At 38.0% G+C, this 72,089-nt stretch overlaps 4 protein-coding genes and 1 long non-coding RNA gene across 15 annotated transcripts; 4 read left to right on the forward strand and 1 right to left on the reverse strand.

Moving 5' to 3' along the window:
* The first annotated feature begins 4,670 nt into the window (after window positions 1-4,670).
* On the forward strand, window positions 4,671-7,362 carry LOC104224766 (uncharacterized). Its single transcript, XM_009776465.2, has 4 exons — window positions 4,671-4,812; window positions 6,151-6,432; window positions 6,512-6,799; window positions 7,217-7,362. The coding sequence occupies exons 1-4, from the start codon at window positions 4,732-4,734 to the stop codon at window positions 7,223-7,225; spliced, it is 660 nt and encodes a 219-aa protein (XP_009774767.1). The 5' UTR covers window positions 4,671-4,731; the 3' UTR covers window positions 7,226-7,362.
* A 15,167-nt stretch (window positions 7,363-22,529) lies between these two features.
* Window positions 22,530-25,283, forward strand: LOC104224767 (uncharacterized). 6 transcript variants are annotated; one of them, XM_070166255.1, is made up of 4 exons: window positions 22,530-22,676; window positions 24,070-24,372; window positions 24,692-24,976; window positions 25,108-25,283. In XM_070166255.1, the coding sequence occupies exons 1-4, from the start codon at window positions 22,581-22,583 to the stop codon at window positions 25,114-25,116; spliced, it is 693 nt and encodes a 230-aa protein (XP_070022356.1). In that variant the 5' UTR covers window positions 22,530-22,580; the 3' UTR covers window positions 25,117-25,283. The 6 variants fall into 6 exon arrangements, with proteins under 6 accessions (XP_070022356.1, XP_070022363.1, XP_070022368.1 ...); XM_070166262.1 differs by having other exon boundaries at window positions 24,076-24,372; XM_070166267.1 differs by having other exon boundaries at window positions 22,533-22,676; window positions 24,070-24,348.
* Window positions 25,284-26,059: 776 nt separating this feature from the next.
* On the forward strand, window positions 26,060-48,734 carry LOC104224768 (uncharacterized). 4 transcript variants are annotated; one of them, XM_009776469.2, is made up of 6 exons: window positions 26,060-26,436; window positions 45,386-45,511; window positions 46,384-46,650; window positions 46,862-47,140; window positions 47,299-47,356; window positions 48,236-48,734. In XM_009776469.2, exons 1-5 carry the CDS (start codon window positions 26,374-26,376, stop codon window positions 47,347-47,349), a joined length of 786 nt encoding a protein of 261 aa, XP_009774771.1. In that variant the 5' UTR covers window positions 26,060-26,373; the 3' UTR covers window positions 47,350-47,356; window positions 48,236-48,734. The 4 variants fall into 4 exon arrangements, with proteins under 4 accessions (XP_009774771.1, XP_009774772.1, XP_009774773.1 ...); XM_009776470.2 differs by having other exon boundaries at window positions 46,865-47,140; XM_009776471.1 differs by lacking the exons at window positions 47,299-47,356; window positions 48,236-48,734 and adding an exon at window positions 47,422-47,578.
* Window positions 35,682-39,327, forward strand: LOC138868097 (uncharacterized). Of its 3 annotated transcripts, none has more exons than XR_710422.2 (5): window positions 35,683-37,404; window positions 37,489-38,169; window positions 38,244-38,820; window positions 38,903-38,992; window positions 39,078-39,327. It is a non-coding gene; the product is annotated as an uncharacterized lncRNA (long non-coding RNA). The 3 variants fall into 3 exon arrangements; XR_710424.2 differs by having other exon boundaries at window positions 38,270-38,820; XR_011404905.1 differs by having other exon boundaries at window positions 35,682-37,404; window positions 37,489-38,820.
* A 14,614-nt stretch (window positions 48,735-63,348) lies between the features above and the next one.
* LOC104211167 (uncharacterized) lies at window positions 63,349-64,550 on the reverse strand. Its single transcript, XM_009760174.2, has 2 exons — window positions 64,463-64,550; window positions 63,349-63,998 (listed from the first exon to the last, which is right to left on the reverse strand). Exons 1-2 carry the CDS (start codon window positions 64,548-64,550, stop codon window positions 63,349-63,351), a joined length of 738 nt encoding a protein of 245 aa, XP_009758476.2.
* Between the last annotated feature and the right edge of the window lie 7,539 nt (window positions 64,551-72,089).

Genomic DNA, 72,089 nt, shown 5'->3' on the forward strand with positions numbered 1-72,089 from the left:
ACTTATTGAAACTTGTATCCACCTCCTGATTCTCTCGTCTCTCTTTACCATATGGGTGGATAGATATTCATGCCTTAGGGCTCCTTAGCAAGAAGCTCACATATCTTAGTACACACATGATCTGCTGAAGACCTTACATTTACTCATCATAAGCATGATGCAAAATCGAGTTCCATTGACTCAACTCTTCCACGGCAAAATTTAATCTCTTACCAACTATCTGTTTGGATGAGGTATCATTGTGTTATGAATAAAATAGAATTTAGAAGTTGAATTCTTACAATTGAGCTCTACCACACGATCTAGAGTAAGAAGAAAGAGTGACAGTCCTAAATGCCCTGCAACCTCCTGCTTATAAGTGTGGTGCACTACACACCCATAAACAAGACTCTACTAGACACGACTTGTAGACTCCCTAGGACAGAACTGCTCTGATACCACTTTGATCACGACCCAAACCGAATGGGCTGCGACGAGCACCCGATGCCTTATTCAACCGAGTACCAACGTAACATATCTTTCTTATCCTACTATCATGGGTAAATGAGCCAGAAAACTCATCATGAGATAACAAGAATGAAACATAAGGGAATATTCAACATATGACAACCCAACATGATATGCAAATTTATACATGTGACATACGGGCCTATAAGGCCAACATGACCATTTGTAAACTCAAAACATAGGCCGACAAGGCCATAAAAGTATCCATACACCTGACATCTGTCTACAAGCCTCCAAGAGTACCTAATATCATAAAGGTCGGGACAGGGCCCCGCCATACCAATCAATAAATATCCAAAGCATATTGACCAAATATGCAACTCCTGATCAAATGGAGTGCACCAACACCTTCCGCTGAGCTGATAACCTACTTGGAGGAATGCCAACCTATCTATCGGGACTTGCGAGCATGAAATGTAGCGTCCCCAGGCAAAAGGGACGTCAGTACGAATAAAGTACCGAGTATGTAAGGAATGGAAGCATAAACAAGAACAATAATGTAAAGAGAGATAGAGGAGATACAACCTGTAACATATGAGTGCCTCTAGGGGCTACTGACATGAAATGCATAATACATATATATACATAAACTTTTAAAAAGCATACGCCTTTGTGGGTATCATAATCATCATATCGTACCCGGCCTCAAAGAGGACTCGATAAAAAAAAACGTACCCGGCCATGATAAAGCTCGGTAGAATCATACCCGACCACGTGGAGCTCGGTAAACCCAACTAATCAGTAGTTGCACAATAGGTGTCGTACCCGGCTGACTATAGCGCGGCTCGGTAGAGTAAAATAGATATATATAGAGTAAAATATATATATATATATATATATATATATATATAGCATGGCTCGGTAGAGTAAAATAGATACATATATATAATGCATGCTCGACTCATGGAATCACATTCTAAACCTTTTGGAGTGACTTAAGAACATTATGGACATCCCTACCATCAATATAAACCTTAGTAGGATTTAAGGATCATACACACTTGTTTAGAATAATTTTATAAGGAAAGAACAACATGGACAACCTTAGTTGTTAGGAGTAGAGTCATTATGAAATAGCGTATCGTTTATGTTTATTTCATTTTAGATCATACCAAAAGAAAGAAGAAAGTGCCTTAACATACCTTGTATGTGTACTGCCCAACCTCAAGCTATGCAAATGTCACGACTCCTTAGTCTACAATAAGAGAAATGACACTATCGTTATCATTTAAGCGTCGTAACTATTATGTATCAACCACAACCTATTTTACAATGAAACGGACAGCACCTCCCCTATATATATGACTTCACACTAGTCAAAACAATCACAAACAGCCCAACATACCCCTATCACTTCATCCACAACACGATAACCATAATCGTGTCAAACAATCCGAAAATGTTACGACGAACGACCAACAAATAACCTTGCCATTATGTGGTGTTTCTCCACACCCTTCCTCCTCTAAACTTCATAAAAATAGTAGTAAAAGAGACAACCCAATACCAACACGAAACAGCCCACAAAACAGTCCCAAAAGTTCATCAACTCAACAATAATTTTTCAGTTTACTTAAACACGTTTCGACTTGTCTTTTCTTTCAAATTGAGAAACACAACCAAAAGTACATAATTATACCTCTTATCCAATAAACCAGCCATGAATTCAACTTAAAATAAGTTCACAACCAGCTAACCATTACACAAGAACAAACAACATACCATTCTTTCGAAACTAGCTAGGTCTATTTTTTACGATCAAGTTACAACTCGCAAACGCATAGATAATGGAAGGAGAAGCATAAAATTACCTTGTACTGAGTATAACCCATGAAACCTAGTCCTTCTTCATCAAAAATAAGTTCCTCAACATGGCTACAAGAAGGAGAAAGAGAAACTAGCAAGCTGTCCGGACTTTTCAGCACTAGAATCGCGTTGTAACACCCGGAATACCCTAGGGTTTGTGTGGGATTTTTGGGGAGGAGTTGCAGGGGCTTAGTTACATTTGACCTAATTTTAAGCACATTTATGAATGGAATTTGTGATGACCTTTTCCAGCTTTTGTTCCACAACTCGCTTGACTTCAAAACATAAACACCAACTATCATACGACTAAAATAACTCATATTATAATCTCCTTATAATGTTAATCACCCTAGTTTCACCCCAAAAGTACATGGTAAAACATTTCAACTTGTCGACTTTCGACGAAATTTATTTTCTTCAATTTGTTTAGCTTCTAAGCCTTCAAACTCTCTTGCTACTTGGTATCAATGATCTTAAATATTTGTAACCTCCACGTTAACATGATGAACTAACTTTGTAAACTTTGGAAAGATGATTCCATTTCTGAGCTTACATTAATTGACTTATGAAGTACTCTTACATACGAAAACATGGGTATAACATTTATCGCCACTAAAAGTGGTGCTTTATGTCGCCTGTTGAAGTGGTGACTTGCAGTGATCACTTTCTGTGGCAATATTTGTAGTCACCACCAAATATATTTTCGGGCGCATTTGTTTGCTATTTGTGGCGATCTCTGTCGCCACAAAGCTACTAATAAAACACTAAAATTAAAGATTCAGCGAAATAACATGCATTCATCAACTTGTTCCAATCGAAACCCTAAATTCTGACATTAAGCAGCAATTAAGCGAAAGACCGACAGAAAGAGAAATTCCCAGCTACGAGATGCGGTACAGAAACATATTTTATGGTGTATTATACAAATCTTGGATTAGATTGCAAAGCTTCGGAAAAGATGGATTGAGAGGGTGTTTGGCTTATAAGCACCTTTTGGCTTATCTATGTATTTGGTAAACACCCAAAATGGTTATAAGCCAAGTGCTTATAAGCTAAGATCAGCCATAAGTCATAAGCTGGTCACCCCAACTTATGACTTTTCAACTTATAAATACTTTTAGTTTGACCATCTTTAATAATATTTTCTAATTCACAAAATGGGTTTACCAATATTAAATTCTTGACTTTGTCTTCCTTCTTCTTTTCTTTATAAAGATATTTTTAATTTATAATCTAATGGAAAAAATTTAAGGGTATTTTAATTATTTTTACAAAAGATTAACTTATCAGTACTTTTTAGTCAAACACGTCAACTGCTCGGGCTCTTAGTACGTGCAATTGACGGACGAAACTGAAACTTAAACTGAAGCTGAAGCTACGGTGTTTCACTGATGACGATGGAATTTGGGTGTGAGGTTTTTGATCTTTTGTTTGATTAATTTTACCTCATCGTGTGTTTTAAAAAATGAATTAGAAAAACAAATAAAGATAAGTAGGAGGGAGATGGAGAAGAATACGGAGGTAGTTTTAAAAAAATAAAGGGCCCGTAGATTTAGCCACGTTTTCTTATACGCACCGAATCTTATATTTTACGTTTGGAGTAGCCGCTATTAAAGTTTAGCTAACTTTTTAAGGGATCGTTTTGTTTGAATACGGTTTATGCCGGGATAAGTTATGATAAGATAAGTTAGGGATTAGTTATGCTGAGATTATTTTTTTTATTCACTGTTTGATATGTTGTATTAAAAATGATAATTGCATAATTTCTAAGAAGAAAGTATAAGTTATTCCGGTGCTAATTATCCCATCCTATATAAGATATAAGTTATTCCGGTCTTAATTTTAATTCCGGAATAATTTATACTTGGTTTACTAACCAAACAAAATATTAAGGCGCTATTAAATTTTTATACCAATATTATACCTTCTTATACATCGTACCAAATGGCCCCTAAATGCAGTAGCAAAGCGGTCATCGATTTCCTCTTCATTACCACATATACTAACATTATAAATATGTATATTGGATGACAGGTCGGTCATAATTATTTGTGCTTTTTTATCCTTTAGTGCTTAAGTATCGTGATTAGGAAAATGCTAGAATTTTGAATTGCCTTATTCTTCTTTTTATAAACAAGCAAGTAGACATAAAATAAAATTTCTCAAATAAAGGAGGACATATCCAGATCCGAAATAGGAAAACGCGCCATTTCCTGTCAATGAACTTTTGAATTAATCATATTATATTTTCCTAACCACGATTTCTGCGCATGCTTATAGAAATTAGTATATAATATGTCAAATTGTTATAAATAATCACTTTAAAAGGTTATATAATGATGGGGTTACTAGCGAGCTATAGTATGCATTTTAACACAAATTAAACGTTAATAGAAAATTAAGAAGGAGACGGCGAAAATGAGGAGAGGTTTGGTGATGCTCAGCTTGATGGTGGCTGCTGTTATACTTTGCAATCACCGGTCGGCTACGGCAGAAGAGGTATACTCATGATATAAAGTTTCGTTCTTTCCATGTTATATTCTTCAACCACAAATTATTGTTCCTTGCTTTAAAACTAAACAATATTTATTGTTTTTCTTCTCTTGTAACTGCTAGAACTAAAGTGAATTAAAACGATATATGCATGAAATCTGATGAATGAGCAACTCAATCCATCCCCCCCCCCCCCACACACCATAAAAACAGGGTTCTATTTATCTTGTTATTAAAAAAAGGTAGAAAAATTAAGCTTGGGAAATTTGCGTCAATTTTTTTTTTGGGTACATGATTTCCTTCTATTATTGGTTAACTGAAAGAAAGTTGTCACGGGACTCGTTGTTCTAAAAGTTCAATTACAGAATTACTTTAAAAATTCTATTTATAAACAGAAAATACTTATTTTGCACTTGTTGTTTTCACCCAATCATATTAACTTTGTTCAGTTAAGTGATAGATTGAAGCGCTTGACTATTTGACCGGGTACCTTTTACCTTCATACTTACTGAGTAACTTTGCCCTTTAACTTGGGCACTAATCGACTTTTGTATGAACTCTGTCCAAAAATTTCACTCACTTCTGCTTGGGAGCTGAGAATATATTATATACCGTCGAGTGGAAGAATATAGAACTGGAATATTCGATCGGCCACGAAGAACAATGAAATCAAAGAGCAATATGTTTGACTCAAAAGATATTAAATTTTTTTTGAACAAATAAGATGAAGGGGTAATCTTAGTTGAGAATAATAATCTCTAGAAAGAGCGATAGATAAAGAAAAGATAAGTCACGAGGTTTCTTATTATCCTCCTTTTATACTAAGAGAGAAATTCTTCTAAACTGTAAAAGACAAAATACAAAGAATATTCGAAGAATATTCCCAATGTTCCCTAATGGCCATACATTATCGCAAGGGTTGTCCAGTCTCTCGTTTGTCTTAGGGTCGTCTCCCTCGGGACGTCAATTCAAGGAGGCTCCGCCAATCGTCGATCGTGGTCGGTCAAATTTGGACCCATACACAATCTTTACTAGATTCAAAGATATATTTTTGTAAGAATTTAGCGTAATGGACCTAGTCTACCAATGTTAAAAGAATTGATTTTTCCCCCCTCATTTTTCCCAAAACTAACTCATATATATATATATATATAGGGGTTTTGGTTAGTCCTCCTATGTGTTTTGTATTTTGTTGTTTATTTTTTCGAAAAATGTGAAAGAAATATGTATGTACAAATTAAATACGTATGTCATGCATTCAGTAATTTGATCAAAATATGTTTGGATGTGGATAATTTTAATTTGTCCTAAATTTTTTTGTATATATGGATATGTAAATTAAAGGAGCAGCAAGTGGAATTAGCAGAAGTGAGCAAGAGTAACACATGGCCATGGACACTATCTGTACCCAGCGAGAATAATGATGGTTGCCATGAAATCTTCAAATGCATGGTGTACCCAAATAGAAGCTGCATAACCGAATGTTGCAAGTCATACCCCTTCAGTCTTTTCCCAACCAAATTTTGCGTTTGCTGGTGGAGAGCCGAGCATGTGAATAAACGAGCTTTTACTGCTCTGCAAGAATATTGTGGCTTCAAGCAGTATGTTGTTTGTCCCCGTATGCAAGTTAGTTTTCTCCCTTCTTTACATAACGAGGTTAGTTTGTCTTTTTGAACAAAATCTAATGCGAAGATCGATCTGGCAGGAAATCAACATGCAGCAAGAGGTGGACGAAGCTATAAAGGCCATAGACAACAAGCTGAGTAGTCGTAGCAACCAGCTGATGCCGGATGCTTGTTGTGAAAAAGATAAACAAAAGATAAAGAGTTGCATGTTAAACACAACTTCCAGTGAACAATGTTGCCCAACATTCAGAGCAATGATTGGCGTTAACTGCAATTGCTACAATTACGCCCAGGATTTAGACAATCAACTTCTCATCGTAATTGAGAGTTTATGTGATGTCCCCAATCCATGCAACAAGAAAGCTCAAGTAATTGACTACTCCTCTTTTTCCTTCTTAATTCTTTTCATAAGTGTTTACTTCATTTTTTCGGCCAAAATACTTTTATTTTTCCTTGAAGAAACTCTTTTCTCCCGTTTTCTAACTAAAAAGTAATATGGGACCTGCAAGTTTATTCATGTTTATACTCACTAACTTTTGTAAAGTAGTCCTGAAAATCCAAAAATGCAATGATATATATGGAGTCATATCCTCTTTCAATAGTCCTAGTGGTATAAAACAACACATCCGTGTCTCAAAATTTCTTTTGTGAATGCTAGAGCATTCTATTAATTAGTTTCAGTTTGACAACAGGATGCATTGAACTTTTGCTAATTAAAATGTAGAAATTATATTTGCAAGTCTCCTTGCGTATTGACTGATGCATATGTTCTCTTATGGTTTCAGGTGATGTAGGATTCTGATATGGGGATGGAAGTAATGTAAAATAATGTGTACTTCATTTACTTCCTGTGAACTTTTAATTGGATGTAATATAACAGTCTCCCGTGGTTGTTCACTTCAATGTCATGCATGAGATGAATTTCCTTTAATGGCATGCTTAAGTTTTATAGCCACTTAGAATGTCATGGCATATTTAAGGTAGAATCTTCTCCAGCTCTTCTTTGCTGATATTCAAAAAAGTCCTTTAATAATTTGTGCCCATGCATACTTTTGTTACTAAACAGTGTCATTACTAGGATATAAGAGTGGGAAACGGTCGGGTGGGGTCGTATTTGGACGGATTGAAAATGGATAATTCAAAAACGGATAAATTATTTGATCGGTTCTTTTTTAACACGGATAAAACATGGGTTAACCGGCGGCTAACATAGATATCCATTTAATCTGTGACTTCTTGAATATGATCATTTTTTAGAGAATTACTAGTCTCCCAAACTTGAGGAACCTCCAAATTGAGTCTTTACAAGTGTAAAAGTTAAACGCATTATTAATTATCCATTGGTTATCTATTTTCTAAGTAGATAATATGGTTCGTATCTATATTTAACCCGTATTTAAAAAGCCTTATCTAACTCATTTTTAGTGGATAATATGGATTAATAACTATTTTTTAATCCATTTTGCCACCACTAGGATATATAGCATACAATGGTGTGTGAATGAATTGCAAACGCAGAATACCAATTGCATAAGAAAACAAAATGAGAACAGAATCTCAAAATTGAGAAGAAATAGAGCTGTGGAAGAAAATTATAGACTCGAAAGCTTTTGAGTTAAATGCTTTGATACCATGATGTAATTTGAGGAAGAAGAAGATAGAAGTGAGAGATAGGAGAGAAGAATTTTCATTGATCGATTATTGTGAAGGTATCCGGATACACATATAGAGTACAGGCTTAACTAACTCCTAGCTACTTACTTAACCACTTAACTAACCTATAGACAATGACATTTTTGTCCTCATATTAGTCCAACACTTCCCCTCAAATTAGGTGGTGTAAAAATGACAAACACACCTAACATGGAACTCAAGTATATATGATGAACCTTACTTAATCCTTTTGTTAGCAAGTCTGCTAGTTGATCATTTGTGAAATATATTTTGTGCTAACCAGTCCTTGTTGGATTTTCTGTTACAAAAGTGGCCATTTATTTCTATATGCTTAGTTCTCTTGTGGTATCATGATTGGCAGCTATTTGAATAACTGCTTTGCTATCAGTAAATATGTCAACTGGCAAGTTGACTTCAACATCAATCTCTTTCAGCATTCCTAGTAACCATGTTAATTCTGCCATAGTTGCAGCTAAGCTCATGTATTCTGCCTCTACTGAGCTTCTAGAAATAGTAGTTTGTTTTTTGGATTTCCAGGACACTAAGGAGTTGCCCACCTTGATTAGAAAACCAGTAACTGGGCAAGATGCTTAGTCTGCATCACAATATGTAGTGAGAGTGTTGCTGTGATGACTAGATATATAGTAGAATACCTTGTCCTGTGCTATTTTAAACATACTTTATAATTCTTAAGGCTGCTTCCATATGAAAATTTCTTGGTTGCTGAAGGAATTGGCTTAGAGTCTGAAGTCCAAATGATATGTCTGGTCTGGTTACAGTCAAGTATAGAAGTTTCCCTATTAATCTCTGATAGGCAGCTTGATCAACAGTAGGATTTGCTTCTAATTTGTCATCCTTCCAAATATGTTCATCATACTGTTTAGTTATAAGTTTCACATTTATATCAATTGGTGTAGCTGTTGGTTTAGATGTTGTTAATCCCACTTCTGCAATAAGTTCTAATGCATATTTTCTGTCAAGATTCGGAAATTCCACCTTCGGGATCGTGATGACGCCTAATATTTCACTTGCTAGGCAAGCCAACGTTAGACTAGTTTATCCATTTTTAATATTTCAGATTAAATAGTAATAAAGAAACCGAAATAATTGAAATAAATCTAAAGTAAACTGCAGAAAGACATAACAACTAAAATATCTAAATACAACCTTGAATCTGGTGTCATAAGTGCACGAGCTACTAGAATAATACAAATAAAGGTCTGAATGAAAGTAAAGCCATCTGGAAGAAAATACACAGCTAAGATAAAGTAGAAGGGGACTTCAGGTGTCACGATCCAAATCCTAACCTGTCGTGATGGCGTCGATCGATAGTACTAGGCAAGCTGACATTTCCAAAATACTTCCAATATTTAACAGAAAATGAATCAAGAAATTTTAAATGAGCAAAGTATTCATAAACAAGGGTAAAACCCAAAACACAAGTGCGGAAAATAGCTCCAATATAGGGGTGTCACTGAGCCCATGCGCATTTATACATCATTAGTCTAGAGGTAAAGTGTCTATCCAAGTCTGAATCTAAGTACAATGGTAGAAAAAGATAAGGAAGGAGAAACAAGAACTGCGAACGCTAGGCAGCTACCTCGATATCTCCAACGGTCAGCTATGTGAAATATCAACACCCTCCGCATCCAGAAACTCCTGGATCTGCACACGAAGTTCAGGATGTAGCGTGAGTACAACTAACTCAGTAAGTAATTATAATAAATAAGGAATTGAAAGATAGTGACGAGCTACACAGTTATAATTCATTTTCAGTAGTCTCAACAAGGAAAATAGACATGCTTCCCAAATCCAGCAAATTTAGTCAAATCAGTTTATTCGTGCCAAGTTCAAGTAAAACCGGATAAAAATATCTTTCAGAAGGTTTCAAAATAGTGATATAAGGCAACTATGTGCAACAACAATGAAATCATATACAACCTCTCATGGCAATAATAACTCAGTCCTCCCATTCACTCCAGTCTCATAGTCACTCATTCTTCACGGTCACTCAGCACTCGACACTCGCAATGTACATATTCCGGAGGGGCTCATTTAGCCAAGCGCTATATCAAGCCAATCATGGCATAAATCAATAAAACATGTTGCGGCATGCAACCCAATCCCATAAATATCCTTACAATCAGGCTCTCGACCTCACTCAGTCATCAACCTCTCAAGTCTCTCGGGCTGTCAGAAATCAAGAAAATCAGCCCAAACAACAACAATATGATGTATCAATAAGAATAATAGAGACTGGGATAAGATATGCGAGTAAAAACTGAGACAGAGTATAAATAACATTTAGCAGGTAATTCAACATGTAACACGGCATTTGTTGGTCCCAACAGTACCAACACATAGCCTAAACATGGTCTCTAACATGATTCATAGTCAAATTTCTATAACACATGAAGAGCATATAGCTAACAACAAGTTTATTCAACTTTTCCGTTTCACGGAATGGACCAAGTCACAATTCCCACGGTGCACGCCTACTCGCCCGTCACCTAGCATATGCGTTACCTCCAAAACAATCACATAACACAAAATCCGGGGTTTCATACCCCCAGGACAAGATTTAGAACTGTTACTTACCTGAATCCTTGCAAGTCGACCTCCAAATGTTCCGAATCTAGCCATAAACAGTACAATGCAATCAATACGGGCTAAAGAAATCAATTTCACAAGAAAAATACGAAATAATAAGCAGAATCCAAAATCGGCTCAAACCCAGCCCCCGGGCTCACATCTCGAAATCTGACAAAAGTCATAAAATCCGAAAGCCCATTCACGAGTCTAATCATACCAATTTTATTAAAATCCGAAACCAAATGGTCATTCAAATCCCCAAAATTAACTCCAAATCCCTAGCCTCAAACCCCCAAATTTTACCTAAAAAATACACTAACTAGGTGAAAAATCAGTGGAGAAACATAATTATTGAAGAAAACACAAGGAGCTTACCTTAAGAATCTCTTCAAAAACCCTCTCAAAAACCTCCAAAATTTGAGCTCAAAGTGTTAGAAATGGTGAAACATTTCGGGACCTCGTATTTATATGTTTTGCCCAGGTCTTCCGCAGCTATGGCCCAAATCCCGCTCATGTGGGCTCGCTTCTGCGAGGAGAATCCGCTTCTAGGGAAACCACTAAACCCCAACTACCTTCGCTCCTACGACCACTGGTCCGCATCTACGAGATCGCAGGTGCGGGAAAATCATATCACCTGCGAAGCCTGCTAACTCCCATCACTTTCGCTTTTGCACTCCACCTGCCGCACCTGCGGTATTGCACCCCTCGCAAGTGCGATCACAACAGCGGAGTCCAAACTTCAGCAGTCCTTCAACATCTAACTTGGATCCGTTTGCCAGCCAAAATCAGCCCAAGGCCTCGGGACCACAACCAAACATACCAACACGTCTTAAAATATCATACGAACTTAGTCGAATCCTCAAATCATCTCAAACAACATCAAAACACAAATTGCGCACGGATTCAAGCCTAATGAACTTTGAAATTTCCAAATTCTACAAACAACGCTGAAACCTATCAAATTACGTCCGATTGGCCTTGGATTTTGCATACAAGTCATAAATGACACCACGAACCTACTCCAACTTTCGGAAATTCAACCACCCCGATATCAAAAAGTCCACTCCCGGTCAAAATTCCTGAAATTCTAACTTTTGCCATTTCAAGCCTAATTCTACTGTGGACCTCCAAATCACAATCCAGACACGTTCCTAAGTCCAAAATCACCCAATGAACCTAACGGAACCATCCAAATTCAAATCCGAGGTCGTTTACACATAAGTTGACATCCAGCCAACTATTTCAACTTAAGCTTTCAATTATAAGACTAAGTGTTTCAATTCACTCTGAAATCACTCCGGACCCGAACCAACCAACCCGGTAAGTCATTTAACAGTTGTAAAATACAAAAAGAGCAAAAAATGAGGGAACAGGTCTACAATTCTGGAAACAATCAACCGGGCCGTTGCATGAGGGCTACAAATGCCGAGAAGCTTTACCTCAAGTCTCCGTACTAGTAGTCAACCCGAGCAATCTACTGACCGCCGCTGGGACTAACTCCAAAATCTGCACAAGTAGTATAGAGTATAGTATGTGTACAACCGACCCCATATACTCTGTAAGTGCCGAGCCTAACCTCGACGAAGTAGTGAAATAAGGACATGAAATGAAAATACAGAAACAAAATAAGGCAGTTAACTCATGAAAATAACTCAATACTCAAAGAAAACTAGTAAATACCAGATAAACCAATCTTTAGAGTCTCGTACGAAAGTACCGAAGCCAACACAATACAATATGGAATAGAAAACATATAAATTGTTGCGGCGCGCAACCCGATCCCACCACACAACACTATCCTCCCTTATTCCACCATAAAAATATCAATAATAATAAGTAAATATATGTTGCTGCGCACAACCCGATCCCACCATATAATCAGAGTCAATATAATAATTCACTCTTATTTCACCATATCAATCCATCCTTATTTCACCTATTGCGGCGCGCAACCCAATCCCACGGTATCAATATAAATCCTCCCTTATTTCACCTAATCAATCCACCCTTATTTCACCTATTGCGGCGTGCAACTCGATCTCACTGTACTGATATAAATAAATCAATAAGTGCAATCACTTTAACAACACAAATCACAAGAATCTCTACGGTTAATGAATATCAGAGCTACAAATAAAGAAGCAATCTCGTACCAAATCATGAAAGGCTACCATTAATACTGAGCAACAAGGCAAGTCAAATATATGACAATTAACGGATACAAGGTAGACAATTAAGGCAAGTATCAATTAAGCATCGGAGCATGAAAGAAATTAACATTTATAATGCAAGAATAATAAATGACAAGTAGCAAGTTAAGGCATAGGAAGTAATTAAGGTAAGTAACAACCAAGACATGGAACGCTATAATTAATGAAATACGGTTAGACATGGAAACAAATAATTGACGGTGTATAGACACTCGTCACCTCGCATATACGCCAGTACTCATGAAATTCACATAGCACATAGCTCAAGAGTTCTTAATTCCCTCAAATCAAGGTTAGATCCAACACTTACCTCACTCCGCAATCAACTCAAAATTCAACCACGGCCTTGCCTTTCGAACGAGCCTCCAAAACCAATTCTAGCAAATTACTAACTAAACGATTCAAAAAAAACTTTAGAAACCATTAGTGAATGAAAGAGGTTCAATTTAGATCATTATTGAAAAAGTCAACAAAAGTCAACCCTGAGCTTGACTATGAAATTTAATTCAAAATCTGACCTCAATACGAGGTCTAAATCCCAATTTTATAAAAATCTCGAATTCTACCCAAATTCCCAATTTCTACCATGGAGATCCTGGATTTCATGTTGAAATCTTATGAAATGTAATGGGTATTTCATGGAATATTGCCTGTAAGGTGTTATCTTGGCGCCTGTAAGGTGTTTAGGGTTGAGAATTTAATGGAATTTTCCCCTCTTTTACCCGGATGCAGTTATCGCAATTGCGACACATAGTTCGCAATTGCGATCAACCCTTCGCAAATGTGAAGAAGTCACTGAGCCTGTTGTCATCATAGATCCGACAATTTGTTCGCAATTGCAAACACCAGCTTCCGCAATTGCGCACTTTCACTTCGCAAATACGAAGCCTGCTCTAATATTGCCGAGTCGCAATTGCGTCTCTTCGATCGCAAATGCGATCACTGTTTAGTCCGCAAATGCAAACTTTTCCTCGCAATTGTGAGTCCTGCCCACCCATCCCATGCTCACAAATGTAAAGTGTCATTCGCAAAAGTGCGGCTTGCATTGCGAGCCAGACCTAGAAATGCGAGATCTGCAGTTCAGTACCACATGAAAACTTGCACCAACTATAATTCTAAGTCAAAAACCACTCTGAAGCCTATCTGTAATTAATCCGAGCCCTCGGGGCACCAAACCAAAATGCACACAAGTCAAAAAACATCATACGAACTCGCTCGCACGATCAAAACACCAAAATAACACCTAGAACTACGAAGCAGACACCTAAATGAATGAAATTTTCAATGGAACTTAAAAACATGCAACTTTTCAACTGGACGTCCGAATCACATCAAATTAACTCTGTTTTGCACTAAATTTTGCGGACAAGTCATAAATACTGAAATGAACTTATAAAAAGTTTTGAAACTAGAATCAGGACCTAGTAGCGACATAGTCAAACTACGATCAAACTTGGAATTTCTTTAAACCTTTAAACGTCTAATTTTCAATAAATGGCAATAATTCAAGGCTATGGACTTTTTGAATTCGATTCTGGGCATCCTCCCAAGTCCCAAATCGTGATACAGACCAGCCGATACTATCAAAACACTGATCCAGGTCTATTTGCTCAAAATATTAATCAAAGTCAACTCAAATGAATTTTAAAGCACGATTTCACATTTCTGTCAATTTTTTTCTTAAAAACCTGGAAAAAGATACGGACTATGCACACAAATCGAGGAAGGATAAACGGAGCTAATTGAGATTTTGAAACACAAAATTGAGGGTTAAAACTATAAATAACCTATCAGGTCATCACATTCTCCACCTCTAAAACAAATATTCGGCCTAGAGCGAACATATTAAAGTAGCTGAACTAGTGAAAGGTGTGGATATCTACTCTGCATGTCCGACTCGAACTCCCAAGTGGCTGCTTCGATCAACTGACCTCTCCACTGCACTTGAACCGAAGGATAACTTTTAGACCTAAACTTCCAAACCTGCCGGTCTAAAATAACCACCGGCTCCTCCTCATAAGTCAAATCCTTGTCCTATTGGACTGAGCTGAAATCTAACATATGGGATAGATCACTGTGATACTTCCGAAGCATGGACACATGGAACAAAAGATGGACTTCTGATAAACTGGGTGGTAATACGAGCTTGTAGGCCACCTCACCCACTCTCTCAAGAATCTCAAAGGGTTCGATATATCTAGGGCTCAACTTGCCATTCTTTCCGAACATCATCACACCCTTCATGAGTGAATCCCGGAGCAATACCCTCTCTCCGACCATGGGTGCAACATCACAACCTCTACGATCGATATAACTCTTCTGCCTAGACTGAGCGGTGCGAAGTCAATCCTGAATAATCTGACCTAATCTAAGGCATCTCATACCAAATCTATACCGAACAATCGAACCTCCCCTAGCTCGAACCATCCAGTTGGAAAATGGCACTGCCTCCCATATAATGCCTCATAGGGAGCCATCTGAATGTTCAACTGGTAGCTATTGTTGTAGGCAAACTCCATAAACGCCAAGAACTGATCCCAAGAACCCCCGAAATCCATAAGTGCGAAGTATATCCTCCAATATCTAAATAGTGCACTCGGACTGTCCGTCTGTCTGGGAATGAAATATTATGCTCAACTCAACCTGCGTGCCCAACTCACACTATACAACCCTTCAAAAGTGTAAGGTGAACTGCATACCTTGATCAGAAATGATAGACACAGGCACATAGTGAAGATAGACGATCTCGCATATGTAGATCTCAGCTAACCACTCTAAAGAATAGGTAACTACCACTGGAATGAAATGTGCTTACTTGGTCAACCTGTCCACAATAGCCCATACTGTGTCGAACTTCTTTTAAGTCCGTGGGATTCCAACAACAAAATCCATAGTGATATGCTCTTACTTCCACTTAGGAATCTCTAACTTCTAAAGCAAACCCCTAGGTCTCTGATGTTCGTACTTTACTTGCTGACAATTTAGACACCGAGCTACATATGCAACTATATCCTTCTTCATTTTCCTCCATCAATAATGCTCTCGCAAGTCCTGATACATCTTGGCGGCACCTAGCTGAATAGAATACCGAGAACTATGGGCCTCCTCAAGGATCAACTCACAAAGCCCATCTATATTTGGTACATAAATACGACCTTGCATCCTCAAAACCCTATCATCTCCAACAGTAACCTGCTTGGCACCACCGTGCCGCACTGTGTCCCTAAGGACAAGCAAATGGGGATCATTATACTGATGCTCTCTGATGCGCTCATACAAGAAAGACTGAGCGACTGTGCAAGCTAAAACACGATTGGGCCCTTAAACATCTAACCTAGCAAACTGATTAGCCAAAGACTAAACAGCTGCTGCAAGAGGTCTCTCACCAACTGGGATATACGCAAGGCTACTCATACTCACTGCCTTTATACTCAAGGCATCGGCCACCGCGTTGACCTTCCCAAGATGAAACAAAATGGTGATATCATAGTCTTTCAACAGCTCCAACCACCTTCTCTGCCTCAAGTTGAGATCCTTTTGCTTGAACAAGTACTGTAGACTTTAATGATCCGTGAATACCTCACATGACATGCCGTAAAGATGGTGCCTCCAAATCTTCAACGTTTGAATAATGGCTGCTAACTCTAAGTCATGAACATGATAGTTCTTCTGATGAACCTTCAACTGACGTGACACATATGCAATCACCCTGCTATTTTATATCAATACTGCACCGAGCCCAATACGATGCATCACAATACACTATGTAAGGTCTTGAGACCGGTGAGCAATACCAACATTGGCACCTTAGTCAAAGTAGTCTTGAGCTTCTGAAAGCTCAACTCACACTCGTCTGACCATCTGAACGGGGCACCCTTCTGGGTCAATCTTGTCAATAGGGCTGCTATAGATAAAACCCTCCATGAACTAGCGATAATAACCTGCCAAACCCATGAAACTCCGGATCTATGTAGCTGAAGTAAGTCTAGGCCAGTTCTGAACTGCCTTAATCTTCTTAGGATCCACTTTCATGCCCTCTACCGATACAACATGTCCCAAAAAGGCAACTGAGTCAAACCAAAACTCACACTTTGAAAACTTGGCATATAACTGACTATCTCTTAGAGTCTGAAGTACAATCCGAAGATGCTGCTCATGCTCCTCTCGACTGCGGGAGTAGATCAAGATATCATCAATGAATAAAATCACAAAAAATTTAAGTAGGGCTTGAACACCCCGTTCATCAAATCCATAAATGCTACTGGGGCATTTGTCAACCCAAATAACATTACTAGGAACTCATAATGCCCAAACTGAGTCCGAAAAGCCGTCTTAGGGACATCAGATGCCCTATTCCTCAATTGATGGTAGCCAAACCTCAAATCAATCTTCAAAAATACTTTGGCACCCTGAAGCTGATCAAATAAGTCATCAATCCTCGACAACGGATACTTGTTCTTGATAGTGACTTTTTTCAACTGCCGATAGTCTATACACATCCTCATTGACCCATCCTTGAGGAAGGCAAAAAAGAGTTAATCGAGGTTTTAAAATACAGATGTGAGGGTTAAAACTATAAATGGAATATTGGGTCATCACATTTTCTCTAATAAGTAACAACACCTTGACAGGATCTAGCAAACTCTAACCCCAAAAAGTTAAAAGATCATCAATTCCTTAACTCTCTGAGATTTTTCATTTTGAAAATATTTTGTATAGAATTCTTGGTGTCTTGAATCAATTCCAAATTGTCACCAGTAAGTAACATGTCATCAACATATATTAAAACCAATACCATACCTTCAGTTGTCATTTTCATATATAAGAAATGATGAAATTGACTTTGCTTGAATTGTAACTTTACAAGAGCTTCAGATAGTTTCACATTGCATTGTCTTGGGGCTTGCTTTAATTCATACAAGGATTTGGTAAGTCTGCATACCGTCTTCTCCCCCTGACTTCTAAATCCTTGAGGTAGATCCATATAAATTTCATCAAGTAAATCACCTTGTAGAAAGGAAATATATACATCCATTTGTTGTATATATCATTGTTTAGCAGCTACCAATGCCAATATTGTTCTAATAATTACCATTTTCACCACAAATGAAAATATTTCTTAATAATCAATGCCTTCTTGTTGGCTATAACATTTGGATACAAGTCTAGCCTTAAACCTTTCTATCTCCCCTAAAGCTTGATATTTTATTTTGTATATCCATTTGTAGCCTATAAGTTTCTTTCCTTCAGGTAATGCAACTAATTTCCAGGTGTTATTGCTTTCTAAAGCCTTTATTTCTTCTTTCATTGCTGATATCCACCTAAGATCTTTACTAGCCTCAGCATATGTAGCAGGTCCAGTAGTAGAAGAAAAAACTACAACAAAGGCTTGATATTTTGGAGATAGGTGATCATACCCTATGTATTTATTCATAGCATAAGGCACCTCTTGGTGAATATTCAATGACACAAAATCTTTCATCTATGCTGGCAGTTGTGTATCTCTGTTAGATTTTCTGACTGGAAGTTGTTGTGGATTGGATTGACTTCTACCCAATATTCCAGTTGACACATTTTGAGTAAACTGTTGTGCTTGTATTTCTCCTTCAGTAGGCATCTGATGATCAATGAAAACATTGTTTTGCTGAATATAATAGTGTTCTTTTATGTTATCAACTACTGGTATTTGAGTTATTGTTAGTGCTTCTGTGTTATCTACATTAGTGTGATTGTTAGTCTGCTGACCTGCATTAGCTTCAAACATAATGTTAGTATCATCTATATAAGGCCCTGTAGATGGTGTAGTATCTACAAATAGAGGTGTCAAGAAGGAAGTGCTCTTCTGAATGGAAAGATGTCTTCTCTGAATATGACATCTCTATTGACAAAAAATGATCTATTTTCTAGATCATATAGTATATAGCCTTTGTGCACTTCTAAATATCCCATATGGACAAACTTCTTTGATCTAGGAATCAACTTGGCTTGTTCTTGTACAATTTTTGTAAAGTGCAAACACCTTAACACTCTTAAATATTTCAGTGAAGGTTTTCTGTTATGTAACCTTTCATAAGGAGATATTCAATCACTTAACTAGGTAGTTTGTTAATCAAATATACTGCAGCAAGAATGTAGTGACCCATGAATCTGATAGGAATGTGTGCTTGCAGTCTTATAGCTCTTGTTACTTCTAAAATATGTTTGTATTTTCTTTCAGCTACCCCATTCTGTTGAGGGGTGTAAGCACAAGTTCTTTGATGTATCATTCCAATTATTTAAATAAGTCTGCACAATTAGAATTCACAAATTTTGTGCCATTATCTGTTCTGATAACCTTGATAGTTTTATTACTGAGTCTGACAAAGCTGAAGAAATGTTGTAAACACAGGTAAACATCTAACTTTTGTTTAAGCGGGAAAATCTAAGTCATTCTATTGTAATCATCCACTATAGTTAGAAAGTACTTGTTGCCATCAAAAGTAGCTACTATATATGGACCCAATAGGTCTACATGAATCATATCAAAACAACAATACTTTTGATACTACTAGATAAAAATTGAAGTCTAGTTTGCTTAGCACAAAGATAGATTGTACATTTATCTACTTTGTCCTTAATATTCTGTAGGCTAACAGGAATTATTCTCTTAAGTACTAGTATAGATACACGTCCAAATCTTTGATACCATAACTCCACATTGATTTTGTTAGCTTCACTCATTGCCAGTTCCTTAGCAGCACATACAACTCTATTATTGTTCCTTGGAAGTTGAGCTAACAAGATGTACAATCCTCTTTCTTCTTTACCAATCTCCCGCAGCTTCCTAGTGAAGAAATTCTGAAAAATATAAAAATCAGGAAAGAATGTTGTTGCACATTGTAATTCTTTTGTCATTTTAGAGACTGAAAACAGATTATACTTAAACTAAGGCGCATGGAATACATTAGTTATAGTACTCTTAGCAGAAATTGAGCTTGCTCCTGCTTGAGTAACTAGAGATACTTCACCATTTGGTAGAAGGACTTTCTTAGGATTAGTGATTCGTACTATTGTATATTTGTTCAGAAGATTAGAATCAGATACTATGTGATTTGTTGCACAAGTATCTATAATACATTCTTGTGAACCATTTGAAACCAAGAATGATGTGTCAGTACCTGTTGCATTTGCAGCTGAGTCTATATTAGCAGTAGTTGCTGAAGTCCCTTATTTGTTCAATAGTTGAATAATCTGATCATATTGTTCCTTTGTAAAGGCATCATTTCCCAGTTGATTTGTAAGAGATTCCATTCCATGACTATAGTTTCCTAGTTGTTCATACTGGTTTTCATTAGCAAACTTGTCCACTGCATTTGTATTTTGACCATAGTTGAACATAGGTGTAGCAGAATTTGAGTTGCTATTATTTTTAGCTAAAACATTGGCATTGTGAGATGCATTATATCCTTTCTTCTTCCGCCTAAAATCCTGAGGATATCCTACAAGTTTGTAACAGTTTTCTTTGGTGTGACCCTTATTTTGCAGTATTCATAAAATTGGACATGAACATTGAAGTTCCTCTTGAGCCTATGATTATGTCCTCCCCCACCATTTCTGGTATACATGGCAATGTCAAAGTTTCCAACTGGATTAACTTCTAGAATTCCAGATTTTGCTGATATGGATCTTTGACTTTCATCACTCACTATCAAAGCATATGCTTGATTAATAACAGGTAGATGTGGCTTCATCAAGATTTGACTTCTTGCTTGGGAGTAGGACTCATTAAGTCCCATTAAAAATTGATACAACCTTAATTGTTGTAAGTAGTTAACAAAATCCCTTGACTTAGGACAGTCACAACTAGGTTATGGAACTAAGGCCTCAAATACTTCCCAAAGATATTTAAGTTTTGAAAAATACACAGAAGATGATGCAAAATCCTGAGTTAGAGTGGCTATTTCTTTATGCAAATTAAATGTTCTTGAGTCATCTATGTTATTAAACTTTTCTGATAAATCTTCCCACACAGTTTGGGCACTCAAAGCATACATGATGCCTCCAAGAAGACCTTTAGCTACTGAGTTCATCAGCCAAGATAACACAATGGCATTCACTCTTTCCTAGTTATTTCCCTTTGAATCTGAAAATTTCTCTTTGTTGCATGTGTCATCTACCATGCCCAACTAGTTTCTTCCTAACAGAAGAACACACATAGAGCGATTCCAAATAGAATAGTTTTCGATTCCTGTTAGCTGAAATGATATGATTTGAATTCCGCTAACATCAGCAGGAGAAAGAAATAATGGGTGATTATAGTCGATCTCAGGCACCTGATTTCTAGTTGTAGTTTGACTTTGATTTCCAGTATTAAGATTCACTTATTCATCGATTGACCCCATTTTCTTTTGTTTCTTGCTTCAAGAATTTCGTGAGTTTAAATTCACAGATTATGAATTGCAGAATGTGAATGAATTGCAAATGCAGAATACCAATTGCAGAAGAAAATAGAATGAGAACAGAATTTCAGAATTGAGAAGAAATAGAGTTGCGGAAGAAAATTATAGATCAAAAGTTTCAATTTCTTGAGCTAAATGCTCTGATACCATGATGTAATTTGAGGAAGAAGAAGATAAAAATGAGAGATAGGAGAAAAGGAATTCTCATTGATTGATTATTGTGAAGGTATTCGGATACATATATAAAGTACAAGCTTAACTAACTCCTAACTACTTACTTAACCACTTAACTAATTTATGGATAATGAAACTTTTATCCTCATATTATTTAACAGGAAGTACCCCTCATGTACTTCTCTAATTATTTCGAAAAAAATCCCTGGATCATCTAATAATTCAATCTTCATCACCCTTCATTAATTAATCAAGTTCAACTGAAATGAGCTTCTGATTCACCTTCAATGATTGTGTATGTTGATTTTGCGCCTCTATATCAATTTTAGAGATCAATTCTAAGACATTTTTCCTTTAACATAACATTATGGCTTCCTGTGATCTAACTACTTCCAATTCCTAAAGTATCTCATCTCACCAAGATTTTTAATCATGAAATTATTTTGTAATGTTTTGTTTGCTTTTGTTTGCCATCTGAGGGCTTCCACTCATCATTAATAGATCATCCACATAAATAAGAATAATCACAATGTCACTTCTCTTTTTCTTAATTAGCGAACAATGGGTAATCACAAATTGCAAAATTAAAGTTCTTAAATTATCACAAAACTACGTTAGTATAATTTCATCAATTTCTTTATTTCTTTTTCTGATTATTTCCTCTTCACTAGCACATATAGTAGCAATTATCAATATAACAAATATGTATATAGTATATGAACAGTACGTCATAGTTTTCCGTGCTTTCTTTAATCCTTTCGGAAAATGCTTTTCTAAAACAAGCAATTAGACATAAAATAAAATTTCTCTACTAAAGGATTCTATTATATATCCAGAGATCTGAAATAGGAAAACGCGCCATAGCCTGTCAGTAAATTTTTGAATTAATCAATTTTTTTTTCCTAAACACGATTTCTACACATGCTTGTAGAAATTATATACCGAGTATACAATATGTCAAAGTTGTTAAAATTAAACTATCACTTAAAAAGTGTATATAATAGTGGGGGATTACTAGCTAGATAGCTAGTTATTTAAACACAAGCTTAGAGAGAGAAAATATGGCGACGGCGAAAATGAGCAGAGGGTTGGTGATGCTCACCTTTACGGTGGTCGCAATCGTACTTTGCAGTCACCGGCTGGCGACGGCTGAAGAGGTAAACTCATGATATAATTAGCTACTCCAATTTTTTTTTTTGGTAATTAGTTACTCCTAATTTTGTTACTGTGTAAAGTTTCTTTTCTTTTCGGTGTGTTATAAAGTTTCGTTCCATGTTATAAGCTTCACCCCAAATTGTTCCCTCCCTTAAAACTAAACAATATCGATGGTTTTTCTTCTCTGCTAAAACCATGCCAAATAGATGCAAGAAATATGAGATAGCAACTCACTACATTTTCCCCTCTTGCCAAAAATACGGATCAATTTATTTTCTATAGAGAAAAAAGTAGAAACTAATTGCAGTACTTGATAAATCAGCCTTTATTAATTGCTAAAAGAAAGTTGTAATTGGAATGAAGAGTATCTAAAGTTCTAGTCAAATATAAATCAGTTTGCGGAAAATACTTATTCGCATCCATTGTTTATAACAAATCAAATTAACTTAGTATAGTTAAGTGATAGATTGAGCTGAGAATGGTGGTTGTCGGGCAGCCAACTTGTGTGCACCTCGACTATTTAACTAGGTATCTTATACCTCCATACGACCAGCGCCGAAGCCACATGTAATCAAGCTATGAGATAGCAACTATCCCTTCATAAGAAAATTACTGTGTCGCTAGGTAAATTTTATATATATATATATATTGACATCCCTTGGCTTCTTTACGGATTTACTTATTTATGTTTTGACCCCCTTAGTGAATCTTAGCTCCGGCACTCCTTCCCACCAATGTAGTTATCGTGTAATATTTCCTATCAAGAATTACGCACCTAGCATTTTTGATATTGACTGGAATTTAAACTATGATTTCTACTTTTTGCACTCATGGCTTCTGCCTGAGAATGTATATTTATTAACCATTATCAAGTGAAAAGAAAAAATGTATGTACAAATACATGTCATGTCATGTTCTTGTATGTATGTGCGAATGTTCCTTTTCTTATTACTCCGTATTTGAAACTTTGGACTGTATGTCAACCATGCATGCTCCGTGAATGGCACAAAAAAGCCCAAAATCTTGTTATTGGCATCTGGTGTATAGCTCATAATTTGTTTTTTTAGCTAAAGCAATTGGCAGCCTATAGCCATTATCAATTCCCCATCATCCTCGTTGCATATCAGCCTCCATTGCAATTAATCCGTTTTCTTCCTCTAGCTTTTGAGTTCAAAGTTGTGTGAATATTTGCTGGAATTTGAATCCTTGTCTCCAAGTTTTCACCAATTTCTGCCTGAGAGGTGAGAATGTATATTATTAACTGTTGTCAATTGAAAGAAAAATATCTATATAGTATAAAATACATGTCATGCATTTACTAATTTAATGTATATGTTTGAATGCGGATAAGTTTTTTTTCTCGGTGATGCTAAAAACTGCTACGGACATGTAAAGCAGCAGGTGCAATTAGCAGATGTCAACAAGGGCGCCAATAGCACCACATCACCATGGACATTATTTGTACCTAGTGCAACTGATAATTGCTTGAAAATCTACAATTGCGCGAGGTACGCAACTACCAGTTGCATAACCGAATGCTGCGCGTTATTCCCCTTCAGTACTATGCCTATACGAAATTGCATTTGCTGGCGTTTGGCCGAGCATGTGAATAAAGAAGCGTTTACTGCTCTTCAAAAATATTGTGGCTTCAAGAATCCTTGTCCACATAAGCAAGTTAGTTTTCCGCCTTCTTTGCTTGTACGTATTCTTTATATCATATTGTTGATCACTCTTTTATGATAAAATGGGTTTAATTTCTATAGAGCGATATTTATATAATCATGTCATATATAAGGTAATTATAATTTCACGTAAATCTTTCTATGATAAGCTTTAATTGATAATTTAGTAAAATGTAGAACCAATCTACCACCATAGGTTAAATTATACTGAGAACGTAAAACGGAAACACTGATAAAAATGCTCAGAAAATTCTCTTTTAGATTTTTTTCCCTCAACTTTTCCCCCTAAAATTGAAAAGAAATTAATAACTCATCCCTAGTTGTTATTGATGCAGGAAATGAAGCAGCTGGAAGAGGTGGTTGAAACTAGCAAGGCCATGGACAACAAGAGTAGTTGCAACCAACAACTGCAAGAACAGCCAACTTGTTGTGCAAAGGATAAAGAAAAGATAAAGAATTGCATGTTGAACACTGCTTCCATAGACCAATGTTGCCCAACATTCAGTATTATGCTTGGCCGTAACTGCGACTGCTATAATTACGCCAAGGATTTAGACAATCAAGCTCTCATCACACTTGAGAGTTACTGTGATGTCACCAATCCATGCAGGAGTGCTCAAGTAATTACTCCTCTTTCTTCTTAATTAATTCTTTTCATATTTGAGTGAGTCCTCCATCATATATGCCTCTATATCATTTTGCAAATTTCCTTGCGTATTGACTAATGCATGTGTGTTTTTGTTGGTTTCAGGTGATGTAGAATTCTGATATGGGGATGGAAGTAATCTTAAAAAATGTTTAATTTGTTCTATTCTATGATGAACAATTGTCCCTCTCTGTAGCATAGTTTCGTCATGTTTGTTTAGTGCTCCATATATGATGTTGAACATAGTTGTTTCTTTATAAGCGAAAATGTGTTTTTCTGTTTGGCACTTGAGCAATGATGAGGTTAACATATGATTGTTTTCCCAAGCCCAAATTAATTTATTTCAAAATAGGATTATGATTGGCCAAATTCTTTTAAGGAAAATTATACAGTGTAGCCGCTCAAAAAAAATAATAATCGCAAAATATATTTGTTGTTGTATATATTTAACAATATTGTGGCTTCGAGCAATGTACTGTTTGTCCACATATGCAAGTTAGTTTTCTCCCTTCTTTACATCATATTATATATTGATCACCCATTTTATATATGTATGATAAAATAGTTCTATATAATGGTATAATGTGTAATATTCTACCAATTTATAGAATCAATTGATACGAAAATGGAAGTTTTATTGATCACTCAAATGGAATTACAATTCACTAATCAACTGTTACAAGATTAGAAAAGAAAACAATTGGTAAGAACTCCACTCATCTCGATCATCACCTTTAATGGAGATGGAACTGAATTAGGTCAAACGACTATAAATGAAGAAGGAAGAAGGAGAGTGAAAGGAGAGAATGAGAGAATAACGGAGGAAGAGAGAGAAATTACCGATCAAAAGTTGAATTCTCTTTCCCAACCCAATTATGTTATAACGGCTAAGCCCACCAATTGAACGACTGAGCCCACTAACTAATTAGCTGGAGTGAATCTGGGCCTTTAATTTGTATTAAGCTAGATTTGATCTTGGCCGTTGATTTGCATTGCACATGCCCTTCTTCTCTAGTCATGTGGCCTTCAATTTAAAGCCCTAATATACTACTTTCCTAATTCATTTCTTCTCCGACAAAGAATTCGACCAACTCCTAGAACATTACAATACCCCTCCTAAGAAAAAGACCTTGTCCCGAAGGTCATAGTTGTGCGACGAACTCCAAAAATTGACGCATCACATGCCCCTAGTCTTCCCAAGTAGCTTCTTCTTGGCCTAGATTCGCCCGTTGAACCAAAACCTTGACCCCCAACGACATTATTAACCTTTACCATCTTCCTATGTAAAATGGCGATGGGTTGCACTAAGACTCGGCCATCTGAGTCACAAATCAGAGTCTGGAGCTGAGGAGTGATATGTAGATCTACACGATGCTTCAGCTGAGAGATGTGAAAGATATGATGGATCTGCGAGCCTGTAGGCAGTTCAAGCCAGTAAGCCACTTCTCCTATCTTCTGTAGAATCTTGTAAGGCCCGTAGAACTTTGCACTTAGCTTTATATTTTTTCTGATTGCTAAGGAGGACTTTTTGCAAAGGTTGGAGTTTGAGGTAGACATAGTCACCCATTTCTAGAACTCGGTCAGGTCTATTCCGATCTGCATAGAATTTCATCATGGCCTGAGCCTGTGTGAGATTCTTCTTAAGTATCTGTAGCATTTGTTATTTTTATGCAATGCATGTGCCTGCTTGAGTCTGGTTCGAGTGGGGAAGAGACCCTAGAGGGGCCTGGGGTGGGTAAAACCAATACAAGACTTGAAAGGGTGTAGTGTTTAAGGAATAGTAGTGGTTGGTGTTAAACCCCACTCAGCGAGTGGTAACCACTTGACCCATTGTTTGGGGTTGGTAAACATCATAGCCTTGAGGTAGGACTCCAGGCACTTATTCAGTCTTTCAGTTTGCACATCGTTTTGTGGATGGTAGGCTGGTGACATTTTGAGCTTAGTACCTGTAAATTTGAACAGTCTTTGCCAGAACTAGCTAGTGAATACTGAGTCACTGTTAGTGACAATTGATTTAGGTATGCCATGAATCTTGTAGATTTCCTTTAGAAACAAATCAGCAACATCCTGAGCATTAAAAGGGTGCTTTAGTGATAGGAAATGGCCATACTTAGTTAATCCATCTACAACAACTAAGATGACATTCTTGTGTCTGGACGAAGGCAGACCTTCTATAAAGTCCATGGCTATATCTTGCCAAGGAAGGTCGGGAATGGGCAGTGGTTGTAGGAGGCCAGTAGGGTGTGAGTTGGTAGTTTTGACCCTCTAACAAGTGTCACATGCTCAGATACCCACTTGAAAACATCGTGTTTCATGTTAATCCAATAAAATATCATCTTTATCCTTTTGAGAGTGCCTTGCTATCCTGGGTGTCCTCCAGAGGGGAATGATGCAGCAGATCAAACATTTTAGTTCTTAGATCAGAACTTCTGCCCATATAGATCTTCTGTTCATACCTCAAATTCCTTGTGTAAGAGAATACTTAGGGTTGCTGCTAGGAGTGATTATCAGCGCAGTGATAAGTTAAAGAGCAGTAGGATCATGCTCATAGCTGAGCTCAATTTCTGACATCCAGGTTAGTAGGCTAGGTTCAATTTCTTGTACTTTAGATAAGGCATCTGTCACCCTAATTTCAGTGCCCTTCTTGTATTGTACTTCATAATCCAACCCCATCAATTTAGCTTAACCCTTTCTGCTGCAAAGTTGTGGTAACTCTCTGCTCCAACAAGTATTTTAGGCTTTGTGGTCTGTTTTGATTATAAAATGTCCCTCTTGTTAGTAGTGTCTCCATTTTTTCACAGCTGACAAAATAGCCATGTACTCCTTCTCATATGTTGACAAGCTCATGTGGCTTGGTGCTAGTGCTTTACTGCAGAAGGCTGTAGGTCTTTCTTCTTGCATTAATACAACTCCTATGCCACTGGAGCATGCATCAGTCTCAACTATGAAAGGTTAAGTGAAATCAGCCAAAGCCAGTATTGGGGCAATTGTCATGATTGTCTTCAATGATTAGAAGGTTATGGCAGCTTCTGTGTTCCCCTGGAATCCTTTCTTCTTGAGTAAATTTGTGAGGGGTTTGTTGATTACCCCATATGACCTAAAATAATTCTGTAGTATCTCATCAACCCAGAAATCCCCTAAGTGCTTTCATTGTTATGGGAGTTGGTGAGTTGGCCATTACTTCAATCTTTGAGGGGTATGTGGCTACTCCTTCTTCAGTAATGATGTGTTCCAAGTATTCCACTATATACTTCCCAAATGAGTACTTAGAAAGTTTGGCAAAAAGCTGCTTCTTCCTTAGTATATTCAGCACCACCTAAATGTGTGTGACATGATCTTCCAAAGATGCATTATTGATAAGAATGTCATCAAAGAACACTAGCACAATCTTCCTCAAATATGCCTTAAATACATTATTCATAAGTGATTGATAGGTTGCAGGTGTGTTTGTCAAGTCAAAGGGCATGATTTTGAACTCATAATGTCCCAAATGAGTTCTAAAGGTATTTTTATAGATGTCTTCTTCTCCTATTCTAATCTGGTGGTAACCAATCTTTAAATCAATCTTAGAGTATATACAAGAGCCATGTAACTCGTTCATCAGTCATCTACTAAAGAATTTTGAAATTTATCCTTAATAGTCATGTTGTTGAGGGCTCTATAATCAATACAAAACCTCCCGCTACCATCTTTTTTCTTAACTACTAATACAGGAGAAGAGAAAGGGGAGTGACTATGTTGAATTATGCCATTACTAAGTGTCACGATTCGAAATCCACTATAGACCGTGATGGCACCCAATGTCGCCGTTAGACAAACCAACAGTGAACTATCTAAGCTGTCACGACCAATATACTATAGACCATGATGGCGCCCAATGTTGCCGTTAGGCAAGCCAGCGGTGAACTATCTACATAATTATCCATTTTAATTTTTAAAAATCAAGAGTTTCATTAAATAAATAGAATAAAATCTAGCACTCATAGAAGCCTATGCTTTTCTTTACAAAATTTCAAATATAAATAAAACATAAAGAGAAACGATAATAACAACGTAAACTACAATATTGAACATCAACTAGGAACCCCCAAAACCCGGTGTCACAAATGCATGAGCATCTACTAGAAGGTACAATAACAATACAACATATGTCTGAAATGCAAGATATATAGGATAATGTAAATGATTATGATGGAGATTTTATACTGCGGATCGTAACATGGGATGCAGTTCACCGTAAAGTCCTCGCAATAGTTGCGCCCTAGCGCCCAAAAGACCACAAAAATGTATATACCTGCACAATAAGTGTAGAAGTATATCATGAGTACATAAATCAATGTGTACCAAGTAAGTATCTAGCCTAACCCCAGAGAAGTAGTGACGAGGGGTCAACATCGACACTTACTAGTTGTCCAATAAATCAAGTGCAGTAAAAGTAAACAAGTATGAAGCATGGTAATTAAACAGCAAAACAAATATAGGTACATGATACAATCCTCCTCTAAATAGTAAACACAAGTCCTCAAATATCGGTTACCTCCTCAAATGGAGTACATATAATATGGTCCCCACCAGATAGGTCATCACAACTCAAGTCAGGAAAAATCACGGATACAATGGCTTTTTGTAAGATATTACGCACGATTCTGCCGAGGCGAACAACCCGATCCCAAAGGAGTATTTCATGAAGTTGCCGAGGCAGACGGCCCGATCCCATAAGAGTGTAATACATGACATTGCCGAGGTGAATGACCCGATCCCATAAGTATGTTTTATAGAAATGCCAAGACAAACAACCCGATCCCATAAGAATATGATACAATATCCTGCCAAGGTGAACGACCTGATCCCATAAGAGTGTGTTACAATATCCTATCAAGGCAAACAACTCCCATAAGAATGTGTTACAATATCCTGTCGAGGCAAACGGTCCGATCCCACAAGAATGTGATACATAATCCTGCCGACGCGAACAACCTGATCCCATAAGAGTGTGATACATAATCTTGTAGAGGCGAATAGCCCGATCCCATTAGAATAAGAAGCTTTAACTGGTCCTTTACCCCACTCACGAACATACGTGTGAGTTATAAAGTTTAAGAAAACTTTTCGACGAACATGCAAAACGTGGGAGAAATTCGTAAGAGAAGCATAATTTCCATGTCTAATCAAGTGGCTCATCGAATATCTAAAATAGGGAGTCCATTACTCTATGCATGTCTAATCTCGGGCCGTAATGCGAAATAAAGAAATTAAACAGGGAAGGATGACTCAAATAGTACATTTAAAGCATGGCGTGAATCTAAGTCTACCTGGACATAACGAGGAATTCTAGCATACGCACGGACACGTCCCATCTCATACATGCATAGCTCCCACAACATGTAACGGATAAGACATATAACACATACGGGTTAAATTTTCCCCTCACAAGGTTAGACAAGAGACTTACCTCGCTCCGAAGTTCCATAACTAGCTCCAACGCCTCTCTAACACCTTAAACTGATGCTCATCGATCCGAACTAGTCAAACAATTGGAAAACATAAAAATATGCCCCGACATCATAATTAATTAATTTATAACAATTCCCAACTCAGCTCAAAAAGTCAACCAGGTCAACCCTCGAGCCCACATGCCTGGATTCTAAAAATTTTCAAAGATGAACATTACCCATGACACCACGAACTCAAATACATAATTTATTCCTAATTTCATTCCCAATTTCGTGGTGAAAATCCAAAAATATCAATTCTAGGTTTTTCTTCAAAAACCCACAATTTTTTACAAATTTTCATGTTAAATCCTTATGAAATTCATGAAATTAACTTACAATATGCAGGAATTACTTACCTTGCAATAGATGAGGAAAATATCCTCTTCAGTAGATCCAAAGATCTCCCAACCAAGAGAAAATGAGAGAAGACTGAGCCAAATCTCGTACTTAACAAAGCATTCTACCTAGTGATCATTGCACCTAAGACCAAACAGTCGCACCGGCAGAAATTCCATCGCAGGTGCGGCTTCTACTTAAGCCTAGGCAAATCCGCTTTTGCGTACCAAATCTGCTCCTATAGTCATGCTTCTGCGGAGCACTGACCGCATATGCAGTGCTTTCTCCGCTTATGCGGATGTGCATCTGTGTGCCAAACTCCGCACATGCAACCCTTCCCATGGATGGTCCTCTTCGCTTCTGCGATGACCCCCCTTGCACCTGCGTGTACGCACCTGCAACCAACCCCACCGCAGGTGCGATGACACCAGACTTCAGCAGTCTTCATCAACCAACAAGCCCAAAAATGATCCTAATTTCAATCGGATTCAAACCCGGAGCCCTCGGGACCTCGTACGAACATACTAACAAGTTCCAAAACACATAGCAAACCTACTCGAGGCCTAATATCACATCAAACAACATCAAATTTTACGAATCGACGGCCAAAACCTTTCTTTCAACTTTCCAACTTTCAAACTTTGCTGAACACGTGTGAATTATACTTAAACATCCCGAAACAATGCCAAACTTTACGTTCAGGTCATAAATTACAATGCAAACCTATTCCAAGGCTCAAAATGCCAAACAAACATCGATAATACCAAATTCCACTTCAAGCCAAACTTAGGAATTTCTAAAACTTTCAAAATGCCAACCTTCCACAATAAGCGCTGAAATGCTCTCGGGCGACTCGATATTCAACCCGAACATATGCCCAAGTCTAAAACTATCATACAAATATATTGGAACCTTCAAATCCTGATTTCGTGATCATTTATTTAAAAGTAAAACCCTAGTCAACTCTTCTAACTTAAAACTTCTAAACTGAGAATTTCCTTCTGAATCAACTCCGAACTTCCTGAAATTCAATTCCGACCACACGTAAAATTCATAATACATGAAGTGAAACTACTCAATGCCTCAAACCGCCAAACAATGCGCTAAAGCTCAAAATAACCAGTCGGATTGTTACGCTAAGCATCTCATTCACTTGTTTCCCAATTTTATTCATTTGAAAATAAATGTACCTGTATGGTCTTATGCTAACTGGTGTGGCTTAAAGTTTCATGGGAATAAAGTAGGCATGATTTCTCCTTGGTATAAGTGTCTTTGGATAAGAGAATATATCTGAAAATTGCTCCAAGACCTTGCTGGAGACAAGTATCCTTTCCGTTGTCTGTAATTCTGTGGTTGGAATTGTAAAGAGGTGAGCCTAGATAGCTTGACACTTTTTGAGGAGGTGTTTGACTCCAGAAGTGGTCATGCTCTTCAGCTCAGCTTGATTGTAAATACCCCTAAGTTCTACTCTCTTACCTTTATGTGTCACCTAAACTTTATATTCCACAAAGTCCAAGAGGACAGGATTGTATCCCTTCATCCAATCTCCCCCTAAAACCATGTCATTACCCCCTAACCTGAAGAGTCTCACTGAATTTCAAAAACCATCCCTTGTATGCTCCAGTTGAAATAAGGACAAGTGTGCAGACTGATGAGATGGTTCCCATTTGCCACAGTAACCCTCATTGGTGCTACTTTTTTGATTAGACATCCCATTTTCCCGGCAGTTTCTAAATATAAGAAGTTGTGCATGCTCCTTGAGTCTATAAAAATGGTCATGGTATTCCTCTTAGATTTCTCTCTGAGCTTGATAATGTTAGGCACCTCAGTCCCTGATAAGGCATTTAGACTTATGGCTTCATCCATAATCTATTCTTCTGGTATCTCCATATCCCTTTCCCACACTTCTTCTGTGTTGGTGTTAGGATCCTCATCAGTCTGTTCTGTGGAGCAGTCATAGCATTCAATTGTTTATTTTTGCATTGGTGTCCTGGATAGTAACTCTCGCCACACTTATAGCAAAGACCTTGAACTCTTCTTGACTCAAACAACTTATTACCTTGACTAGCACTCCATGCACTCCTAAAAGCTGGGTAGAACCTTGTAGGTTGGTCTGTGTGGCATTGCTAGGATGAAACCCCTTCCCACATTGTTTTCCTTTTTTCTGTTCCAAGTCTCTATCACCTTCTCTTGCATGGCCTTTCCAAGTGCTTGGCTCAATTTGTAAGGATTGAGCATTTTGATAGTATGCGTTATTTCTTCTTTCACTCTTTCCACAAAGAATTCCAAGAAAAAATCCTCCGGTATGGTAGGACTTCTAATCTCAACCCAGGCCTTCAACTCTTCAAACTTCTCTAGGTACTCATTGACTGTACCTTTCTGCTTAATATTTTTAAATTCACCAGTAACGTTGAACTTACTATTTTCAGCATCTTGAAATCTCCTGCACAGTTCCTCACAAAATTCTTGCCAACTAACATGCTCTTTACTTAATTGATAGGAGAAGTACCATGCCTCAGCCCTACCTTGAAGATGAAGAGCAACTTCTTCCATCTTCTGGCCTTGATCAACTATGTGGTTGTAGTCTCAACCATGAGCATGGATCTCCCTCCTCCCTCAATGCCTTCAAAATATGAAAACTCCAATAGAGAATTGGAGCTATGGCTTGGAATTCTTTCCCCTGTTCTAGGAGAAGCCATTTGATACAAAAATGGAAGTTTTATTGATCACTCAAAGGGAATTACAATTCACTAATTAACCAACTGTTACATGATTAGAAAAGGAAACAATTGGTAAGAACTCCACTCAGCTCGATCATCACATGTAATGGAGATGGAATTGAATTAGGTCAAACGAGTAGAAATGAAGAAGAAGGAGAGTGAAAGGAGAGAATGAGAGAATAACAAAGGAAGAGAGAGAAACTACCGATCGAAAACTGAATTCTCTTTCCCAGCCCAATTCTATTATAACGACTGAGCCCACCAACTGAACGACTGAGCCCACTAACTAATTAGCTAGAGTGAATCTGAGCATTTAATTTGTACTAAGCTAGACTTGATTTTGGCCGTTGATTTGCACTACACGTGCCTTTCTTCTATAGTCACGTGGTCTTCTATTTACATCCCTAATATGCTACTTTCCCAATCTACAAAGAATTCGACCAACTCCCAGAACATTACATAATGGAGTTTAGATAGCTTGGAAAACAAATGAGCAGTATTGTCAAATTTGCCATCTAATGTTTGATACATACCAACCAAAAAAATAAAGTCATGTTTTTCATTTAAATTTAAAATTACAAATATATAAATAATAAAGCAAAAAGGGGGGAAAAATGATATGGGGGGGGTGGGGTTGATGCGGGAGAAGGTAGGGGGTTGAAACTACTTAAAAATGTTATGGTGCAGAACAGGGTGGGTTGAAATTTTTGTGGATTATCAAACCTGTCCTCCAGCCCGCCCCGCTGTTGCCAGGAATATACCACACCTCACGCAATGAGCTCAATGTGCGAGAGGCTTCAATCAACAAGAGTTGGGCTAGTAGAGTTTGGTCAATCGAGAGCTTATCGCGAGAAGGAAGCTTGAGCAGGCTTCTCGTGATGGCTTTTGAAGGAGGGGAAAGTTAGGCAAAATCTTTAACGCCCGGCAAGCACGCGCCACAAACTTATTATTTCAAAACAAGCTGATGAACTAGAAGTCCTAACAGGAAGGGCCTTCTTGCTTGCATAGCTAATGAATAAATTGAACACAACTGTGCATTATTCCTATTTACATGGCTTTTAGTTTCAGTATCTTCCCTCTTAATAACTTCCATTAGAGCATGACCAAGTCTCCTGCACAACCTGTCACAAATTATGTAAAATTCTCATTCTTTTTCATTCATTCCTTTTTGTTGGATATCTTGTTTTTCTTTTTTTCTTTTTTTGTGATAGAAAAATTATTCCTCTTTCACTTGATTGAATTACGAGTATCCCTTCAGCAAACAAGATAGTTCAAATGTAAACACTGTATCTTTTTTCAATGGGAATACAAAAGTTCATAATTTATCACAAAATTACATAAGTATAATTCATCAATTTCCTTATTTCTTTTTCTGATTTCCGAATTAGTAACCAAAATGTGATTCTTTTGGACTCAAAGAACAAAAATATGTGAGAAAAATATAGTTACCAAAATATATATAGCATTTTTTTGAAATACGCTATACTTAAAATGGCCGTTTGGCCAGTTAATTATAGCGTCTTTCAAAAAAATGCTATATTTGAATTAAAAAAAGCGGAAAACTATAGTGTGTTTTGTTAATATGTTATATATAACAAAAGATGCTATATATATATATATATATATATATATATATATATATATATATAATATAGACCGTCTTCATCTTCCCCAAAACAGAATAGAAATCGAACCCCCCTCCCCCCCCCCAAAAAAAAAATTAAAAAATCAAAACGATCCTCCCCCTCCATTTTTAATCAAAAAAAGCTTGAGTGGAGCTCACTTGTCCCACAAAAAGTAAAGATTCTCGGTCCCACGTGCTAGCTAAGTCATTATCTCGGACATTGTTGCTTGTTTCGGCTCCAAATCATAAATCTTCGACTTTCTAAAAATCTTAAATCGAGGTATTCCTACTTAGTTTTTTTTTTTTAAAAAAAAACTTATATAAAAAATGCATATTAGTTGTTTTTTATGTGCTCTATGTTATTTTGTGATTGTTTTGCGATTTAACTAATTTGTTATTTTCTGTCCGGACTATAGTATTAGTGTGCTAATATATATATATATATATATATATATATATATATATATATATAGGTATATATATATATAATTCGTAAAATAGAGAAATTGTTATTAGTTGTTAAAAAAATGTTAATTAGTTACTTTTTACTGTGGTCTATGTAATTTTGTGATTAAATTATTTTGTTTTTATCCAGTTTAGATTATTTATTTGCTAAAAGACTAGTAAACTAGATACATTATTACTTTAGTTCCCTGTAGTGGTATATTGTGGCCTAATGCAGTGCTCGTATTTGTAATGTAGTGACCTTTTAGTGTAGTAAAATGTAGTGTCCTTTAGCGTAGTATCCTTGTATTTATAGAAATTAATCATTTAAGTATCTCTTATTCCCAAAAATACGTCAAAAAGCTAATAGTTCAAACACAAACTATCTCCAATTATAGTCAACAAATGTAAGAACATAAGAATTCAGGATACATTGGTCCTACTGTGTCTCAAATATTGTGTCCGAAACCAAAATATGAATATTTAATAATTAAATCATGTATAGTTATGAAAATTAATTATTTAATTTTAATATAGTAAAAAATAATTTAGTAAGGAAACAATAAACATATAAAATAATAAAACTAACATATTAAATAAATAAAACTAACATATAAAATAATAAACTAACATATAAAATAACAGACCTGTTGAGTGAAAAATCACAAAAAATTTCTCATCTTGAACATAAGAATTCAGGATACATTGGTGCTACTGGTCCTCAAATATTGTGTCCGAAACCAAAATATAAATATTTAATAATTAAATCAGGTATAGTAAAAAATAGGTGAATAACTAACAAAAATATAAAATAATAAAACTAACATATTAAATATAAAATTATACTATTAAAAATGTATCAACCTAATAAACAATATAGTAAAAATATCGAATAAAATTTAATATTCAAGGTATTGCAATATATTTAAGCAGTGGAAAAGAAAAATAATGTAATTAATTTAGTTCATTTACAGTAGTTGTCATGGAGGTTCCACCTTTGCATCTGCGACCTGCCTCCCTAAAGCTATTATTGCTATAGGCCGAGCATAGGTCCTCTTACATATGGGAGGGGAAGTTATTGGCCCAGACTATACGTTCTAGGAGAATAGACGATATGTGGGACTTTCTTAAGGATCGCCAGCTCCATCCTCGTATAGTCAGACGCCTGCAGGATATGGGTTTTATAGGATTATTGAGATCGGCTGGCTGCAACTAGATTGGTCGTTGATCACGACTTTGACAGAGCGGTAGCGACCAAAGATGCACACATTCCATTTGCCCATTGGCGAGGCCACTATCACGCTGCAGAATGTGGAGGTTCTGTATGGATTGCCGGTTGATGGACTTCTTGTTGCTTTGGTGCAAGGCATGAGAGATTATACGGGAGATCAGTACCTGGAGACATTGCAGCGGCTCACCGATTTCCGACCAAAGGATGAGGGTGTATTGGTTGGGGCTAGTCGTCTTGCATTTGGAGGCCATGTTGATTGAGGCTAGTCGTCTTGCATTTGGAGGTCATGCATGATGACATTACTCATGATACACCGGATGTTCATATTAACCGATACACGAGGTCGTTATTGTTGCTTATGTTTGAAGGCGTATTGTTCCCGAGCACTTCAGGAAACTTAGTCAGCTTGAGATTTCTTCATCATCTTGAGCGGCTAGTTGATTTACATCAGTACAACTGGGGGCTGCTGTTCTTGGTTACTTGTACCGGCAGATGTGCCAGGCATGCATGGGCATCCAGTGAGACGTTGCAAGATTTATGCCGCTACTGCAGGTGAAAACATAGTCAAATACTCTCTTTATTATAACATACATCTTAAAAATATACCTTAAATTTTACGTCTAAATTGTTTATTAGGTTTGGGCCTAGAAGCGGTTCTTGCAGTTTCAACCACGTCTACCACCAATTGCCCAGGATGCACTACCTCCGTCGTTTCTCCCTTTGGCTAGGTGGTGGGTTGATAGGCAGGGATACGGACGTGAGTACGAGGCTCGACATAATCTCCCCTATTGTAGAGATTTGTTGGATTTGCTGGAAGATGCGCAAATAATTCTATACTTAAGTTTACTTGGCCTGGATTTATATGTGTTGCGTGTACTCATGGTTCCTATTTTTACGTAATAGTTCATTTAGAGTCCATACAGTGACGAGCTAATTACGGGTTTACCCAATTATTGCTCGACCGGGCGACTTATCTGGATCGCTTCCGATATTGTTGAGCATCATGCCACCGAGCAAGTCCTTCGCCAGTTTGGTCGACCGCAGCTTGTACCTCCACCGCCCGCTTGGGTTAGGACACATTACCAGCGGGATGATCGTTTGAGAGCTGACTAGGCATAAGAGGCATAACTAAAGGAGCAGATCGAGACTTGGTACCAGCGGCGTGACCTGATTCTGTCACCCCCTCCACCCGATCTTATGGATGGTGAGCATGCGTATATGGGCTGGTACCGCAACATTACCCGGTTTATCATCGGGAATCCCATTCATCACGTTGGCAGTCGGTTCATTCCATACGCCGAAAGGCATGAGGCGCTGGTATGTTATTTGGTATACTTAGTTATAATGTTAACATTACTGTTTCACAATTAATATTTTATATGTTGTGTAAGTTATTGGACTACATATATTCCACAAGTTGGGACTGCAGATGCAGCAACATACCGGCGAGGGAGCGACCGCTTTGCACGACTATGGCCAGTAGGTTACAGATTTGGCTGCCTAGACATTGCAGCGAGCCCGTGATAATGAGCGCTTAGGACACGAGGCTGATTATATGGCGCCAGAGCAGTACCATCGTGGGCCAGCAATGCAGCCTGAATGTGATCGACGTGGTAAAGGTGCGCCGCGAGGCGGGGGTGTGCCATGAGGTAGGGGTGTCCCGCGAGGTAGGGTGTCCCACGAGGTCATGGGGTCCGCGAGGAGGTGTTCCCCAGCAAGGAGGCGTTGAGGCACCTGTTGAGGATGTTGGAGTTGATCAGCCGTGTGACCATCCTGATCCTAGTGATATCCCGTCATTTAGTCCGGGGCTTACTCTAGGGACTTCGCAGGTGACCCCATCAGCTCCATTGTCAATTGCGGGCACGGCCTTTACCTCACATTATTTGTCCAGTACGAAATGTAGATATTGGACGCCGACTTAGTTATGGCTCACCATTGAGGGATGCTGAGGATCTTCCACAGGATTTGGTTAGTTTGTATTACTATTACTTATATTTTATGTTTATATCATTGATTAGTCATAAATATCTAAAGCATATTTTTTTTGAAGCCATCATCCTCGCCCATCGCGGAGGCCACTAGGTGCGTCACTCACATGCCTGAGACGGATGAGTATATTTAGGAGCCCACTGTGACCATGGTAAGATATTTTAATTATTTTTAGCAGTCAACCCCCACATTACTATTATATATTTTATATACTAAAATATGTCATTATTCTGTAGGTCACTACTGCACCGACGACCCCTTCTACCGACATGCTAGCCTTACTGACGATCATGTTGTAGCTCATCCTCCGATAAAGAGGCGTCATGATAAGGATGATCCTGATAGTGTAGTTAGGCGGCATGGGATGCGCCTGAGGCCAGTGGCTGGTTTAAAGCATAAAGGTTGTGGGACACATTGATTTTTTGATTTTATGTACATATGACAATCAGTAAATAATAACAACTTTATCTATGGTTTAGCATTATATGTGCATTACGTTTTTATTTCAATATGTCATTGTTATTTTAATAGTAAAAATGGGCAAAACAAACATAACAACTTAACATAATTTAAAATCGATATAACTAATGAAAATACAACACTCAACACATACATGTGTTTGTTTAGTCACTACCGCCCATTATTTTCTGCTCCAACTACTTAAATTTCTCTTCCATTTTATTTTTTTATTCTTCCTCCTCTTTTAGTTTCTCCTGCAGTGTCGCAATTTGTTATCGCATCTCAGAGATCTAACATTGGTATTCAGCGTTCATATTCCAAACATACTGCAAAATTGATTTGTAGTATTCCTGGTTAATGAGTTTATCATACCATTCCTCAAACATACAATGATTTCTGTCATTGTCTCCAAACCTGTATAGACACATCCAGTATTTGTACCAACATTACCATCGGACCAACATACCTTCATAATCGCACGTTTTCCATAATAGCACTGTGGTGCGTCATTGCGTCCAGACATTTGTTAATGCAAGAAAAATGAAAAAATTATGGAAAGTTTTGCTATTTGTTTTGGTTAAGTGCAGAAAATAATTAAAATGCTCTAGTCATTTATAGGCAAGAAAAAAACACATAACATGGTATGTAACCGCACTATGCTTCGCGTGCTAACAATTCTTTACGGTATAATACAGCTTTTCGAGAAGACAACTTTTTTAGAACGATAGCTTTATCAAGTCGACAAGACAATACACATAACGTGGTATGTAACCACGCTATGTTTCACATGCTAACGATTCTTTACGGTACAATACAGCTTTTCCAGAAGACAACTTTTTTTCAAAACGGCAACTTTATCAAGTCGACGAGACAATACATATAATGTGGTATGTAACCACGCTATACTTCGCGTGCTAACAATTCTTTACAGTACAATACAACTTTTTCCAGAAGATAAATTTTTCAGAACGATAGCTTTATCAGGTCGACAAGGCAATACACGTAACGTGGTATGTAACCGCGCTATGCTTCGCGTCATAATAATTATTTCGAGTCTAAGAAAGCTTCTTAAACTGAATCAAGTCATATGTATTTCAAAGACCTTTTGAATAAATATTACAACACCCATTAAAAAAATGCCACTACGTGTATTAATGTTAAATATCAAAAAGATTATTTTGAAGGTTTTTTTTATTTTTAAAAAGGGTTTATGTTAGATTGTTGTACTAAAGTATTAATGTTAAATATCAAAAAGATATAACAGTAATGGAAACATAATTTTATTTTATATATTCTGCAAGATAAACAAATACATATACTTATTACAACCACATTACAGAAATAAAACACTACGTGCATCCTTGATAGTTGGGCACATTAGATGAACTTCCACCAGAAGCTGGATTACCACCGCCACCCAAACCAGCTGAAGGACATTTACGACGGTCGTGTCCTGTTTAGGAGCATATGCCATATTTGCGTGCATAAATTGTATCATCAACATCCATTTGATTTCGTATACGCGTTCTTTTTTGCACGTATAGCTTACGCAAATACTCCTTGTTACACACCATTTTAAATGGTTCCGGTGGTTAATAATGCTCAGCACTCACTAGCTGCAACTACCCACTATATGTATTTAAATATGCAGCAACACTATATTCCTTAACAACGTATCGGGTTGCCGCTAAACCTGTATGTTGAAAGCACTTCATGGCATGCGAGCACGACATGTGGTAGATGGACCATTTCCCACAAGAACACAACCTGCTGCCTTCATTTACGGTGTGTGTATTATTTTCCCGATTTTGATAGATAGCGGTGAGAACTTCAAAAATATTTTGCTCGTTACAATACTGTAAAAATGAATGTCATTGAGCTCGCCTCCTGTATTTCTCAAATCTTTTCATTGGTATTGGCATAAATTCAACACCCCTCTCCATCAATTACGATGCACCTTTATGCCTTTCAACAAACCTCTCCGTCATATGTTTGAATGACATCCGCACTATGGCAGTGATAGGCAATCCACGTGCAGACTTCAATAATCTGTTGAAAGATTCTTACACATTTGTAGTTAGGGTTCCCCATCGTCTGCCACCGTCCGCATGCAATGTCCACTTGTCAAGCTCATGTTGCATCAACCAATCATAGGCTCTTTCATCTTCCTGCCTGATTGATTCCATGCACCTCCTGAATTTGCACTCCTGGTGATCAGTTACAACCATCCACATTAAATCATGTAAGTCCTTGTTGAGATGTGTCTTCTGTAAATTGGCCTTCATGTGCCTCACACAGTAACGATGGTATGCATAAGGTTCCCGCCATTCAGGCAAATGCTGTATATAATTTAAAACACCACCATACCGATCAGATATTAGATAAATACCTGAACGTTGTTTGACAACGTGCTCCTTCAAGTGGTTCAAAAATAGTGTCCACGTCTCTTGGCTTTAATTGGCACAAATAACAAAATCTAGGGGAAATATTTGTCCAGTACCATCTACTGCAACGACGATCAACAACTTAATATTATAATTACCATAGACATGAATGTCGTCTATAGATATTACCGGCCGACAATGCACAAAACCATCAATTGTTGGTTTGAATGCCCAGAACACGTATCTAAATATATATTTTGGTATTCCCGCACTCGCTCAAACTTCCATTCAACAACAGTCCCGGGGTTAAATTGTTGCAATACGGCCATGTACCTGGGTAGAGATGCAAATGATTTATCCTAGTCACCATAAACAATTTCAAACATATGTTTGCGCTTGAAAAATATCTTTCTTTTGGTAATGGTATACCCATATTCCTGGTGGACAGATGTAATACACTCTCTGATCTTGTACCTTATGGAGGCTTAAATTTGTGGAATCAAAACAAGAGAAATCAAGTCAACATCCAAGTTAAAGTGATTCCCACTCAATGTGTTCATTTCACAATTGTGAGTGCCAAAGTATTTACCCACAACCCATATAAATCTTCGTCCTCGCATGCAGCATCCAATTACAACCCGTAAATAGGGGTGGGCGTTCGGTCGGTTCGGTTCGATTTGAAGAAATTCAGTTCAGTTATTCGGTTTTCGGTTTTGTAAAAGTAGTAACCGAAACCGAACTGAAATAAGTTCGGTTCCGTTCGATTTTTCTAATTTCGGTTCAGTTATTTCGGTTCGATTTTCGGTTTGAGCATTATCATATTGAACTCCTTCTATGTAATAATATGACCGATGAATTTGTTGATTTTTCTCAAAACTTCGAAATTGTTGGAATATAGTGTTTATAGAAGAAAAAAATAGACTAAACTTTGCACACTATTATGGATTATAAAATTTAAAAATAGTGTAAATTACAACTCTGTGTGAAATCCTCCCGGTATCTATCATATATGCTATGGAAGTTCTAATAGACTGAAAGTCTTTAAGATTGAAAAATTGATGGACTTAATTAATTGGGTTGAGTCTTTGATAGACTGGACCTAATAGTATTAATTTATTACATATGAGCTTAGCCTATATATGACTTAAAGAACATATATGCTAATAATTCGGTTTTTCGGTTAACCGAACTAAAAAAATTAATAACCGAAAAACGAACCGAAAAATCGAAATTTTAAAATTTTAAACCGAAACCGACCAAACAAACAGAATAACAGAAACCGAAATAAAAAAAATTCGGTTCAGTCGATTTATTCGGTTCCGGCCGAAATATGCCCACCCCTACCCGTAAACCATTTACGACAAACAACCTTGTATACATTCGGAGATGACTCTCATACCATCATCTCACGGCACTCTTTTACGTTGTACATTTTTACCGCCCTGATTAGGCACATCTTATCAGGAAAAAGCATGCCCTTTGACAACATCGTTGGTCTAGATTTATCCCACATTACTGTCCGAATTTTGTCAATATTCCTTGTGAGGGCATCCACATCCGGCGTACTTGGCAAATGATCAAGGTAGGGAATATGCCTTGAATGAAACGGCACGTGGGACTCGTACACTCTTGGTATAACGGGAGGTGGAGCATGCTCCCTCGTCAATTCAGGTTTGGCATTCTCTTCCTCCTCGTCATCACCCTCGTCAAGGAAGGGTGTGTCATCTCCAGACTCATCAACATTGTTATCATAATCACTATTCTCTTCCTGACTCTACGCATCTGACGGATCCCGAGTAAATATGTCGTCTTTGGGCAATTGAGTGAGGACAGGACCATCAAGTTGCTCGTTTTTACTGTACATCTAAAGAAATAATGAGTTATTGAAATTGGTCCAAACAATACATATAACTTTATATATTCATTTATAAATCATAATGTGTTGATATCCCATGATGCAGATTATCTTGTTAATGCTGACTCCCGGATGGACCACCATGATCCAACACACCAAAACTAGGCATATTTCAACTGGCCGTTGGTTCATAACTTGTAAAATTCATATCTGGCGATAACCCATGCAGAATATATGAGTGTTAATACAAATACAACACACAAAAATATACATCGTAACACAAGGAAAAATTAAAGTTTACCACCCAACTTGTGTATTATGTATACTAGGGGAAAAATAATTTCCCCGCTCCTCATTCGTTCGTGGAGATAGATTTAGATCTGGCCAAACTCTTTCAGCCAGAACCTATTCGGCTAAAACTGCTCCAAAAAAATCACTCGATGATTGAGGGATTTTCTTACTTTGCACAACCTCATTATTGCGAACGTCTTCAGCCTTGACGTACATTTCCAACAGTTTTATCACAATAAATTTTCGGTATTCATCCGGAGTCCCCAAAAAATCTCTCAGAGTTTCATCGTCTTCGATGTTGAACTCAGCATAACAAGCAACCTTTGCAAAGTCATAGAATATGAATATCTTCCGGTTATTTTAAGATTCACCGAATGTTTGCTCACACTCATTTTTTTATATATCTACGATACCAATTTATCGTACTCTATTGTAAGTGACGACTTAACATAAGACTGTGGAGATAAACTATAGCTTACTACAACCTCATCCCCCTCCTCCCCAATATAATGAAACCCTAATTCTTCGCTCTTCAGACATTATGACAAAATGCAAAACAACTTAACAAAGAAAAATTTCAGAAAACTTGAAAATGTTTATGAATGGATTTTTACAAAATCCTCCACCTCTTTAAATAAGGCAAAAACCAGTCCCGAGGTTCAATTATTTGAGGTATAACGTCTTAGCTTAAAACACTATACCCAATTGAGTTATTATTATGTCAGTTAAGCACAGAAGAATTATTTGTAGGCCCACTTAATATGAATAGCGTTTTAGTAAAGAGTGTTATATATATAGCATCTTTTAAAAAGACGTTATACTTAACTGGCCAAACAGCCGTTAAAGTATAGCGTCTTTCAAAAAAACGCTATATATATATTGATATTGGTTACTATATTTTTTTCCACATATTTTTATTCTTTGAGTCCAAAAGAATCACATTTTGGTTCTGGGCTCTCCGATTTCCTCCTCCTTAGCACATATACCAACATTATAAATATGTATAATCGTACATGAACAATCGTTTATCTGTGCTTTTTTATCCTTTAGTAGTTAAGGAGAAGTTTTATTTTGTGTCTCATACAATTCACACTAGTTATATGAGGCTCCTTTTTGTCTCACAAATTTGTGGACTCCAATCTTACAATTCTGGGTCTACAGAAATCTGGGTCCACAAAACTGTGAGACAAAAAAATTATCTCATACAACTAGTTTCAGTTGCATGAGACATAAAATGAAATTTTACCGAGTTAAGTATCTCGATTAGGACAATGCTAGTAGCATTTTGAATTGCCTTTCTCTGCTTTTGTATAAAAAGCAAGTAGACATAATATAAAATTTCTCAGCAGGAATCTCTTATCTGCAATTCCTTGGCTTAGATATATCCAGATCTGTAATAGGGAAACGCGCCATTTCCTGTCATTGAATTTTTCAATTAATAAATTTTTTTTTCCCTCAACACGATTTCTGCGTATGCTTATAGAAATTGTATAATATGTAAATTAAATTAAAAGTATCACTTAAAAAGTTTATATAATTGTGGGTGTACTACTAGCTAGCTAGTCATTTTAACACAAGCTTAGAGAGAGGAAAGATGAAAATGAGGAGAGGGTTGATGATGCTCACCTTTACGGTAGCCGCAATCGTACTTTGCAGTCATCGGCCGGCGACGGCAGAAGAGGTAAACTCATGATATAATTAGTTACTCCTAATTTTGTTGTAAAATTTCATTGTTTCCTGTTATGAGCTTCACCGCCAAGTTGTTCGTTCCCTTACTACTGAAGAAGATTGATTATTTTTCTTCTCTTGAGTCAGCGCACTCACTACATTTCCCCCTCGCCATAAAGCAAAGATCGATTTATCTTTTTAATATTCCAGTAGTTGGGAAACATACGTTTATTAATTGTTAAAAGAAAATTATAATTGGAATATAAAATTTTCAAAAGTTCTGGTCCGATGTAAATTTGTTGACGGAAATGCTTACTCCTATTTGCAATAGTATTTTCATCATACCAAGCTTTTTCAAATCTAGAAACATTTTTTTTCTAAAGTTGAGTGTTTGTCAAGTTTTTTGAAGAAAAAAAAAATTATTTTGAGGAGAAATTGAAGCAATTTTGGAGAAGCTTAAAAAATTAGATTCTTCCTAAAATTGTTTTTTTGAAAAACAGTTTTGAGAAAAATACACTTAGAAATACTTTTTAATAGTTTGGTTAAATATTAATTGCTGTTCAAAAATACTTTTCAAATTAATTAGTTAAATATAAACTAACTCTTATTAAAAGTACTTTCGAAAAAAATACTTTTAAAAAAAAAATACTTTTTAGAATTAGTGATTTTAAAAGGTTAGCCAAATAGGCTATTAATATTGGGTATGAGATACATTGAGGTGGGAATCGTAATGTTCCGTCGGTCAACTACCTTTTACCTTCCACCACTGCCATTGCTATTGAGTAACTTTGTCCACCAAAATTTTGAATTTGTTGGAATACGAACTCCCATCAAATTTCTTTAATTTCCTCGGCACTAAAAACTTGCTATGGACATGTAAAGCAGCAAGTGGAATTAGCAGAGGGCGCCAATAGCACCACGTCGCCGTGGACACTATCTGTAGCAGAGGATAAATTTGGTTGCTTGAAGTTGTTCAATTGCGCCAAGTACGCAACGACCAGCTGCATAACTGAATGCTGCACTTTATTCCCCTTCACTACTAACCCTACACGAAATTGCATCTGCTGGCATCTGGCCGAGCATGTCAATAAAGAAGCTTTTACTGCTCTTCAGAAATATTGTGGCTTCAAGAATCCTTGTCAACATAAGCAAGTTAGTGTTCTGCCCTTCTTTGTCTTCTCTATTAATCACTCTTTTATGATAAAATAGGTTTAAGTTAGTTCGTATATATACAATGATATGATATTCTTTAATCGGGTCACTTATAAGTCTTTCTATGATATTCTTTACTCAATACTAGCTACCGACAAAGTATATAAAATATAGTTTTAACCTCACAAAATCATCTAATGCGAAAATCTAGCAGGAGGAAATAAACCAGCAAGAGGTGGTCAAAACTAGCAAGGCCATAGACAACAGGAATAGTAGAAACCAAGGTGTGGCAACTTGTTGTGCAAAGGATAAAGAAAAGATAAAGAATTGCATGTTGAACACTGCTTCCATAGACCAATGTTGCCCAACATTCAGTATTATGCTTGGCCGTAACTGCGACTGCTATAATTACGCCAAGAATTTAGACAATCAAGCTCTCATCACACTTGAGAGTTACTGTGATGTCACCAATCCATGCAGGAGTGCTCAAGTAATTACTCCTCTTTCTTCTTAATTAATTCTTTTCATATTATTATTACTGTCTTTTAACATATATATATATATATATATATATATATATGCCTAATTCAATTATTTTACCCTTTCGATGCCTAACTCATTGAAGAAATTATATAATTTGAATTGCAGAGAGATTGTACCAATAACATTTTCAGCAGGATGGAACTTTTTGCTAATTAAATTAAGAGTAAGAAATTTTGCAAATTTCCTTGCGTATTGACTAATGCATGTGTTTTTTAATGGTTTTATCAGGTGATGTAGGATTCTGAGACGGGGATGGAAGTAATCTTAGAAAAAAATCTGTGGTTCTACTTTGTATGATTTAATTGAATGCGACAGTCTCGCGTGAAATTGTTCACTTCAATATTATCATGCATGAAATGAATTTTCCTTTTTTTTTTCTTTCGTATATTTCCTCTTTCCGTAATAACTACTCTTTCTTTTTCAATTTAGATGACACACTTAACTTATTAGTCTGTTCCAAAAAAAATACATTTTTATAATTGGAAATAGTTCAACTTCAAACTTTTCATTTACACATTTTATCCTTAATGATAAGCTTTCATAACCACACAAATGTTATGGCCCCACAAAGTCTTTATCCCTTTAAGATTTTAAAACTACAAGTTTTAAAAGTTCTTTTTTCCCTTAAATTTGGTGTCGAGTCAAATGACCTCGCCTAAATTGAAACGGAGGGAGTAGTTCTTAGTAATAATTAGTAATACTCTTGCTCCGTCTTAATTTGTATGGCGCGAAATTATGGGAGATCCTAAATTGACACCATTCCACTAATAATTTATTTTGTGCAACTAACTTCAAAACGTATGTAGAAAATTTATTTCTTAATCAAATCTAAGTGTTGAAGTAAATAATATAATTTCTCTTTAATCAACTTCACCGTATGGTCCTGATCCTGCATTGCGAAAGCGATTACAGAAAACCAATTGATGTTTAACTTAAAGTATATATATTTGTATGTATATCACCTCATATTTTACTTTTGTTTCATGGATTTAGGATGTGAAATGTATTGATTTATGTTAATTTGATGTGTTTTTATGTGTAGGAATAATCCGGGAGAATCGGGGGCGATATGTGCGAAATTAGAGCCAAAACGGACGAAAACAGGGAAATGACATATTTCAGCGCCACAGGTTGCGTCCAACCCTACATATGGCGCCAAAAACAGAAGCTAAAACATTGGAGCGTCGTGGAGGGCGCCTGGCGCTAGCCAGGGCGCCAATGACGTGAATTTTCTCCAATTTTGCTTGGGACAAGGTTATTTCGGCCCTAGACATACCCAACATGTATAAAAGCAAGACTAAATATATTTTTAGAGGGGGAGGACGTTTTTTGAGAGTAAAACACAAGCACAAAGCCGCCGTGGAGGCCGAAATTCATCAAGTTCCATCTTTCTTCCTCCAAACTTAGTAATTTTTATGTTTCTTTGTATGATTTGTTGTTTTGCTACCATGTCTATGTGGAGCTAAACTTCACGTTCTAGGGTTGTGGTTCTTTCATGACTATTATTATTCGGATATTGATTTTGATTTCTTAGTTAATCATATTGGTTTATTTATTCAATCCTGCACTTAATTATATGATTGTTTGATCACCAATTGAATATTTTCTACGAATCTAGAGTTGAACTCGAAAGTGGGAATTCTAGATTGCATATAGGATTAAGTAGAGCAAGTTCTTGAACCTGGCATCGGGGAACGGATTCGCGGTTAGGATAGACATATACCTAATTGCCTTACTTGGTTGATTTACAGGAATTATAAACGTGTTCTTGTTAGTTCTAATTTCATAGACATATAGGCGTTAGGCTAGCTTGAATAGGCGAGTAAGAACTCGATAGATTCTTATGAGCAATATTAACCATGTCAACCAATAAACCAGATAAATTAATTAGTCAATTCAATTGAAGAATACAATAGGAATGTTAGATAGCCCATAACCCTAGATCGTCTTCATTACATTGATATCATAAAAATTTGCTCTTTCTCTATTCAAAGTTCATTGTTTATATTTTTTTACTTAATTAGTTTAGAATTAAATACTTCTAGGTTTAATTCTTGTTTAGATAATTAGGATAGTCTAATTTAGTTAATAGTTAATCACAAGTCCTCGTGGGATCGACATCCGACTTTTAGTCACTTTATTACTTGACGACCGCGTATACTTGCGTGTGCGTTTGGCCGCAACAAGTTTTTAGTGTCGTTGTCGGAGACTTAGAAATTAACTAGTCTACTAGATTAGATTTTTACTTTTCTTATACTCAAGTTTTTTTTCTTCTTATTTTTATCTTAGTTTAATATTTACTATCTTTGTTGATATGACATCTTCGAATGATAATTGGTCGAATATTGGTTATTCTTATTTTAGTGATCCATGTCCATATTGTGGAGAACCACACTTCTGGTAAAATTGTGAATCTCAATCTTATGGGTGAAATATTTGTAATATGTGTGGTGGTCAAGGTGGCCATTGGGATGGTTGTCCTAATTCTTCTCATCCTTTTCTGAGCCCTTTTTATGATCTTTCTAACAGTGTTTGTGAGTTTGACAGGGGCAATGAAGTGCAGGATATCGAACGTGATGCATATATTAGGGATATTCTGAGGCAAATAGCCGAGCAACAAGATGAAAATCGAAAGGCTATACAAAAAATTAGTGCAACAATCATGAGAATGAAGGCCGAGGCGGAGGAAGTGGCTGAAGAGAGCGAGTTCCCACCAGAAGATAATTTAAAAGAAGCAGATATAATGAGCCAATGTTGGCTAGAGGAACAAGCTCAACTGATAAAATCTTAAGAGTTTCTCTGTGATGATCTTTCAAATATGACAGAACAACTCATAGAAGGAAGAACTGAGCTCAAGCAAGAGATAGACCAATTTGGCTTAGATATCCATGACCTGCAGGCTCAATTGAATAAAAAGGTTGAGGTGTCTGATGCCCTACAATCAATTGTCGTAGATACTGGCCAACTTATGGAGCGGAAAGAGGAATTTCAACAATTCAACCAAAATAATATTAATGATGTCTAGGTTGACGAAGAGTGCAAAATTGAGGATGTCAAAAATAATGCAATTTTGGAGTTGGAGAGTACTAGACCTCATTCTAAACACTTTTCAATATTGTGTTTGGTTGATGACATGGGAATTGATTCAGTTGAGCATATAGAGGAGTCAATGGATGAGGAACAAAGTGTTTATATTCTGAAATTTGTCATACCAAGGAGGCAAAATGACATTCCTCACTTAAGGGCCAAGAAGTGCAAGATGTGATATCTATTGCTTGGTTCCTTTATTTTCACACCACAACCCCAGGAACGTGACAGAAAAATTGATGCAAAATTGGGGGCGCAATTCATATCCTCAAAGTGGAAGGAAAAGTGGTGAAAGTGATGAAGTCGTGCCACGACTATAAATAAGGCATTTGTTGGGAGGCAACCCAGCTTGTATTTTAATTTTTTATTTTTTATATAGTGTCAAGTTTCGTGTTGTTTTTGTTTTGCAGAGTAGGAAAAGTCTGAGTACCCGAAGTTGAAGCTGAGGAGCATGTTTGAGCTTAAGTGTGGGGCGCCCCGCCCCTTAATATTGAGGATCATGTTCGAGCTAGGCCCGAAGGGGCCTCAGGGAGTATTTCTCACCCTTGTTTTAATATTTTTCTCTATGATCATGCATCGAGGACTATGCATAATATAAGTGTGGGGTGGGGAAACTACTTTCTGAAGTGTAATTGTATAAAACTATTTTTTTAATTTAATTTTTCTTTTAGAACTCGTAGTAGACATAGTCTAGGTAAATAAAAATAAAAATTGAAAAAAAAAATTAGAAAAAGTTCGGACTTTTCCCAACGATGAATCTTTTAGACAATTTTCTTGAGGGATAAAGTCTGATTGAAAACACCAAAAAGTTTTTTTTAGGATAGTTAAGTAGTATTCTTTGGTTTTTCTTCGGGCGCCGGTTCTTTTCCAAGGATGTAGCTCGAACCGGGTAGTTTATTTATTTATTTTTAGGAGTAGTTTAGGAAGAAACTGAGTCACTCTGAGATACTCATTGACATGGTTGATGCTGGCACATTAGGCTATGACATACATTCTATTTTCCCATGTATTTGGTTTGAATTGTGAAGCCTAAGTAAAGTAAATAGCCTATTTTGTGACGCATTTTCTCATTTGTTTGACTCGTATGCCACATGGTGCAATATTGCTTAAATTTCTCTATTATGTGTGCTTGCTAGACTTGAGAGTTGAACAGAACTGTTTTGATTGAGTCATGTGCAATGTGTGTATGAGGATTTGTGATTTTCTGTGCTATCCTGTGTAGTCTAGAACTTGCCCCGTGTGTTAATTGAAGCAAAATTATAAGTTGTGCTAATCTAGGAAATGACGTAGGCATTTTCGTGCTTGATCATGGATGTGCTTGTCACATAAAAATAAAATTTTCCGCTGCTAGCCCCTTTGAGCCTATAGACCTTTCTTTTGTTACCCACATTACAAGCCATACCCCTATTTTGTTCTTAATTTGAAATTGATTGAACCTTTACCTCCTAAGGCACTTAGTCGCTAAAAGAAGTAAGGTGAGATATTGGGGAGTAGTTTTCGAGTGGAACCATGGAAGGGCCCGTTGGTGCACTAAGGTTGAAATTAAAAGTCACTAGCCGATGAATTTTAATGTATGGAGTGTGTGAAGAAAAGAAAAAAAAGAGAGAAAGGAAAAGAAAAATTGCAAGAAAAGAGAAAAAAATATGATAGTTCAAATAATGGAGAAAATACACACCTCCAATTCTTAATGATTTGTGCTAGTGGAAATATAAGTGCTTTATTGAAAGAGAGCTATGTTGTATATGGCAAGTAAATTGGTTGAGAAGAATATGTGCTTGAATCATGAATGTAGTGCATTAAAGTGCTTAGGAGGGTTAGCCACTATTTCTAAATGTATTATACCCGTCCCTTAGCTTATATTATAACCTTAAAGTCCTAATTGATCCTAGATTTGGCTAGCTTAAATTAGCAGAGATATACACTACGGGCAAGCTTATGGTACGACCACGGGATGCATATGAATTCTTTGTGAGAGTGAGCAAATTTTGTTCAATTGTGTGATGTCCTTAATCTATATTCAAAAGTATATTTGTGTGTGGACTAATCTATCTTCACTCTTTGTTTGTTGGTAAGGGCACATGATCTCATGAATGATTGGTAATGTTGTAAACTTTCTTGTTGGGTGAGTATATGAATTGAGGGTGCTTAGTGGTTACAAGTCGGCTTTTGAGGTTGGGTGGTGACAAATAGGTTGTTGGAATTGATTGAATTGAAATGTTATACTTGGGTGTGTTTAAACAGGAAGAATGTGAAATTTTGTGTGTTCATGCTTGTGTGCCGGTATTGATAATAGTCAAGGGTATAGTGTGCGGTTAAAAGTTAAGGTGCTCCTCTATAATTGAGACTTGTACGTAGTTGAGGGTTTATTTGATAGTCCCATTGCTCGAGGACGAGCAAGAGTTTAAGTGTGGGGTGTTGATGTTTAGCTTAAAGCATATATATTTGTATGTATATCGCCTTATATTTTACTTTTGTTTCATGGATTTAGGATGTGAAATGTATTGATTTATGTTAATTTGATGTATTTTAATGTGTAGGAATGATTCGGGAGTAATCGGGGGCGATATATGCGAAATTAGAGCCAAAACGGACGAAAACAGGGAAAGGGCATATTTCAGCGCCACAGGTGGCGCCAAGCCCTACCTGTGGCGCCAAAAACAGAAGCTAAAATATTGGAGCGTCGTGGGGGGCGCCTGGCACTAGCCAGGGCGCCAATGATGTGAATTTTCTCCAATTTCGCCCGGGACAAGGTTATTTCGGCCCTAGACCTACCCAACGTGTATAAAAGCAAGACTAAACATATTTTTAGAGGGGGGAGGACGTTTTTTGAGAGTAAAACACAAGCACAGAGCCGCCGTGGAGGCCGGAATTCATCAAGTTCCATCTTTTTTCCTCCAAACTTAGTAATTTTTATGTTTTGCTACCATGTCTATGTGGAGCTAAACTTTACGTTATAGGGTTGTGGTTCTTTCATGACTATTGTTATTCGGATATTGATTTTGATTTCTTAGTTTATCATATCGGTTTATTTATTCAATCCTGCACTTAATTATTTGATTGTTTGATCACCAATTGAATATTATCTACGAAGCTAGAGTTGAACTCGAAAGTGGGAATTCTAGATTGCATATAGGATTGAGTAGAGCAAGTTCTTGAACCTGGGCATCGGGGAACGGATTCGCGGTTAGGATAGACATATACCTAATTGCCTTACTTGGTTGATTTACAGGAATTATAAATGCGTTCTTGTTAGTTCTAATTTCATAGACATGTAGGCGTTAGGCTAGCTTGAATAGGCGAGTAAGAACTCAACAGATTCTTATGAGCAATATTAACCCTGCCAATCAATAAACCAAATAAATTAATAAGTCAATTCAATTGAAGAATACAATAGGAATATTAGATAGCTCATAACACTACATCGTTTTCATTACATTGATATCATAAAAATCTGCTCTTTCTCTATTCAAAGTTCATTATTTATATTTCTTTATTTAATTAGTTTAGAATTAAATACTTCTAGGTTTAATTCTTGTATAGATAATTAGGATAGTCTAATTTAGTTAATAGTTAATCACAAGTCCTCGTGGGATCGATATCCGACTTTTAGTCACTTTATTACTTGACGACCGCGTATACTTACGTGTGCGTATGGACGCAACTCCAAGTAATTGAATTATTCCGCCAACAAAGATTCTTTTGATAAAGAATAAATACATTACGGTAAATCTTAGATTGTAAAGGGCAAAACTGTTAAGTTACAAACTACTTAATGCATTATAAGCAGAATTCATGCAGGTAAAAATTTTAGTAAGGAACAAGGAGCCAATGGTCTTAAAACATACTCCTTTGTCTCATACGGTTACTAAAAATATTTGTTTCAAATTATTTCCCATTTTAGAAATTCAAGACAAAGTTAATTACTTTTTTTTCTTTGTTACCCTTAGTAATAATTATTCTTGAAGATTACAAAAATCTCAATTATGAATAACATTCTTCAAATACCAATAAATCAACCTTGTTTTCTTAAATACTTTATGATGTTTTGCACAAATACAATCAATAACCACCCGAAACCTAACAACTTCCACCATTGTATTATAAAATCTATTCTTAAACCAAAATTCTGCTACTATATATATATATGTTAATGAAAGAATGTGGTTGATTATAAATTTGATTTAACTAAATTTGATTTGAATGTCGAAGATTCAATTAAAAGTGTCCGACACGAGTTTGCTTTGAATGTGGTTGGTTATGAATTTGATTTAAACAAATTTCTGGACGAAGGAGATGAGGCATTCGAGGACGAAGAATTACAACGAACGTTCCGGACTATGTTAAAAATTTTATTGCCCAAATTTTATTAATGAATCTCTTTTAGTTGGATATTGTTTGACTCAAAAGATATTGAAAACTTTTTTAACAAATCAATCAAAGATGAAGAGATAAATCTTAGCTGAGAATAATAATCTCTAGAAAGAATGATAGATAAAGAGAAGACGGATCACAAGACTTCTTTTACATCTATTTTTCTCCAAACCTTTTAGAAATCTTTTCATTCACAAATAGTAATGTAGCCAATATTCGGAATTCCCCCCTTCCCTACAAGGTTATTGTCCTCTATATATATAAAGAACAAGACTCTTCTAAGCAGTAAAAGACAAATTATAAGGAATATTCTTAATGTCCTATAATGGGCCTACATTATTACAAGGGTCGTCCAGTCTCTTGTTTGTCTTAAGGTCGTCTCCCTAAGAACATCGATTCAAGGAAACCTTGTCAATTGTCGTGCTCGTCGTCGGTCGTGGTTGGTCAAATTTGGACCCATACAGTTAGTCCCTCCGCTTGTCGGGGTCGCAATTGGATGCGTCCTCGATGAGCAGACATCATGCGTTCCTATGGAGAAATTTGAGCTGTTGAGACATTATGACGCGGCCAATGGGGGACGGTCAGCATGCTTAGCAACACATCAGGTAATACACTTTACCGGGAAATGACGTGATCTTCACGTGTATCTTCATTACGCATGTTTTCGAGGCAGGAGTTGATGGCTTGATGCTTCGATTCCAGCGCTACTCTGTGACCCTCCGCTTCGGTTCTGGCGCCACCCAACCCGATAAATAGGTGAAGGGTTTGTTTTTTCGAAAGTTCTTGGCCATTTCACTCCTAATAACCTCTTTTATTCCTCTGAGCTTGCTCTCATACCTTCCTGCTTCTTCTTCTTGCGTTCTTCATTCGTAGCTTCTTCCTCCTCCTTTTTTGCATTGATACTCCTTTGAACGACATCATGTTAAGATCTCATTGTTCTCGTGAAGGGGTTCCTGAGGCCACCCCATTGTCCACGGCGCCCCCTTCAGGCGGTGAAGATACGGTGTTAGAAGAGGGTGATAGTCCCCCCACGGTGGAGGAGTTATTACCGAGACACCCCATGTCTCGGAGTGACTTCTTCAAAGACCCCCCTCCTACTCCTACCCCCGTACTTTCTGAGATGGAGCAGGTTCACCTTGACGCTCTTTGTATAAGATATAGCATCCCTGCTCACGTTGACATGATTCTGGCGGGGAGAGATTTTGTAAATGTCCACAGGCCTGGGTATTGCGCTTTCTATGAGTACCGTTTCGTGATTAGCTACACTTTTCCTCTCTTCCCCTTAGCGGAAGAGTTTTGTAGGTTCTACCAAGTTTGTCCGGCACAAATTTCACCGTATACCCTTAAGGTGCTCCTATTGTTGACCAAGTATGTGGAATTGGCGGAATGTAATGTTTTTATCCACCACCTTTTGTACCTGTTTTCTCCTAGCTTCATAGAGGCACCATGGTGCATTTGAGGCACCATGGCATGAAATGGTTGGTGGTCGGGACAAACGACCAAGCAAGTCGCAAGTTTTGGCACAAGTACTTCTTCAAAACCGAACATATTGTCTCCTACTCTGCCAGGTTTCCGGAGCGATGGAATGAGACTCGTAAGTGTCGCCACTCATTTTATTCTTCCTTCGTCTGTATTCATTATAAAGTTTCTTTTCTTCTCGTCTGCATCTATGGGACATCTGCCGCACCATATTGCGGGCATAAGGGACTGGGTAGCTCATTTGTTATCCCACGTAGCGGAAACATGTGATTGGCCTTCCTTCGTAAAGTGCTGCGACCCAAAAGTTCCAACTAGTGAGTGTTTTCCCTTTACCCCTTCATTGGTTATATATCGCCGTCCATTAATTCGACTACTTCGTGATGGTAGGTTGGGGAGCTTCCAGGTGGAGGGCGCCAGTTCCCGCATTTTGATAGGCCGTTGCCACCGCGGACATGCAATTTATTTTGAGTGAATTTGTTTGAGAAGGTCGTCCTCAACTTGCTCAATTAGAAGGCCCCTCTCGGGTCATGGTCGTGAGGGAGGAGGATTCTTCAATGCTGGCTCCCCACCTTTTGGACAAATCCTACAATGGGGATGAGCTGTTATCGAGAAAAAGGAGGAGAATGGAGCCCGGAATGGTGTGGCTGTCAATGCTGATAGAAGTAGGGCGTCGCAGATGGTACCTATGCCTATATTCATAGCCGATGTCATATTATCAGGGAGATCTCCTCACACAAAGGGGTTTTGTCTAGGATCCGTCTCCGTACACTCTGCTGAGGGCGGCACATCATCTAATGTTAGAGGCCGTTGCATCGAGTTCAAAGGCTCAGGCTCAGATGTCGACCCGGAGGAAGTCAACGAGTTTGTAGGTCGTCACACTCACATGGAGGTCAGAGCGGAGGGGTTTGATTGTCACATAGTCATCCCTCGGGACTATAACTTATTGTCAAACTGTGAGCAAGTGGCATCTGTTTTAGCTCCTCTATGTGCTGCCCCTGAAAACGAGGTGCTCAGGGAAATGAGTGACGTGGAATTGTCTCAGAACGTCGTCGGTATCGCTTTGTGGGTAAGTTCCTTTCTTTTTCTTTTTGTCGCGGGGCTTGTACGGTGATTGTCGACCTGTATTTCGTTTTAACTTCTCTTTTTCTTTTATGCTAGACCCTCATCATGGAAACTAAACGCGAGTGTCGGGAGAAGAGGAGGACGACCGTATATGGGAAGATGTCGTCCAAGTATCAATGGTATCGTGCTAAGCATCGCGCGATGGCTGATATTTATACTGAAGACCCTGAATTTCAGTTGTTTCTCAAAGGCCTCAAACAGAGGGAGGACCAACTGGAGCGCAAGGCCGAAGAGTTGAAGGAGCGGGATGGGGAGCTCATGAATGCTGTCGCCCGTAATAGTGAACTTGAGGCCTCCCTTAGGGCGAAGGAGGATGAGCTTGAGTTGAGCAGGGGGGTGATGGCCGAGAATGCCGATTTGCAGGCGAGAGTGGTCGGTTTGACCGCTGAATTGAGTGCGAAGGCGATGGAGATTGAGGGGCTTAAGGGAGAGCTGAACGTTGGTACTTATAAGCTGGCGACTGCTATTTCTGAAACGGTGTCGTTGGAGGATGCCCTCCGTATTTGTAGGTCGAAGATAACTGGAGAGAGGGAGGCCTTTAATCTTAAGGCCGCTGGACTTGGAGGGTGTGTTAAAGAGTTGGAGGTGGAGTTATCTGTATTGAATGGGCAAGTGGCCTCGCTGAGAGCGGAGGATGCAACTCAACATTCTCAACCTTCCACATCCCATGCTTCAACTGATCCGGTCGTTCCTCGTCACTTATATGAGTTGTGGGTTCTTGCTGAGGTCCGACTTGACGTGTACAAAGATTTCCACACCAAGGGGAGGGCAACTGAGGTGGAGCTTCAAACCGTGTATAACGAAACTCGTGCAGCTTGTGAGGCATGTGGGTACGACCCTCATACTCCTGATGGAGATGATATCAACTCGGATGAGGCGAACCGTCTTGCTTCGGACTCTTGGTATGAAGAAGCTTACCCTACCGGGGATGATGTGTAATATTATGATTTATTTTTGCTTTGGGGATTTTGTGGGAAGGGGCATGCTTGAGCCCATTTTGTAAGGGTCAGTGTAAGTTATTTTGATGAAATGTAGGTTTTATTTTGTCGATGGGTTATTCCTCTTTGTAATTTCTATGGAATCCGAGATACCTGTCGAGCTATTGAGTCGATTTATCTTTTGGGTGTGGTTGATTTCTCTTTTTTTTATGGCCTTGACCATTGGGATGTTTCTCCGTACTTTTGTCGGAGTAGGATCCTATCGTGGTTCGAAGAAGGTCGAACCCACATTTTGTCGATGGCCTTGGCCATTGGGATGTTGCCTCGAGCTGTCGTCGAAGTAGGATCCCGTCGTGGTTCGAGCGAGTTTGTACCCGCATTTTATCGATGGCCTTGGCCATTGGGATGTTGCCTCGAGCTGTCGTTGAAGTAGGATCTCGTCGTGGTTCGAGCGAGGTCGAACCCACATTTTATCGATGGCCTTGGCCATTGAGATGATGCTTCAAACTCTCATCGAAGTAGTATCCTGTCGTAGTTCGAATGAGGTCGAACTCATGCTTCGTCGATGGCCTTGGACATTGGGATGTTGCTTCGAACTGTCGTCGAAGTAGGATCCCATCGTGGTTCGAACGAGGTCGAACTCATGTTTTAGTCGATGGCCTTGGCCATTGGGATGTCGCTTCGAACTGTCGTCAAAGTAGTATCCCGTCGTAGTTCGAACGAGGTTAAACTCATGCTTCATCGATGGCCTTGGCCATTTGGATGTTGCTTTGAACTGTCGTCGAAGTAGGATCCCATCGTGGTTCGAATAAGGTCGAACTCATGTTTTAATCGATGGCCTTGGCCATTGGGATGTTGCTTCGAACTGTCGTCGAAGTAGGATCCCATCGTGGTTCGAACGAGGTCGAACTCATGTTTTAGTCGATGTCCTTGGCCATTAGGATGTCGCTTCGAACTGTCGTCGAAGTAGTATCCCGTCGTAGTTCGAACGAGGTCGAACTCATGCTTCGTTGATGGCCTTGGCCATTGGGATGTTTCTTCGAACTGTCATCGAAGTAGGATCCCATCGTGGTTCGAACGAGATCGAACTCATGTTTTGTCGATGGCCTTGGACATTGGGATGCTTCTTCAAACTGTCGTCGAAATAGGATCCCATCGTGGTTCGAACAAGGTCGAACTCATGTTTTAGTCGATGACCTTAGCCATTGGGATGTCGCTTCGAACTGTAGTCGAAGTAGGATCCCATCATGGTTCGAACGAGGTCAAACTCATGTTTTAGTTGATGGCCTTGGCCATTCCATGTTGGAGGTATTATCGTATTCCCGTAGGAAGGCACATGTCGACTTCATCCATGCAATGGAGATTCGATTATATTCTCATAAGAATCACATGTACATAAAATGGAGATTTGATTACATTCTTGTAGGGGTCATATGCCAACTCTGTACATAATATAGAGATTTGATTATCTATATCCAGTCCCTTCATTACTCTGTACTGGAGATCATGTCGATGGACGGGGTAATGAACAATACTTCGAACCTCGAGACGTCGCCCTTGTCGCTTCATTAACAACCTCACCAAGAAACCCGATTGGGACAAAACCTAGGTGAGGGAAAAAGAGTACGACTTAGGTGGCGCTTCATCTCAGAAGTGGAAGTATTTGAGGTAGGTGACATTCTAGTTGTTTTGGAGTAGTTTTCCCTCCATTGTCTCTAAATGGAATGCTCCTTTGTTTGCTGCGGCCATGATTTTGTACGGTACATCCCAGTTTGTTCATAGTTTTCCCTCATTAAGGTCTTTTGCGGCTTGTGTTTTAGCCTTGAGGACATAGTCTCCGACTTTGAGTGGGCGCACTTTGGCTTTCTTGTTATAGTATCTTTCTATTTGTTGCTTCTAGGCCACCATTCTTACGTAGGCCATGTCTCTACGTTCTTCGACTTCATCCAGATCTTGTAGTCTACTTTTGTCGTGGCTCGGTCCGCTTTCGTTGGAGTATCTCAAACTAAGCTCTCCGACCTCGATGGGTATAACTGCGTCAGTCCCGTAGACCAGTGAATATGGCGTCTCACCTGTGCTGGTTTTTGGCATAGTGCGGTATGCGCATAATACTTCTGGTAGTAGTTCCGGCCATAGGCCTTTAGCATCTTCGAGCTTCTTTTTCAATATATTTAGTATTACTTTAATACTTCTGGTAGTAGTTCAATATATGATGTGCCATTTTTCGAAAAACTTGGTCATTTTCTTTCCGACGAACTGAGGTCTGTTGTCGCAACTGATTTCTATGGGGATGCCAAAATGGCATATTATGTTTTTCCATATGAACGTGATGACCTCTTACTTACGTATCTGAGTATATGCACCTGCTTCCACCTATTTAGAAAAGTAATCAGTTAAAACCAAAAGGAAACGTACCTTACCTCGTCCTACTGGAAGGGGACCGACTATGCTCATCCCCCACTTTATGAATGGCCATGGTGAAGTGACTGAATGAAGGAGTTCCCCTGCTTGATGTATCATAGGGGCGTACTTCTGACACTATTCACATCTCCTGACATAGTCTGTGATTTCTTGTTTCATGGTGGGCCAGTAGTATCCGGCGCGGATGAGGCATCGGACGAGGGCGCAATTTCCTGTGTGGGCGCCACAGTGCCCTTCGTGTACTTCTTCCAGTACTCGCTTGTTTGATTTGGACCAAGACACTTGGCTAGGGGGCCGCTGAACGTTCTTTTGTAGAGATCGCCATTTATGAGACTGTATCTGGTTGCCTGTACCCGGAGCTTTTTGGCTTCTTTCTTATCTTGAGGGAGCGTTCCATCCTGCAAATATGCTATGAGGCAGTTGCGCCAGTCCCAAGTTAGGTTTACATAATGTACCTCGACGTGTCTATTGCGGAATGGAGAAGGGTGACCACGTTTTCCCTGTTGATATTTTTGGTGGCCGCCGCTAGTTTGACGAGGCTGTCTACTTCGATATTCTGTGCCCTGGGTATTTGATCGAGGAGGCATTCATCAAATTCTGGTAGCAATTTGTAAATTTCTGACTGGTAATTTGTAGTCTTTGTTCTTTGATTTGGAAAGTCCCAGTGACTTAGTCACCATGAGTTGAGAGTCGTAATAGAGGATAAGTCGTCGAGCGCCATATTTGAGGGCTAACTTCAAACCTGCAATCACAACTTCATACTCGGCCTCGTTGTTAGTCATCTCGGGGCATCGTATGGACTGGCGAATTACTTCGCCTATAGGGATTTCGAGGAAGAGTCCCAGTCCCGATCTTGAGGCATTAGAGGCACCGTCAGTGTAGAGGACCTAGAGGTCGGTATGTGTGGAAGCGTGGAGCGCTTCCTGTTCTACTTCAGGCAATATTTCCGTGCTGAAATCAGCGACGAAATCGGCGAGCACTTATGACTTAATGGTAGTACGCGGTTGGTACGTTATATCATGCTCGCTTAGTTCTATGGTCCACTTGACCAGTCTACCCGATAGTTCGGGTTTGTGTAGGATACCTCTTAGGGGAAAGGTTGTCACCACCTTTATGGGGTGACATTAAAAATACGATCTAAGCTTTCGTGAAGCTATGACTAATGACAAAGCTAGTTTTTCAAGGTGAGGGTACCTTGTTTCGGCATCGATTAAGGTTTTGCTGATATAGTAAATCGGAGATTGCGTACATTTATTTTCACGGACCAAGACTGTGCTTACCGCGACTATGAACACTACTAGATACACAAGTAGACATTCACCTAGGTCTGCCTTGATGAGTAGTGGTGGCGACGATAGATACGCTTTCAGTTTTCTCAGGGCGTCGACGCATTCTTCATTCCATTGCAGTCTGTGGTCTTTCCTTAGCACATTGAAGAACTTGTGACATCTATCGGAGGATCGTGAAATGAACCTCGACAGGGCGGCTATTCGTCTTGTTAATTTTTGCACCTGCCTTTTGCTGGTCAGTATCTCCGGTATTGCATCGATGGCCCTAATTTGATTTGGGTTGACCTCGATACCCCTTTGTGACACTAGGAAACCAAGGAACTTTCCTGAAGTTACGCCGAAGGCACATTTTTCGGTATTCAGTTTCATCCCGTATTGCCTTAATATCTCGAAGGCTTTCTTCAGATGGCCGATGTGATCCTCTTTCTTTGTCGACTTGACTAGTATGTCGTTGATGTAAACCTCCATGGTCTTACCGAGCTGTTCTTTGAACATCTTGGTAACTAATCTTTGATACGTAGCCCCTGCGTTCTTGAGCTCGAACGACATTAGCTTATAACAGTATGTTCCTCGGTGAGTGATGAAAGTTATCTTTTCTTGATCCTCTTCAGCCATTAGAATTTGGTTATAACTGGAGTAGACATTCAAGAAGCTCAGCAGTTCGTGCCCCACTGTTGCATCGATGAGCTGGTCGATGTGGGGTAACGGAAAGGAGTCCTTTGGGAATGCTTTGTTTAGATTGGTGAAGTCGACACACATCCGCCATTTCCCGTTCTTCTTTTTGACTATGACCACATTGGAGACCCATTGAGGGTATTTCGACTCTCTGATGGAACCGTTAGCGAGTAATTTATCAACCTCCTCACTGACTGCCTCATTGATGGAGGCATTGAACTTTCTCCTCATTTGCCGTACTGGCGGGTAAAGCGGATCGACATTCAGTCTGTGTGTGGCGATATCCCTTGGGATTCCTAGCATATCTGAGTGGGAAAAGGCAAACAAATCGGCGTTGTTAGTTAAAAACTCACGATATTTACCTGGTTCCGAGAGGTAGTTTCCAACATAAGCCTTTTTTGTGCTATTAGTGTTGTCTAGTTGGACGAGATCGAGATCTTCTACGGTTACCTTGCAAGCTTCTACGATGTCCGAGTCTTTGATGACCTCTACTTGTACGTCGGGTTTGGTTCCCGACATGGCTGATTGCTATGCCTCTGCACTTGCCCCTTTTAGTTGTTTGGTGTGTGTGTAATCTTGGGCGATCCGATAGCATTCTTGGACGGTGTGTGGCTCGCCTCGGATGCTGAATACCCCCATTGGGTGGGAAATATGATTACTTGATAGAAACTTGATGGGACGGCTCGCATGTCGTGTATCCATGGGCGTCCTATGATGGCGTTGTAGGCTGTTTCCTGATTCATGACATGGAATGTCGTTTCCAGGGTGACCCCTCATGCCATGACGAGTAGCACTATTTCCCCAGATGTTCGCTCCACTGCATTATTAAAACCCATTAGTATTATGCAACATGGTATTATTTTATCCTCGAGCCACATCTGCATGAGAACTCGTGGGTAAACAATACACGCGTCGCTTCCGTTATCCACCATTATTCTTTTTACATCGGTATCCGCGATGCGTAAAGTTATAGCCAAAGAATCATAGTGAGGGAAAGACAAATTGTTGGTATCTGACTTATCGAAAATGATAACGTCTTCGAGGCCGTCATAGCGTTCGTGGGCAACTGTCCGTTTGAGTTTATGCGTGGTGGTGAATTTCACATGGTTGATTACTGTGTCGTCGCTGCCGCCAATGATCATTTGTATGGTACGAGCTGGTGATGGTGATTTTGGAAGTCCTTGAGGTTGATCGCGCCCTCGAGCGAAATTGGCCCGTCCTCTGTCGCTCAGCAGCTCTTTCAGGTATCCTTGGTTTAACATTCTTACTATTTCTTGTCGCACACCTATACAGTCTTCGGTCTTGTGTCCTCTTTCCTGGTGGAATTCACACAGGACGTTTGACCTCCTTGTGCTCGGACCCGACTTCATCTTTTGCGGCCACTGCACCTTCGTGCCGAGCTTTTCCAGTGCGTACACTATTTCTGAAGGAGAAACACAAAAATTATGAGCGGATAACAATAGAGGCATATCTCTTTCGTTTCGGAGGGGTGCGGTGTGTCGAGGCGCGACATCTGCATGTCATGGAAGAGGCAGATTGGATGTTCGGATATAAGGCTGGTGCCTTTCTCGATTGAAACGTGGTAGTTGATCCCTTCGCCTGTCGTTGCGACGATCTCTCCTTCTCTCGGTTTGGACTGATGTTAATCGCTGAAGCGGGCCATTCAAGTCATCCTCGTCTGCCCTCACTTCGGCACAATAGGCATTGTGTATCTCTTCCCACGTTGTAGGGGGTACTTCATGAGTCTACTGATTAGCTTTTTGGTTGTTTTTAACCCGTCTCTGCTTAGCCCATTTTGAAAGGCAGCTATTGCCATCCCTTCTGACACGTTTGGTAGGCTCATCCTTACCTTGTTGAATCGGGCTAGAAAATCCCGAAATCCCTTACCCGTCGTTTGCCTGACGGCGAAGATATCATTGACCCTAGCCTCGGCCTTTTTCGCTCCCGCGTAAGCGTTAACGAACTTATCTGCCATATCTTCGAATGTTAATATCGATCGTGCTGGTAGTTGGAAATACTATGTCAACGCTTCTCCTGTCAGAGTTTTGCCGAACTTTTTCAGTAGCACAAACGGTACTTGTTCTTTTGATAGATCGTTACCTTTTACTGCGGTAACGTAATGGATTAAGTGATCCTCTAGGTCCATGGTACCATCATATATTTTCAAATATGGTGGCATTTGAAGGTCTTTGGAATAGATTGGGGAGCTGCCCCTTCCCTATATGGCTGTTCGACGAATCGAACCACATAGCATTTTGGTAACAACTTCAGAACACCTGGTATTTTATCAACCCTCTCCTGATGTTTCTTCATTTGGTTGCGGAGTGTTTTGTTCTCATTTTTCATCTCTTCCATTTTCTTTAAGATGACCGTAAGTGCATCGTTGCCTGTATCGGCAACAGTACGAGTGTTACCCATTCGCATAGTGCTTGGCTCATCGGCGACAACTGCGGTTTCTGCGGGTAATGTGTCTTCGATATCTCCCTGAACGGGTTTCTCGAGCATGCTGCTCAAGGTGTTTGTTAGCCATTCTTCTAATAGCTTTTTCACGGCCGATGGTGTTTCTCCTGCTGTGGATGTTGAGGTTTCCCTCTCGCGTGACACCGTTACACCTTCGTGCGAATGAGGTGAGATTTCTCCTTCAGGTGTAGCACTTGGTGTTGCGTTTTCGTTATCTTCCCCACTGGCATCATTGAGGGAATTTAGGAGGTTGTTCGTGACACCAACTATTGCCTTTAGCTTTGCTTCTCCCTTTCTTGCCATTGTTGGCCTTTGTGGAGCTAAAGAGAGGTGGTTATTTCTTTCAAGAATCTAGATGAAAGCTACGATTTCAGCTATAGAAATCCCCACAGACGGCGCTAAATTGTTTGACTCAAAAGATATTGAAACTTTTTGGAACAAATCAATCAAAGATGAAGGGATAAATCTTAGATGAGAATAATAATCTCTAGAAAGAATGATAGATAAAGAGAAGACAGATCACAAGACTTCTTTTACGATCTACTTTTCTCCAAACCTTTTAGAAATCTTTTCATTCACGAATAGTAATGTAGCCAACATTCGGAATCCCCCCTTCCCCTTATATGGTTATTGTCCTCTATATATATAAAGAAGAGACTCTTCTAAGCCGTAAAAGACAAATTACAAAAGAATATTCCTAATGTCCCCTAATGAGCCTACATTATTACAAGGGTCGTCCAGTCTTTTGTTTGTCTTAAGGTCGTCTCCCTCATGACATCGATTCAAGGAAACTCCGTCACTCGTCGTGCTCGTTGTCGGTCGTGGTTGGTCAAATTTGAACCCATGGAGATATAGCAATGTATCTCTTTTAGTTGTTCTTTAGCATAAAGTCGTTATTATGATGAGGGACGAATATGAATACATTCAATTTGATATAAAAAGCTAATATAATGCTCATTTCATATTTCTCGTTGTTTCAATTTTTTGAAACTCTGATGTGTGGAATGAGGTACTGCAAAATCCAACCCTTCAAGAATTTGTGGAGTCGCTGAAGCATTACATTTATCATGCTATTGAGCATCTCCCATGCTTATCCTTGTAGTATTTAGCAAACAAGCTGAGTTCGACAGATTCAAACAGGAGCTAACCAAAAAAATATTTACTGTAAAGATTTTGAAGGAAAGATGAATTAAGTTCCGTTTCATGCAATATCTGTCGGAAGTGTTGATTTTAGTGATTCTTCAAATTTGTTAATTTAGTTTATCCTACGTGTCTGTTCAGATAACCCATAGAGTAAATCGATCATTTGCATACACATGTAGTAGTAAAAATTTGGATAATGAAATTAATGGAGATAGACTCATAAATTAAGAAAATATTTAATAACGAAAAAAAATAAAAAATTAAGACACAAATAAAAATAAAGTAGTCAAAATTTCATTCTAATTAATGAGTATCCGCTAATTTGACATAATTCTCATTCAAAAGTCAAAACTGAGTAGTATAGGGAACTGTGAATATTGAAAGCTTGGATCTAGTATAGGGAACTGTGAATAATCAATCATATATCAACTTGTACAGTACGTACTACGAAGATGATGCACTGCCCAATGTACATGTACCTACTCAGCTTGCTATGGCGTACTGTACAAGTTGAATCCGGATAAATTCAATTTAGGGTGGGCATCTTTAAAGGTGGGTGCGGAAGCTAGCCCAATAAATTTTAAACGAAGATAAATAGGGGCATTTGTATCTATACTTGCTTTTTAGGTTACGTTTTAACTTGTGCTCACTTTGCAAAAAAAAAAGAAAGTAAACGTATTTATTTTTTTGCGTAACTTCAGCATACAGGTCTGAAGTAGCAAAGACAATCACGTAAAACTTCAGCATTCTAGTAGACGGGCCTGAAGTAGCAAAAATTGCTAAACCAAGTGTGCTAAAGTTTTTGTTTGTAATTGCCGAACTTAAGCATTCTAGTAGCTGAAGTTTTTTTTTGTCCTGGATTCATTAGTTCTGTCATTAAGATTTTTCAAAAACAACAGCAGAAGATGCTGAAGTTATTTAGTTCATTTATAAAAACTTCAACACTGAATAAGCTGAAGTTTTTTTTTTGCCCTGTATTCATTAGTTTTGTCACAAAGCTTTTTCAATAACTTCAGCAGAAAATGCTGAAGTTATTTAGTTCATTTGTAAAAACTTCAGCACTATAGAAGCTGAAGTTTTTAAAAAAGCTTTCTAACATACTAGATAAATAATCACCTTATTCTTTCACATTGTATTACTACTATAAAATAATCAGATTGCCAACAGTATCTAAATCATAAATTTTTGAAATAATAAACGTGAAAAGAACAGAATTATCATGAAAAGAATCACTAAGTGTGACCTTAAACTTTCGATACGTGGAAATATTCACATATTATTGTCTACTAACTTACGTAATAATTTATAATTTATTTTTAAATAATTTGATAAACATAATTATGTAGCAGCACCAATAGCAGCAGCAGCAACAACAGAAGAAGAAGAAGAAGAAGAAGAAGGAGGAGGAAAAAGGGGACTGAAGTTATTTAAAAAGTGAGTACAAATTAAAACTTTTAAAAAAATAAGTATAGGTTAAATGGGGGCGACCAAATAAGGTGCCCCGTATAATTTTTACGATAAATAGTAAGACAAAATATCTTATAAACTAAACAATGTTAACAAATTATTACTATGCCATTGTTGACTTTCACTAGCCCCGTCCTTTTATTATGGGATATCCTTTTTTAATATCACCTTAATACTCTGTTTGGTTAGTAAACCAGGTATAAGTTATCTCGGTGTTAATTTTAACATCGGGATAACTTATACCTTATAGAGGATGGGGTAATTAGCACCGGTATAACTTATACCTTCTTCTTAAAAATTTTGCAATTGTCATTCTTAATACAACATACTAAACAGTGAATAAACAACAATCCTAGCATAAACAATCCTAGCATAACTAATCCCAACATAACTTATCCCAACAGAACTTATATCGGCATAAGCCGTATTCCAAACAAAAGACCCCTAAGTTGTCTCCATCCTATTAAAGATTGTACTATCCAATTTTAAAAAGGTTTTTAAGTTAAAAATAATTATTTATCATTACAAAAATGATTTTGACATTTCTTTCAAGTTAGGTTTTCAATTATTATTTTAGTGCTACTTAGAGTAGACAAAGGATTGAATGATCTCTTACATATCAGTTTGCTCAAGAGTCGAGACGTCATCACTTGTTTTAAAAGTAAATTATATGTTCCGAGGCATTAAAAACCTCTTTCGGCATCACCTTGATTTGCGTGCACAGTCCGAACGCGTAGCCGGAAAACCATTATGTGAAAATCTGTGAAAAATGATGAATTTTGCCTTTAAAATGAGTTTGAGTTGACTTCGGACAATATTTAGGGTAAACGGACCGGGACCCGTAATTTGACAATCCCGGAGGGTCCGTAGGAAAATTTGGAACTTGGGCGCATGCCCATAATCGAATTTGGTGGTCCCAAACCCGAGAAATAAATTTTTGAAAGAAATTGTTTTGCTGAATTAATTATGAAGTAAAAAAGAGAATTTATGATTGAAACCATTGGTATCAGATCCGTAATTTGGTTCCGGATCCCGGTACAGGTCTTATATATGATTTGAGTCGAACCTGTGAAATTTGGTAAGAAACGAACTTGAAATGACGTGAAACGGACCTTATTTGAGAAAATTAGAAAATTTAATGTTCTTAAGTAATTTCATGATTTTGATGCTAAATTCATAGTTGTTGATGTTATTTAGTGATTTGAATGCACGAGTGAGCCCGTATGATGTTTTTAGGTTGGGGTGCATGTTTGGTTTGGAGCCCCGAGCGCTCGGGTGAGTTTTGTATAGGCCATAGAGTGAAAATTTTGCTTAGGAATTTGCTAGTATGTTGCAGGCTTGCAGGCTTCTCATTTGCGAAGCCTGGCTCGCAAATGCGAGCATTGTATCGCAAATGCGAGAAGTGGCCTGTGCTGCCTTATTCGCAAATGCGAAGAAATGGTCGCAAATGTGAAAGCGCAGTCGCAAGTGTGAAGAGGCCTGATTTTCCTTAGGGTTCACAAATGCGAACGCATGTTCGCAAATGCGAAGTTAGCAGAAGTCTGGGTTCGCAATTGTGAACCTGGTCGCAATTGCGACATCTGCAACCTGCAATTTTATAACTTAGCCGAAAATCTTTCATTTTTCACACTCTTTCAAAACCAAAACGCTCTTGGGCGATTTTTCAAAGACAACTCTTCTTCCAAATCGATTGTATTTCAATTTTAACTCGTTTACTTCAATCATTAACATCTTTTCACATGATTTTAACTCAAAATCAATGATTTTCATGGGGAAATTAGGTGTTTTGGGTAGAACCTAAGTTTTTCAAAAATTGGGGATATGGACCTCGATTTGAGGTCCGATTTCAAAACAAATTATATATTTGAGTTCGTGGGGGAATGCGTAATCGGGTTTTGGTTCGAACCTCGGGTTTTGACCTTGTGGGACCGGAGGCGATTTTTGACTTTCTGGGTAAAACTTTGGAAAACTCATTTTCATGCATTAGAATTGATTCATTTAGCATTTATTGACGTAATTAAGTAACTTGTGGCTAGATACGAGCAAATTAGTGGTGGAATCAAGAGGTAAAGCGATACATAAGACTTGAATTGTGTTCGTGGCATCGAGGTAAGTGTTTGGTCTAACCTTAGCTTGAGGGATTAGGAGTCGAGTCCTATTTGTAATGTGGTATTTATCGAGTACGACGTATAGGCATGGTGACGAGTATCTATACATTGGTGTCTAGCATGCCCGTGAGTCTTATATTGTGATTATTATGACTTCGTGATATTATACATGCTTTGATGATTATTTCTATTGTTGGGCAAAGTTTGTGGAAGTAGTTGTGTCATTTGAACATTGAGGAGGGTTGGCTCAAGTTGTACAATGAAATGTGTGAGTATAAGTGGTAATTGAATCTTTTAGAGCATTGGCTCAAGTTGTGCAGTGAGTTGAGAAGTAAAAGGGAAAAATAAAAGAGAATCATTATATTATCTCTCTTGCCGGGAATTTGTTGCTTTTAATGTTATCTCCCTAGCCGGGATGTTGATGCTTCCTATGATATGGTTCCCTTGTCGGGACTTAATTGTTGAACTATTGTTCCCTTGCTGGGATTCTTATTGTAATTTCATTTATTCCCTTGCCCTATTGTTTGTGATTGTTGTTTGGGTGAGGAAGAGTGCAAAGCACAAAGGGTGAACAACGTCACTCCTAACGTATGTGAGAAATCAATACAGTCAGTTTAAAGGCAGGTTTAGAAATAACAAAGCCTTGACGTGGTCATAATAAGTGGTTAGATAAAGCCAACTAGCGTAGTTCGAGAGAATATGTCTAGTAAATTGTTGTAGTTGCTCGAGAGAAAATTACGGCATTTAAAGTGCTCATGATCAGTAGAGAATACATTGGAAAAATTATAGGGAACATAGATAGAAGGATTCCGACAATTGGGGAAATCATAACTCTAGACCTCCTTAATTTAGTCTCCAACCCTTTGTCTCGTTAGTTGATAATTTTACCGTTTTCTAATATTTGCTAGTTAATTAGTTATAAATATAAATCTCAATCTTTATAATTTAGAAAATTGTTCAAACTTGTCTCTTTAGTGATATTAAACAGATATAGCTAAGTCTTAGTTCTCTGTAGAATTCGACTCCGAACTTTTAGACCGGATTATATTTGCAGTGACCACTTATCCTTTTTAGGACTAGAGTTGGGCGTGATCAAATTTTGACGCCATTGCCGGGGAACTAACGGTGTAGTTGTAGATGCATATATTGCTAGGGTTCAAGTTTGAAATTTTTTTTTGTATCTTTTTATAACTGTTGATTTGAGAAACATGACATCTTGGAATTATGGGAATTTAGGTGTAGATAATTCTACTATTGATCTCCATACATATTGTGAAGGAAACCACCCGTGGCAAAATTTTCAAAATGTTCCTAAAAGCGAGTTATATGCACCAACTTAATCTTATTTGTGGAATGTGTGTGATGGTAAAAATGGTCACTTTTATGGTTGTTGTGCTTATATTTCTTATGTTCCTGCAACCCCTTACTATGATGGTTCTACCTTTTCTTGTGAAGTTAACAGGAATAAAGAACATGGGGATGCAGACCTAAAAGAGATCAATGATATGTTAAAGTGCCTTCTGAAACAAAATAATGAAAAACAATTGAAGATAGAAAGACAAGAGGCAACTATTCGCAAGTTGGAGGCTCAATTGAGTCAAGTGGTTGGAGCTTTTAATGCTCAACAAGCCAATATTGAGGATAGTAGCCAAGAAGAGCATGAATTTCAGGTGTTAACTGGGGAGGTCAGAGTAGAACATCAACAACCTAGCCAACTACAATTTGAGGATGTCAATGTTGAAGAAGTGAGACTAGAGTCAGCCAAAGACATTGAGGATACAAATTTTATTGACTCTAGTATCATTGATGTTGAGGATGCTGAAAGTCCTGAAGTTCATGTGTGTGAGCGCATTGGTCCTCACTCCAAATATTTTTCTACATTGTTCTTGGATGACGATATGAAAATAGAGTCATCCGAGCCGATTGAGAAGTCAAGGAATGAGTAACAAGGTGCCCACATTCTGGAATTTTTCTATCCAGAAAGACAGGACTACATACCTTATCTAAAAGCCAAGAAATGTAGAATAGTACAATGGTTGCTTGGACCAATTAGATTTGTTCCTCCACCCCTGGAGCATAGCCAAAAACTTGATGCCAAATTGGGGGTTCAATTCATAATCTCGAGGTGGAGGCAAAAAGTGATTCGCGCCATGCCGCGACGTTAAATCAAGCGTTTGTTGGGAGGCAACCCAGCTTTATTGCTTTCTTTTATTTATTTTTTTAATTGTATTATTTTTGTAGTGTCAATTTTTTTTAGGAGCATGGAAAGCAAATGTATTGGAAGGATGCAACATCAAACCAAATGGTTGAAACTAAGTATGAGGTGCCCGCACGAA

Source organism: Nicotiana sylvestris, chromosome 1, assembly GCF_000393655.2.
Source record: "Nicotiana sylvestris chromosome 1, ASM39365v2, whole genome shotgun sequence".
Lineage (NCBI taxonomy): Eukaryota > Viridiplantae > Streptophyta > Magnoliopsida > Solanales > Solanaceae > Nicotiana > Nicotiana sylvestris.

Bases quoted from the DNA above. Each gene is read 5' to 3' on its own strand.
- LOC104224766 (XM_009776465.2), top strand. From the start codon at position 4,732: ATGAGGAGAGGTTTGGTGATGCTCAGCTTGATGGTGGCTGCTGTTATA. The intron at 4,813-6,150 runs GTATACTCATGA...TGTAAATTAAAG, and splicing joins GGTCGGCTACGGCAGAAGAG to GAGCAGCAAGTGGAATTAGC. The intron at 6,433-6,511 runs GTTAGTTTTCTC...TCGATCTGGCAG, and splicing joins TTGTTTGTCCCCGTATGCAA to GAAATCAACATGCAGCAAGA.
- LOC104224767 (XM_070166255.1), top strand. From the start codon at position 22,581: ATGGCGACGGCGAAAATGAGCAGAGGGTTGGTGATGCTCACCTTTACG. The intron at 22,677-24,069 runs GTAAACTCATGA...GGACATGTAAAG, and splicing joins GGCTGGCGACGGCTGAAGAG to CAGCAGGTGCAATTAGCAGA. The intron at 24,373-24,691 runs GTACGTATTCTT...TTATTGATGCAG, and splicing joins GTTTTCCGCCTTCTTTGCTT to GAAATGAAGCAGCTGGAAGA.
- LOC104224768 (XM_009776469.2), top strand. From the start codon at position 26,374: ATGCTTCAGCTGAGAGATGTGAAAGATATGATGGATCTGCGAGCCTGT. The intron at 45,512-46,383 runs GTAAACTCATGA...CATGTAAAGCAG, and splicing joins GGCCGGCGACGGCAGAAGAG to CAAGTGGAATTAGCAGAGGG. The intron at 46,651-46,861 runs GTTAGTGTTCTG...GCGAAAATCTAG, and splicing joins ATCCTTGTCAACATAAGCAA to CAGGAGGAAATAAACCAGCA.
- LOC104211167 (XM_009760174.2), bottom strand. From the start codon at position 64,550: ATGGCAGATAAGTTCGTTAACGCTTACGCGGGAGCGAAAAAGGCCGAG. The intron at 63,999-64,462 runs GTAAGGGATTTC...TTTCTCCTTCAG, and splicing joins CGCCGTCAGGCAAACGACGG to AAATAGTGTACGCACTGGAA.